At 34.9% G+C, this 72089-nt stretch overlaps 2 protein-coding genes across 2 annotated transcripts; one reads left to right on the forward strand and one right to left on the reverse strand.

Annotated features, from left to right (window-relative positions):
• The first annotated feature begins 18629 nt into the window (after window positions 1-18629).
• Window positions 18630-24027, forward strand: LOC141679660 (uncharacterized). The gene is made up of 7 exons (XM_074486101.1): window positions 18630-19329; window positions 20445-20766; window positions 20850-21108; window positions 22363-22613; window positions 22791-23038; window positions 23275-23599; window positions 23713-24027. The coding sequence occupies exons 1-7, from the start codon at window positions 18701-18703 to the stop codon at window positions 23953-23955; spliced, it is 2277 nt and encodes a 758-aa protein (XP_074342202.1). The 5' UTR covers window positions 18630-18700; the 3' UTR covers window positions 23956-24027.
• A 1535-nt stretch (window positions 24028-25562) lies between these two features.
• On the reverse strand, window positions 25563-32598 carry LOC141677949 (ABC transporter B family member 9-like). Its single transcript, XM_074484103.1, has 12 exons — window positions 32340-32598; window positions 31068-31122; window positions 30732-30907; window positions 30325-30546; window positions 29974-30212; window positions 29332-29857; window positions 28607-28880; window positions 27798-28440; window positions 27390-27618; window positions 26975-27241; window positions 26532-26795; window positions 25563-26416 (listed from the first exon to the last, which is right to left on the reverse strand). Exons 1-12 carry the CDS (start codon window positions 32568-32570, stop codon window positions 25772-25774), a joined length of 3771 nt encoding a protein of 1256 aa, XP_074340204.1. The 5' UTR covers window positions 32571-32598; the 3' UTR covers window positions 25563-25771.
• Between the last annotated feature and the right edge of the window lie 39491 nt (window positions 32599-72089).

Consider the following 72089-nt stretch of genomic DNA (forward strand, 5'->3'; position numbering starts at 1 on the left):
AATCAAATTGATCATCTTAAGTACATGGTCATTCACAGATGATCCCTCAGACATCCTACAACCGAACAGCTCCTTCGATATCTCATATCGAGCTGTCCTCCCCGCCACATCATACAACTCTTGTAGATGCATGAGGATAGTGTGAGCATCCATATGCTCATGTTGCTTCTGTAGCTCAATGTTCATGGAAGCTAGCATGATGCAGTGAGCAATATTTGCATCATCTACCCACTTACGATACACAACATGTTCATCATTATGTGCATCACTAGCAGGTTCAGTAGGCTTAGGTGAGTCAATCACGTATTCCAGCTTCTCAATCCTGAGAACAATTCTCAAGTTTCGAAGCCAGTCAGCATAATTAGGACCAGTCAATTTGTGAGCATCCAGTATGCTCCTAAGTGATAGTGCAGAAGACATAATGTATATTGTAAATCTGTAAATGACAAACACATAATAATACTTAGCAAATATTCGATTTCATTTTAAAACACTATATGAATCGGGTCTTTATTCATAAGTGGCTCCCACTAGTTTATCTAATTTATTCAACCCCCTACGTGAAAAATAAGCATTCATAATGCTAGTGGGAATAGGGATCCTACATTCCATTACACAACCCCGGCTGTGGCACGAAACGCCATGTAATGTTCAATAGGTAGATAACTCTTGTCAATTACATCTAATGTTATTCCCTAATCAAACTTTAGCCTCTTGAATAATTGAGTCACGGCTGTGGCACGACAAACTCAATATTCTAAGTCAAGTCTAACCCAACATTCCATACAATTGAATCAGTCCCCAAAGGCCCACGGCTGTGGCACATAACGACCTTTAGATTCTTATTCAATGTACACATCTCTATGTAATAGACAAGTATTTCTTATCTAGAAATCAAAGCCCTCGGCTGTGGCACGAAACGACAATGATTCAAAAATAAGAACTACTTTTCTATCATGTTGGAAGGCTATGACCGACACAAGCCCGTTGTGTCATTGGCCAATTACTACTCGATATTATTTAATTTTAGAGGGATTATATTATGTTACAATCATAATCATATTATAAAGAGATTCTTCCTTTTAAATTAAATATTTCAAATCAATAATCAATAATCAGATGATTCCCAGATCGGGTGGAGCATTGTCAAGAGGCGTCACTTAATAACCCTTTCTTACAGATAGAAATCTGTTGTTGACAGAATCATCCTTTCTCTCATATCGAAAATTCATATTCAATTACGTGTTTCATAAACACAAGAATCTCATGATTGTATTCATAATATTATTATTAAAGTTATGAAACAATTTCACTATATTAGGTTGTCTAACAAACGCCTTATGTTCATTTAAGTTCACCTAAATCTATCATCGCATGATAAACTAAGCATATATCACATATATCAACATGAATAAACATCAAGGTAGGCATGTTATATCATCTAGCACATTAGTCTAAGCATTATACATCTCTATGTATCACATGAAGCATTTAAAAGCAACTAAAACAGTCAAAAACAACTTTAAAACACTTCATGGAAATATAAACAGTTCAAAACTTTTATATAAACTAAAATTGATCACTCCATTAGATCCATCTCGGAAAAACGAATCCAACGGTATATTGCACGCCTCAAACGGAGTTACGAAACTCCCAGAAAATCAATTTTAATATGGACAGTCGGGCTGTAACGCATTACAGGAACGCGTTACAAGCCCTGTAACGCATTACGGTGATGCGTTACAGCCCTTTTAAGCATTAAAAGGTGTAACGCATTCCGTGAATGCGCCACAGGGTGTAACGCATTCCCGGAATGCGCGACACCCATTTTTTTTTTATTTTTTTTTTCTTTTGCAGCAGCCGCCGTTTTTTTTCCTCGAACTCCGTGCCTGACTTTGCTTTTCTCTGTCTGTGCTTCCGTGCAGCATTCAACAGGTAACACAGCAGCAGTACAGTAACAACACAGACAATACAAACATATATATATACTATATATACATATATTTATACTAATTTAATTACGAATTTAATTACAAGAACTTCAAAAATTCATAATAAAAAATCTATACATCATAAAATTATGAAAACAAATACCCAGACGATCTACAACACTTGTAGAACCCAGATCAACATTCAAAATTATTCTGAGAAACGATTTCTCATCAGACAAAATTAATCCATGATATAACTTGTAAAAATCATAATTAATTCATACAAGCACATAAAATTCTGAAATTTTTGCCACAGATCTATATGCATACAACCTAAGCTCTGATACCATTGTTGGATTTTTAATGGCAGCGGGGCATGGCAAAATACTTTTACACACATAAAATCCAAATAAAAGCATATAAATCGTGGTAAAAACATAGGGATCGAATCTAACCTTTAAAATAATTCGGAGACAATGATCAGAGATCCTTAGCAGTTGCTCCTCAAGTGTGAAGCACTCCACCGGTATCCACCAAGAAAACGATGTTAAGGAGGAGTAAGGAGGTGGAGAGAATTGGGTTTTCCAAACTTTTTGGGTTTTGGGGTTCAAATAAAAATAGGGTCTATAATAGTATATTTATAGGCAAAATTTTTAGCTGAAATTTTCCCATAAATATTATTATTATTATCCCATTTATTATTCTCATTAATAATTAAAACACCTTTTAATTATTAATCCTTTTTCTAAACACTTTATAAATAATTCTCTCTCTTGATTTAATTTCCAAAAATTAAATCCTTAATTAATAATATTAAGAACTTTTCTTAATTAGTTTATAATCAATTAAATCTCATTTAATCAATTATTAAATTTTCTAATTAATTATTTATTTCACAAATAAATAATTATTAGGCATTATTAATTAATTCATCCACCATTAAATCATTCTCTTTTTATGGTGTGACCCTGTAGGTTCAATATTAAGCCGGTAGTAGAAATAAATAATAATAAAACTATTTTATCATTATTTATATAAATTCTCTAATTTATTAAATATGATTAATTAATTAATCACATTTATTCTACATCGTGAGGGATACTTCTCAGCATATCGCGACTATCCGGATAATATGAATTCACTGCTTAGAATACCAAGAACCTATTCAGTGAATAGTTACCGTACAATAAACTCCTTCTACCCTACAATGTCCCGATTAAATACAAGGCATCGATCTCGTGTCAAGCCTATCTAATTCAATCACTTGCTTACCATTTACTATGCGTAGTTCTATGCAAATTAGAAACTCCTTTCTAATTTCATTCACTCTGGCCAGAGATTCCTGAACTAGCATAAGTGGATCAGCCTTGAACATTCACTTCCTTCACTGGAAGGGGTAGATCCTTTATTGATCATACACTATCTTCGTGTACAAATTCCTATACCCAGTAGAGCCCTAATAATTGTCCCTGGAGACTAAGAACTAAACCAAAGCATAGTTCAGTGTACACAAGATGACTATGATGACCTCAAGTCTAAGGATACTTGTACAACTATCACTATGTGAACAACTGTTGACACGTGAGTGAACTCCAACAGTTGTTCAGCTGTGCGAGTCATGTTCAATGAACTTATTCTATAATAAGCACCTACATACTAGCTATAGTGTCAGCACACAAATGTCTATGAGAACAGACATCCTTCATAATGAAGCAAGCATAGTATGTACCGATCTCTGCGGATTATTAATTACCAGTTAGTAATCCTACGACCAGGAACTATTTAAGTTTAGAGTTATCATCTTTTAGGTCTCACTAATATGATCTCATCATAATCCATAAAAAGCTTTACTCTAAACTATGGTATATCTTATTTAAACACTTAAATAGATAGAGCCCGTAATAAAAACAAAACAAGTCTTTTATTAATATCAATGAAATCAAAACAGATTACATAAAAAGTTATTCCTAAATCCTAATACATGATTGGACTTAGGACATATTCCTTTCAGAATGCACAGTTTGCTAATATGCCATTTGCATTTAATCCTTATTATGCTGCATATAGTATGCCACAAATGCCATTTAGCATGCCTTACTGGAACAACATATTTACACCAAGCATGCCATTTTCTGTTAGTCATAATATGCATGATAATTCTGTTGCAATGAATGGTTTCAAAGGTCCAACCCAAATGACTAAGGATGAATCTGAAATTCCTAAGTCAAATGAGATAAGACCTAAGAAACAGAAAAAGAAAGCTAACAAGGCAGGACCCAAAGAAACTTGGGTACCAAAATCAACTCGATTTGATTTTGATGTGTGCAGGGAAACAGAAAGAATCTTTGGTACTTGGATAGTGGTTGTTCAAGACACATGACTGGTGATTCTACCCTGCTCACAGAGTTTAAGGAGAGAGCTGGCCCAAGTATTACTTTTGGAGATGACAGCAAGGGTTATACTGTGGGATATGGCTTGATTTCAAAGGACAATGTCATCATTGAGGAGGTTGCCTTAGTGGATGGTCTCAAACACAATCTGTTGAGTATCAGCCAGCTTTGTGATAAAGGCAATTCAGTAACCTTCAACTCAGAGGCCTGTGTTGTGACTAATAAAAGAAGCAACAAAGTGGTTCTCACTGGTGTGAGAAAAGGAAATGTGTATCTAGCTGATTTCAACTCATCCAAAGCAGAGTCTGTAACTTGTCTTCTCAGTAAAGCAAGTCAGGATGAAAGTTGGCTATGGCACAAGAAGCTATCATATTTAAACTTCAAGACCATGAATGAGCTGGTAAAGAAAGAACTGGTAAGAGGCATTCCTCTAGTGGAGTTTTCAAAGGATGGACTGTGTGATGCCTGCCAAAAAGGGAAGAAGATCAAGGCATCATTCAGGAAGAAACTTGATTCAACAATTGAAGAGCCTTTGCAACTGCTTCACATGGATTTATTTGGACCAGTCAATGTATTGTCCATCTCAAGGAAAAGATTTTTCCTAGTAATTGTAGATGTTTTCTCAAAGTTCTCTTGGACATATTTCCTAAAGTCTAAAGATGAGGCTAGTGAAATCATCATCAATCACATAAGCCAAGTCAACAATCATCCTGATTTCAAAGTTAGAAGAATCAGGAGTGACAATGGAACTAAGTTCAAGAATTCTATCATGAGAGCATTTTGTGAGGAAAATGGGATTCTGCATGAGTTTTCAGCAGCAAGGACTCCACAACAGAATGGAGTAGTGGAAAGAAAGAACAGATCACTTATTGAAGCTGCAAGGACAATGCTTGAAGAATCTAAACTACCAACATATTTCTGGGCTGAAGCTGTAAATACTGCATGCTACACTCAGAACATTTCTATGGTTAATCAAGCAAGATGCATGACTCCCTATCAATTGTTCAAGAACAAGAAGCCAACTCTAAACTTTCTTCATGTCTTTGGCTGCAAATGTTATATCCTGAGAAATCAAACTGATCAAAATGGGAAGTTTGATGATAAAGTAGATGAAGGATTTTTTGTTGGATATGCTGTTGGTAAAGCATATAGAGTCTACAATCTAAGAACCAACATTGTTGTGGAATTAATACATGTTGTGTTTGATGATAAAAAGGTTGAAGGACTGAAGGATGGAGATTACCATGAGAGCCTCAAATTCGACAATGTGGAGATGATTAGTGATGACAGTGATGATGAAAGTGATCAAGAAACAGTGTCTAAGGATAATGCAGACAAATTTATAACCAATGAAGCACAAAACTCAACATCTGTCGAGGTGCATAATGCTTCATCCGTCGGAAGGTAATCTGCGTTATCCATTGGGAGACAACCTGCCTCATCCGTCGGTACTCAAAATTCACCATCCGTCGGGTTATCAAAAGGAGCAGGAGGTCAAGACAGATCACCTATAGAAAGTTCCCCTTTCTCAAATCAAAGATCCACAAACTCAGGGGGAGTTTCTAGCAATCAAAACTCAATCACACATCAAGACAACTATGAGGTCTCTTCATCTAGAGCTAATCTACCTCAACAAAGGAAATGGACAAAAGATCACCCCTTTGAGCTTATCATTGGTGATGTTTCTTCTAGAGTTCAAACAAGAAGAGCAACTCAGAAAGAATGTCTATACAGCAGCTTTCTTTCCAAGAAAGAACCAAAGAAGGTCGAAGAAGCTTTGTTGGACCCTGATTGGATTTTAGCTATGCAGGAGGAGCTAAACCAATTTGAAAGGAATAATGTATGGAAGCTGGTACCCAAACCTAAAGGAAAGAATCCAATAGACACCAAGTGGGTATTCAGAAACAAGATGGATGAAAATGGCATAGTAGTCAGGAACAAAGCTAGATTGGTTGCTAAGGGCTATTGTCAGCAAGAAGGAATAGATTTTGATGAAATATTTGCTTCTGTTACAAGACTTGAAGCCATCAGAATCTTCTTAGCCTATGCAGCCCATGCCAATTTCAAGGTCTATCAAATAGATGTCAAAAGTGCCTTTCTGAATGGAGATTTGGAGGAAGAAGTATATGTCAGTCAACCTCCTGGTTTTAAAGATCCAAATTTTCCAGAGTATGCCTATTATCTTCTGAAAGCACTTTATGGACTGAAGCAAGCACCTAGAGCCTAGTATGATACTTTATCAAAGTTCCTTTTGGAAAATCACTTCACAAGAGGTACTGCAGATAAAACTTTATTTTTCAGAAATGTTAATGGCTCTAGTATACTTGTTCAAATTTATGTATATGATATTATTTTTGGCTCTACAGATGAGAAACTTTGCAAAAAGTTTGCCAAATTGATGTAAAGTAAGTATGAAATGAGTATGATGGGAGAACTAACTTACTTTCTTGGTTTACAAGTTAAGCAAGTTAGTGATGGAATATTCATTAGTCAAACTAAATATATTTTTGATCTTTTAAAGAAGTTTGATATAATGGATTGCACATCTGCAAAAACTCCCATGGCCACTGCAACTAAGCTTGAATTAAACACTACTGAAAAGTCTATGGATATTTCAAGTTATAGAGGCATGGTTGGCTCACTTTTGTACTTAACAGCTAGTAGGCCAAATATAATGTTTGCTACATGTTTATGTGCTAGATTTCAGGCTGATCCTAGAGAATCTCACTTGATAGCTATTAAGAGAATTTTCAGATATCTCAAGGGAACACCAAACCTTGGCATTTGGTAGCCTAGAGATTCTGGTTTTGATCTAACTGGTTATTCAGATGCAGATTATGCAGGTTGTAGAATTGATAGAAAGAGCACAACATGAACCTGTCAATTTCTAGGAAATAAGCTTGTGTCCTGGTTCAGTAAAAAGCAAAATTCAGTTTCTACTTCTACAACTGAAGCTGAATATATTGCTGCTGGCAGTTGCTGTGCACAGATTTTATGGATGAAAAATCAATTGCTAGACTATGGTTTGCAAGTTGAGAGAATTCCTATTTTCTGTGATGACACAAGTGCAATTGCCATCACTGAAAATCCAGTACAACATTCAAGGACAAAGCACATAGATATCAAGTACCATTTCATAAGGGAACATGTAATGAATGGTACTATGGAACTACATTTTGTTCCAAGTGAGAAGCAACTTGCAGATATCTTTACCAAGCCACTGGATGAATCCACCTTTTCAAGGTTGGTAAGTGAGTTAGGTATGCTTAATTACTCTTAAATTTATCTGAGTTATTTTGCAAGTTGTCATGTAGCCAGAAATTTAATTAATTTTTCAGTCTTGGATGAAATTTTGGCCAAGTCAAAATTTACATCTCGACGGATGACCCTTATCCATCGAGTTTAGTCATCCGGCGATATACTATTTGCTAATAAAAATCAATTACTTTTCTGGAATCTTTTAAAACTCGACGGATAACAGTTTATCCTCATCCGTCGAATTGTCTTAATCTCAGCCATTAATTCCCTGTACATTATCCATCGAGTATACTTACAGTTTGTAAGCATTACACGACGGATAATGGGTGGAATTTTTACAGTTTATTTTTAAACGGCTATTTTAGGCAATTTTCTATTGGTTAATTTACTTTACTTTATTATTTTCATCAATTATTTTTGAGATAGTATAAAAGCTTATTTCATTGCAATTGTTTTCTTTTATCATTCTCAAATTCTACTGCTCTAATTTCATTCTCTCTCAAGCAATTACTCTCCTTCTCTTCAAGCTTTCATTCTCTAACAATGGCACCTGTAGTAAAGATTATGTCTCAAACTGGGTTCATTTATGAGAAGAACAATTTCACTGCATTGGTCAATAAGGGTATTCAGCAATCAGAGGACTACCACAAGATGATGGACTTTGTGAAGAACTGCAAGCTCAATTACGCTATGCTGGAATCACCCACAATCTTCTGTGAAGTTGTTGAAGAGATGTGGACCACTACTACCTACAACTCTACAGATAAGACCATCACTCTAACCATTAAAGATAAAGAATTCTGTATCAATAGTGATGTGATAAAAGCATGTTTCAAAATACCTGATAACAATGTGACTTCACCACACACTGACACTGATATTATCAATATGCTTAATTCCATTCACTATGCATTTTCCACTTCTAAAATGAGTGATATTAGGAGAATGGGTCTTAGGAAGGAATGGAGTTTCATGTGTGATGTAGTTACTAAGGTTTTCTCTGGAAAAATCAGCAATTTTGATTCAGTGAATATTTCCATGCTTAACATGCTATACATGCTAGTTACAGATAAATTTTACAACTTCAGTGACCTTATCATATTTGAGTTAGGATACAAATTAGGAGAGCTAAATAAAAGAGGGAAGAATGTTTATTATGCCAGATTTTTTATGTTATTGGCTAACCACCTCTGTGAAGAAATAGTTCTTGAGAACCCTAACAACAAACTGGATTGTTGGGTTCAAGAGAGGAGGATCATTGCAGACCTGAACAGGGCCAACCATCACAAGGATGTGCCAATGTTCTACTTTCCTGTAATGCAGGCACCTCAGGTAAGTGAGGTAAGTTCATCCATCCCTACAACTATTCCAACCTCCATAATTTCTTTGAGTTCAGGAGTAGCTATGACAACTGTACCAATGACCAAACAGTTGTCTACCAAAGCTGCGAAACCTACTACTATTTCCAAATCCAAATCAAAGAAAATCCCCTCTGGTATCTCTCAAAAGATACCAGTTGAAAAATCCACCAAAGCTAAAGAGGGGAGTGTGAAGGAGGGTAAGTTAGGTGAGGGAAGGGGTGAACATCAAAGAAACCCCAAGAATAAGGTTGGAGAGTTGAGTGAATCCCAGCCTAGCCATAATGCAGTTTCCCAACAAACTGCAGTGCTTAAAAAGGACAAAAGCTCACTTCTAGCTACATCCTCCCAAAAGGATGTGGTTATTGAACAAAGCTCTCAGCCAAGAGCACAAGCCAAAAGGGTTAGGGACACAAGCTCACCCAAACTTATAGAAGAAAGAAGAAATCTAAAACCTCTGGGGATGCACAAGGTACAGACACTGTGCAAACTGGTGCTAAAGACACAGTCACTACACCTTCTCAAGTTCAGTTTGATGTGGCTCCAATAAATATGGAGTCACAGCCAAAATCTCTAGTTATAGAAGCACCTCATACACCATACTCACCAACAAACTCTCTGGATGTGGATATGATACACACATCAATTCCTAATTCCCCTTCTTTAACTCTGTTGGGGAAGCCAAAATCTAGTGCAAGTAAGCATCATCTTTTAGATGATTTGTTGGCTCACTTGCCAATTCTTTCAGAAACTATTATGACATTTGTGCCCCAAATATCTTCAATCAGCACAGAGTCAACAATAGTTTCTCTTCCCAACTCATTCATTTCTACTCTCTCGACGGATATTGCTCATCCGTCGAGTAGTGATTGTATCCAGACGGATAAGCCTAATAGCAGTTATCCGTCGGATAGCATTACCACTCACTCGATGGATATCACTCATCCGTCGAGTATCTATGCACAACTTCAAACTTCAATTATTTCAAGTGCAGAAGATTTAGTGGTTGTATAGTCACTCTTAGGACTGAGAGAGGAGAGTGTCTTGAGTGAGAGGCTGGGTTGCTCCCAGGCAAAAGGAGAGGAAATGAGTGAAAATCAGCAATCCATTTCTTCAGGATTGGCAAAAAGGAGTGAGAGAAGTCTCACCTAAGTAGGTGAAGGTGAGGCTGTGAGGGTGGGGAGCCAGGGTGAGACCCTGATGCAACAAAAGAGAGAACATGAGAGAAAAGCAGGTACAGAGGGTATAAGGGTGGATCCAGCCATTGCTCATGAGTTAATGATTGTGGATGATGCTGAAAAGGAAAGACAATTTCAGCAACATTACAAAGCTGTAATTGATAACATTTCCTTGGATGCTGACACTTTTACTCATCATGTGTCAGCCTATCAATTGTTGGCTGCTCAGGACAATGAGGAGGCAGAAAAGACTTTGAATCTGGTGCATACTTCAGAATCTCTACAAAGGGATAAAGTTGCTGTCAATTTAATGCCTCCTATAGCTGGTGAGCCATCTGAGGAATTTGGAGTAAATTCTAATGATGATGACTCTATTTCATTTGATGGAAGCATGAACTTAGGGGGAGATGAAGTCCCAAGTTCTATTCCAGATTTACCTGAATGGGCCTTGACAAAGGAGTCTACACCAGGACATTTTAATGTCTCCTTGGTCAAACAAATCATGTCTATCCAAAAGGCCATTCAGAAGAGCTCAAATGTTGGTACCAAGGCTATTCTTCAAGCTCACCTAGATTCTCTACATCTCATGAAGCTACAACAGTTAAGACAAAATCTGAGTGTGGATGAACTCAAAAAGGATATAGCTGACTTGAAGACCTACAATTCTGAGAAGCTGGATTCAGTCATGCCATATGGTACCATGCAGGATCTATTACTGAGACTGAGAAGAGAATCAGATGCTGAAAAGAAGCTGGCCAAATTGGAAGACAGAGTTCAAGTTATTGAAAATTCTGTGGCCACCATTCTTCAAAATCAACAGTCTCAGACCAATCTTTTAATGCAACTGGCTAAAGCACAAGGCCTGACTCCTCAACTTGATGATAACAAAAAGGGGGAGAAAGGACCAAGTGAGGGGGAGAAGCTTCAGATACAAATCACTAAGGTAATTGTGCCATCAATTACTGTCTCAAAGCCACCAGTTGCAGATGGTATAGATCTGATTCAAGTAGCAGCAGCAAACTTGAAAGCTACTGAGAAAGAAAAGTTGAGTTTGATCAACTGGGAGAAGATTGATGAGGAAATACAGAAGAAGTTTGAACTTGTCAAGGAGCCAGTTAAGTCAGCCATCCATCACTCTCAAGTCAAGCAAATCAGTGTGAATGAGATGAGCATGAACTATCTGGAAAGAGGACAATCTTCCTGCATCAAGTCTCCAAAGGCTGAAATGATTCTTAAACCAAGGGCAAACTACTCAAAATCATCCTTGAAAAACCCCTTGGACACTGTGTATGAGACACCCAAGCCTGATGAGAAGAAGCTTCTGTCAAGATCAATTATTTTCTATAAAGATCCAACTGATTCAGGTTCAAAAAGGAGAATTGCTAAGATATTCAGAAATGGAAAGGAAATTTGTGTGGTAGCTGGACATCCTCAATTTGCTCAAGCAAAGAGAGAAGAAAAAGCTAGATTGAAGCAGGAAAAGAAGCAAGCTATTCTAGATGCAAAGAAGGCTAAACAAAAGAAAGAGCAGATTGCTATCTTGGCCAAGCTACAGGCTGTGAATTCATCACAACAGATTCCCTCTCAACCATCTGAAGCTACTGAATCAAGGAAACAAGGTGAAGAACATAAGAAATCTCCAAGAAAGAAAGAATTGGCTAAAAGAACAAAAAGGAAACTGGATATTGTTGACAAGAAATTGGGAGATCAATTTCCTAAGGAACCCACACCAGTTACAACTCAAGCATCAAAGCCCTCTGTGGTATTTGAAGATATAAGGGTAGTGGATCCCTACAGGAACATTCATGGTGAACCTATTGTTCCCAAGGATGAGCCAACAGAATGGGACAACATACCAATTCCTAACTTCAGTCTACCAATCCTTATCAAGCCAAAAAGGACAAAGTCAAGGGCAGTCAAGAAAGTGAAACTGTTACCCCTCAAATCCAAATCTGTAGTCAAAACTCAGCCCAAAGTCAATAAGGGAGACTACTTGTACTTGTGTGACATCAAAGAATTTTCTGATCTAAACCTCTATCTGGATGAACTAGATGAAGTGAGGGGAATTGATGCATATAGAAACCTACCTGAAAGGTTAGTGTTCAAGTACAAAAGAGGAAAGGAGATTCAGTGGCCACTTCACAGGATTCTTCAAGAGAGCCAAGCTGTATTGATTAAAGTTTATTCATCCTTCAAGAAGAACTTTGTGTTCAATGTCACTGCAAGAAGACTAGTATTGAAGAAGATTGAGGAATTAAGGAGTATTGGAGCTAAAGATTCACTCCCAAAGACTCTTATCATCCCATACACAGGGAGAAGAGTGCATCTAAGGCCCTACTGGCTGATGGAGTTCATGGATGACAAAGGTGTGAGAAGATTCTTCAGATTAGAAGACCAACTGAGCACCTCCAGCAATGAGACTCTCTTGGAAATGCAAGAAAAGTTAAATCTCTCAGAATCTGATGAACTGGAATTCCACAGGCAGCTCCAAAATCAGATTGATGAAAAAATAGAAAGCTTGGAAGAAGATCCAGACCTTCAAGGAACTAGATAAATTTGCTCAGGCTAGAGAAGCATCTTAAAAATGACTGTGAGCTAAACTTTGCACATTTTGATTAATTGAAGCACTTTTCAGTATTATCTACTTTCTTTTAAAGATGTATGTTTAGGGTGTTTTGTTATCATCAAGTATCTCTTAATTTATGGCTACAATTCCAGTAGACATAAATTGGGGGAGATTGTTGTGCATATGTTGTGTACTTGATGATGACATAAACAAAACCCCTAAGTAGATTTTACTTAGTGAAATAATGTAGCACTCGACCAATAAGAATTATAGTCCCGACGGATAACTCATTATAGTCCCGACAGATGATGACTTATTATCCATCGAGTGAGTAGCTTATGTAATAATTAGTTTGTAGCACATTTCTGCATACACCTTTGTATAGATTCTGTAGTAGCATATAAGTCATGTTGACTTTAACTAGATATGCAGAATAGGTTGATTAATTATACATAGATGATGTCTTGTAATTCTGCATAAATGAATTGAAGTCAAGTGCCAAAATAGCTACCGACGGATGATTAACAAAGCCATCGACGGATGATCAAATGGCTATCAACGGATGTTTAATATAACAGTCGACGGATGATCAATGAAGCCATCAACGGATGATCATAAAGTCGACGGATGATCATGTACTCAACGGATAAAGAATTCAAACATCAGTTGACACTGACAACTGGTCACATGCGTCGGGATGTATGCAAATGGAATGAGGAAGCCTATTAACCGGGTAATAGAGAACAAAGTAACAAAGCATAAAAACTGATAGTTTTTATAATGATTCTATCTTTTGACTTTGTAATCTTGGTAATATATAAACCAAGAAGTAGCAAATAGAAACAAAGATCTGAGATACAAAAAGTGAGAAACATTTGTAAGCAGAATTATTAGCATTTCTCTGTATTCTCAGTAGTTCAAATTTGTAAGCAGCTGTGAGCATTCTTGCATACAGAGTTCTCTCGATATAATATATATCTCTGGTGGAATTGTTTAAATCCACGAGAAAGTTTTTAAAGACTCTTGTTTTTAATTACTTATATTTTGATTCACTTAAGTTTTTATTCCGCATTGTGCTAATCAAAACACTTATATCTATATTCGAGTTTGAACATTTTTATTTTAAGAAAAAGGTTCAAGAATTTCATTCAACCCCCCTTCTGTAATTCTTGCTATATTGTTAAGGGAATAACAGTTCTAAACTAGCTCTACAAATATTTTAGTAATCATGTTTAAAGTTAAATAAATTGTCGCTATTTACGACACTCACATATTATTTGTATGATAAAAAACTTAAGTAATATTGTGGTGTAGTGGTGATGTGCTTGTGAATGTAAAGACTCAGGTTTAATTCCTCACAACAACCTATTTTATATAAATTTAAAGTACTGAGGTAAATTAGTCATTTTAATGAGACTTTTTAATCTTATGAATATTATCCCCATGTTCTCTTATTATATATAGATAGAAGAGATAGATGGTTTTACAACTATGCCATATCATCTATCTTTTAGCACTAAGGTCTATATTAACATCGTAATAACGGTTTAATTGACGGAATGAAAAAAATCCAAAATAAATGTAACGTTAAGGGTTGTAACTAATTTATTAAATGTTTAATGGTAACTTTTTAATGGACCTAATAATTTAGTGATAAAAAAATCTATTTTCCCCAAATTTTATTAGTAAAATTTAAGTTAGCATTTTTGAATCCAATACGCTTCCAAGAAAATGATGTTAACTTATTTTTTTTAAGTAAAATTTGGAAAATGAGTTGAGAACTCAGTAATTGCTCTATCATTTACTCGTGATAAGTTTTTACGAGTCAGGGCATATACTACAAAAAATATGGTCATTAGTGAGGAAATTTTTACACAGAAATTCGTCGCAATTAAAAAATTGCTATGCATAATTTTTTTGTTATAAGTTTTCCGTCGTAATTCACTAAATTTGTCGTAGGATCATCATAAAATATTTCGGTGACTCAATTAGTTATTTAATATGATTATAGTAAAATTTTAGCACCGCTAATACTTTCAAAAAAATAAAAAAATCTTTAATATATCAATAAGTTTACTAACTAATCCCTAGCCGTTAAATTAAATTTGACCAGTTTATTCTCGATAGTTAACGTCAAACGAAATTTAATTGGGTCGGACTTTTGTTTATCAAATTCGAATTTAAATTTGAGTTAGTTTTTCTTATTTAGTAGAGCCAAATTTGATTATTTTATCAATCAATTAATGTAGTTGAAACTCTAATTTGCTAAAAATGATAAGTTTTAAGTTGTTGATAAACATTTTAAGCCGTGTGCATCGAAAGTGGTGTTTGAGTTCGAGTTCGTATCAACTCGATAATGTGTTCAACATATTTTGTTTAGTTAAACTCGAGATCAATTATATCCTATATATAATTAACGTAAGAGAGTAATCTGAAACGATCGTCAGAAATAAGGTTGTGATTTCATAAACTCGTATTAAGTAAAGAAACAAAAGTTATTGACCAATTTAATATTAATGTTAAATAAAAACGAGTATGAGTTGATCATCATATAACATTAAGATTGACATTTTGTGAAAGAAGATAAAAGATTTAAAAAATTGAGAAATTATTTTTATACAAATATTATATGAAACATACCGTACATTGCATGACAATAGAACTAATACTATTTTATTAAATGGAGTCTGAATTTTTTTAAAAAAAACATTAACTTTTGGTATTTTCAGTAATGAATTGGAGTAATTTAACTCGAAAAATTAGAAGGGAGTCGAGACAAAAGTTGCGCTCCCACCCCTTTCTGAATACAAAAGCTTAACCTATGAAAAAGAAAAACACCACTATTAGCATTATTAGAGAGAATAATGGAAAGAGTCTTGAGACGCGAGAGAACATCCAACGCTTCCGTGTCTACTTCCCCAAAAGTAGAGAAGGCAAAGGGATGAACGAATAACCATGGTCAGCGCAAATCCTTGAATACTTCCATTTTTTTCTTTTCAACCACATTTAGCAACGCCACCCCAAGAGCCTATGAACTCACTCCCCCACCAGCAAAAGGAGAAATACCAGTCACATCCAGACATGCATTTTTACCTTGGGACCAATTGAACAACAATAGATCTGCAGGTCTTATCATTTACTCCTAATAAGTATTTACGAGTCGAGGGCATCCACTACAAAAATTATGGTCATTCATGACAAAAATTTTATACTAAAATTCGTCACAATTAAAAAATTGGTGTACATAATTTTTTGGTGGTAAGTTTTCTGCCGTAATTCACTAAATTTGTTTTAGTGATCATCATAAAATGTTTCGATGACTCCATTAGTTATGTAATATGATTATAGTAAAATTAAATTAAATTTGACAAGTTGTTTATTCTTGTAGTCAAACATATTACTCGATAAGTTTACTAACTAATTCGCAGCTATTAAATTAAATTTGACTAGTTGTTTATTCTCGATAATTAAAATTAAATGGATTTAATTGAGTCGGGCTTTTGTTTATCAAATTCCAATTTAATTTTGAGTTAGTTTTTCTGATTTAGTATAGCCAAATTCAATTATTTTATCAATCAATTAATATTGTTGAAACTCATTCTAACTTGCTTAAAATGATAAGACTTAAGTTGTTGAGAAATATTTTAAGGCATGTTCATTGAAAGTGGCGTTTGAGTTTGAGTTTGTATCAACTCGATAATGTGTTTAACATACTTTGTTTGGTTAAACTCGAGCTCGATAATGTGTTTAACATACTTTGTTTGGTTAAACTCGAGATCAATTAGATCCTATATATAGTTAGTGTAAAAGAGTTAATATAGTACGATAGTCGGGGATAGAATTATGATTTCATAAACTCTAAATTGTATTATTAAGCAAAGAGACAAAGGTTCGATACTTTAATTGACCAATTTAATATTAATGTTGAATAAAAACGAGTATGAGTTGATCATCATATAACATTAACATTGACATTTTGTGAAAGAAGATAAAAGATTTAAAAAAATGAGAAATTATTTTTATATAAATATTATATGAAACATACCGTACATTGCATGACAATAGAACTAATACTATTTTATTAAATGGAGTCTGAATTTTTAAAAGAAAACATTAACTTTTGGTATTTTCAGTAATGAATTGGAGTAATTTAACTCGAAAAATTAGAAGGGAGTCGAGACAAAAGTTGCGCTCCCACCCCTTTCTGAAAACAAAAGCTTAAACTATGAAAAAGAAAAACACCACTCTTAGCATTATTAGAGAGAATATTGGAAAGAGTCTTGAGACGCGAGAGAACATCCAACGCTTCTGTGTCTAGTTCCCCAAAAGTAGAGAAGGCAAAGGGGATGAACGAATAACCATGGTCAGCGCAAATCCTTGAATACTTCCATTTTTTTCTTTTCAACCGCATTTAGCAACGCCACCCCAGGAGCCTATGAACTCACTCCCCCACCAGCAAAAGGAGAAATACGAGTCACATCCAGACATGCATTTTTACCTTGGGACCAATTGAACAACAATAGATCTGCATGTCTTATCATTTACTCCTAATAAGTATTTACGAGTCGAGTGCATCCACTACAAAAATTATGGTCATTCATGACAAAAATTTTATACTAAAATTCGTCACAATTAAAAAATTGGTGTACATAATTTTTTGGTGGTAAGTTTTCTGCCGTAATTCACTAAATTTGTTTTAGTGATCATCATAAAATGTTTCGATGACTCCATTAGTCATGTAATATGATTATAGTAAAATTAAATTAAATTTGACAAGTTGTTTATTCTCGTAGTCAAACATATTACTCGATAAGTTTATTAACTAATCCGCAGCTATTAAATTAAATTTGACTAGTTGTTTATTCTCGATAATTAAAATTAAATGGATTTATTTGAGTCGGGCTTTTGTTTATCAAATTCCAATTTAATTTTGAGTTAATTTTTCTGATTCAGTATAGCCAAATTCAATTATTTTATTAATCAATTAATATTGTTGAAACTCACTCTAACTTGCTTAAAATGATAAGACTTAAGTTGTTGAGAAACATTTTAAGCCATGTTCATTGAAAGTGGCGTTTGAGTTTGAGTTCGTATCAACTCGATAATGTGTTTAACATACTTTGTTTGGTTAAACTCGAGCTCGATAATGTGTTTAACATACTTTGTTTGGTTAAACTCGAGATCAATTAGATCCTATATATAGTTAGTGTAAAAGAGTTAATATAGTACGATAGTCGGGGATAGAATTATGATTTCATAAACTCTAAATTGTATTATTAAGCAAAGAGACAAAGGTTCGATACTTTAATTGACCAATTTAATATTAATGTTGAATAAAAACGAGTATGAGTTGATCATCATATAACATTAACATTGACATTTTGTGAAAGAAGATAAAAGATTTAAAAAAATGAGAAATTATTTTTATATAAATATTATATGAAATATACCGTACATTGCATGACAATAGAACTATTACTATTTTATTATATGGAGTCTGAATGAGATCAATTCAGTTTGTCTACCACCGTGAACTAACATCATCTCATCCACCTGCTCCAGTAGACTATATCAAATGAGCACGTTTTATTTTTAGCATAGTGCAGAAGAAAAGTTCAAAATATCACATATATATCTAATACAACTAAAGCTCACTCAATATATCACCTTCAACCTTACATACTAATGATATCAGAAATATGATAATTGATATAATCCTAATTGGTAGTATGTTTTGATTTTTTTTTTATTATTTTGAGGTGAAAGAGTTTTCCATAAATTATTTTTCAAATTCTTTTAAATAAGATTTAATAATAATTTGTAAAATTATCACTTTCATATAGTAACACTTTGTTTTTTCCTCTGAAATTAGTGAAACACCTACGCAAACATGATAAATATTCGCATGAGTCAAAGCATTAAAGAGGAAGTGTATTTTATTCTTGGATGAAGTTTCCGTGAAGCTCCAGTTGTCAACATTTTTATTTAATAAATATATTTTATAAACACATGTGATATTATGCGAAAAGAAAATATAAGGCAGAATCAGAGGAAGTATCTCCAAATAGAACAAGTTCATTGTTCGGATTATCAGATTAGTTATACAGTTATTTTGGTTAAGCTGAGTTTGTCATTTGCCATGGAGATTACAAATAAGCAGACCTCTGATTATGATGCACTTAAAGAAATTAAGGAGTTTGACGACACTAAAGCTGGAGTTAAATGGCTTGTTGATTCTGGTGTTTCGAAAATTCCAAACTTCTTTATTCATCCACAAGACAAGTTGCCAAAGACAGATGTTCAGCTAGACTTGCCAGTGGTTAGCCTGGAGGGGTTTGAAGATGCGAACCGACGAGCTGAGATTGTGGCTGAAATTCGTGAAGCATGCGAGAACTGGGGATTTTTTCGGATTACTAAGCATGGAATACCAGACGCTGTCACAGATGGTGTTCTGGAACGCGGCAGGCAATTTCATGAACAGCCAAAGGAGTTGAAAATGGAGTTTTATACTCGCGATCTTAAACGCAAAGTCAAGTATTACAGCACTCTAGATCTTTTTGTTACTAAGATTGGACAGTGGAGGGATACTGTTAATTGTGATTTTGATAATGGCATAGTTAACTGTGATGGAGTGCCTTCAATTTTGAGGTATGTTTGATTTCTCAACTTTTAAGTCTTATATGTTTGCTCTGTTTACCGGTACTGATCATTAAGTTCCTTCACTTCCTTATCTAGTGAATTCTTGAGCCTATATTGATGCAACAAATGAAAGGTAGAAAACAGACTCTTATTGTATTAGTCCTCAACTATTGAGCACATTATGTCTCCATTATACAGAACTAGATAAGCACTCTCAAGTTACCAATTATATTCTGAGTCCTGCGTATTTAACTTTGTACGCGTATCTGGTTCCAAAGATTTGGATTTGAGACAGTTAGACAAAAAGAATTATGTTATAATAAGTATGTTATAAGAATGTACACTACATTTTATAATTAACAATGTTTTGGCTTTACCTCTATTATTTTGTGGTTTGTGGTAAAATCTCGTTACTATCAGCTGTCTATGACAACTGTGCTCTAACAAAGATCATTGGATGGGTTGCAACTTGCAATTAGCTTACATTGTTGTTTGAAAGGATAGCAGGGGGACACTGGCCTGTTTCCAGATACAGTGGCATGTCTCCTGCATAGATTGAACTTAAAATCATAAAAGTGTAACTTTATGCCTATCACAATGAACGATAAATATAAATAACTTGTATAAATGCAATGAGTATTAACCAAGAATCATAATATCCTCTGGAATGCTACTAAGCGTACTTAGGTCGTTAAAAGTTTGCTGGCCAAATGAGTCTGTTGTAGAAAATGCAAAAGTGTTTATCTGTAAAAGAGGCTGACTGCAAGTGCAGGAAGTACATCAATGTTTCCCACTAACATTTTCCTGAAATCTATTGAGTTATCTAACATAGTATGCCTATTTTTTCATAAAATCTATATTATCAGTCAAGAAGATGTTGTTAATTTTAATAACACCTTCAACTGTTAGCTGCTGCTCGCACGCACACTCAGCTAGTCGTGCACCACATAGTGTTCAACTAATCGAGCCTAATATAAAAATAGATCTTCCAATGTTTTTTTTCACTTCTTCATCTACCATTTGTGCCATATAACGTATGTCCTGTTCCAGTTTTCTATATATTGAAATGCAGGCATTTTATCTTGAACATTAATTTACAGCTATCTATGTTGTGATTCTTACAGCAAAGCAATGGGTGAATATGTGGAATACTTATTTAAGCTGAAGAAAGTACTATCAGAATTGCTATCAGAGGCTCTAGGGCTTAGCAGTGACCACCTTTCATACTTAAGATGTTTGGAAACTCAGAAAATAGGTTGTCATTACTATCCTCCATGTCCACAGCCTGAATTGACCTTAGGCACCTCCAAACACTCTGATCCAAATTTTCTAACCATTCTCCTCCAAGATAACATCGGGGCTCTCCAAATCTTACACGAGAACAAATGGATGGATGTGCCTCCTATGAAAGAATCACTACTAGTAAACGTAGGCGACTTATTGCAGGTAGAGTACTAAATATTCATAAAACTTGTGTAATTTCGAGTTTATACATGGTTAATTACTGAGAAGAAGTTATATGTTTGCAGCTGATAACAAACGATAAATTCAAGAGTGTTCGTCACAGAGTAGTGGCAAACCATGAAGGTCCAAGGGTATCAATCGCGAGTTTCTTCTACCCTAGCAACGATGAACTGACAAAGCCTTATGGACCAATAAAGGAACTTGTGTCCGTTGATAATCAAGCAAAATACAAGGAAATCAGCACCCTGGAATACATAAAGTATTATATGTCCAGAGGGCTTGATGGTGCTGCATATCTTCCTCATTTTGAGCATCCCGTCCCATAACAGAGGAGGTTCTCTGAAGATTAACTCACTTCCATATTAATCATCTTTTCTCCTGCAAACTACCACCTTTTATATCTTGATTATGTAATATTGAGATTGAAATTTGAACGAAACAAAGTCTTTTGTATGTGATAATACATTTCGGGGGTACTAATCAGTTGCCACTCTATTAATCAGATGTCACGTACTTGAATCGATGAATACTGATTTATCTGGTTAAATTTGTAGATTATAACTAATGGAAACTAGCCTAGTATTGAGCACAATTTTTAAGAACTACGACTGCAAATTACTGCAGGGCGAGTATATGCTCGGGAGCTTGGTGGGAAGAGTTATCTGGACACAGTTGGACTATAAATCATGTTAATGTTCAATGAATGTTGAAGTTCAATAGGTCAAGTCTGTTGCTCAACAAGATTGAATTATGAGAAGCTATTATACCTATTTTACGAATAAATATATTCATCGACTACCTATGTATAATGTATTCAAATTGTATGGGGGGAAAAGAATACATAACAATCAAGTCAAGTCAATGAAGATGTGCTCAAAGCTCGTTATGCACTTATCACTAATGTCAGCGCTTCAAATAATTAGGATGAAGCCAAAACTGCACTCGTCTTAAAAAATGTTGACTACCGCATGCTACGGCTAACCTGTCAGATTTACCCAATTTAGAGGTATATTTCTATCTAGATTTTAAAAAAAAATTTGGATTATTGAAATCAAGAGTTATTATATTTGGATTTTAAAATATCATTAAAATCTGATGATATTTGGTAGAGATTAGAAAAAATCTTTTAAAATCAAAGTGTATTTAGTTTAGATTTTAAAAAGTATATTGAAATATGGCGGTATTTAATTTAGATTTTTGAAAATCTATCAAAATCTGATGGTATTGAAAAGTTCATGGATTTTTTTTGAAAAAGTGATGGATTTTAATGGATTTGTTAGTTCATTCTTAATTTTTTAAAATTTCTTTAAAACACATGAGATTTTGAAGGATTTCTGAAACATTTTATAAAATCAGCAAGAATTTTTAAGATTTTTCTATAAATTCCGTCAAAATTTACGAATAATTAAAAGAAATAAATTTTTCTAAAAAATAATAAATTATTATTATCAATTCTTTAAAATCTGAAATTCAACAAACAAATAAATACAGGAAGACCGTATGTGCATATATATATAGCTAGCGGAGCAAGATGCATTTTATCTGCGAGATCAAGACAGAAATATAAAATTTGGTAAGTAAGAATGGAAGGAACAGAAGCAGTTTTATTAGGTGGTTCACTCCCGGTACCTTCTGTTCAAGAACTGGTTAAGCAAGAGCAGCTTAAGGCCGTTCCATCCCGATATGTACGTACCGATCAGGATCCCATCGCATCGGATACAAAAATTCATCTTCAAATCCCAGTAGTTGATCTTGATGGCTTAGTTTCCGGAGATGAAGAGAACATACTTAAATTTGACTATGCGTGTAGAGAATGGGGTTTCTTCCAGGTACAATTTCTTTTTTTTTTTTTTTTAAATTTTGATAACCATTTACTCTGTTACTTATTTCTTAGTGGATTGTTTAAGTTAAACAAGTCGGGGCTTCAGTCTAGGTTCCGCCACTGTTTATAAAATGTAGTATTATATCTGATGATAATATGGTAGAGCATGATAAATCTGTTTCAGCTGACTAACCATGGGGTGAGCACTGAATTACTTGATAAAGTAATCAAAACCACACAAGAGTTCTTTAAAATGCCACTAGAAGAGAAGAAAAAGTTTCCACAAGCAGCAGGAGATCTGGAGGGATATGGACAAGCTTTCGTGGTCTCCGAGGAGCAGAAACTTGACTGGGCTGATATATTTTATGTGTGCACCCTTCCAGTTCGTAGCAGAAAGTCTCACTTGTTTAACAAACTTCCCACCCAATACAGGTCAGTCAATCTCTTTAACTATGCAAATTTAGATATTCATTTTCACTACTCATTTGTTGAATTTGATCCTCGGCATATTGGTTATGGAGAACATAAATCTTAACTGTGACAAGAAAGTACATATCTGAAAGAAAGTTTTTATTTAAATTTTATTGGATCTTTGTGTTTTGTTTGTTTGGTAGTTTTGGAGAATTGTATGAACTAGGATTGATTTAGTATTCCTGAAAAATGTGCAGAATGGCCCTCGAGGCTTACTCGGCAGAACTAAAAAGCATTGCAATGAAGCTTGTTAACTCAATGGCAAAATGTTTAAAAATGGATCCTCAGGAAATGACAGACTTGTTTGAAGATTGCTCTCAATCAATGCGAACAAATTACTATCCTCCATGTCCCCAACCAGATAAGGTTATCGGTCTTGCACCACATTCTGATGCTGTTGGCCTAACAATCCTACTTCAACTTTCTAAAACCGAAGGCCTTCAAGTTAGAAAGGATGGCACCTGGATTGCAGTAAAACCGTCGCCTTATGCTTTTGTCGTTAATATTGGAGATATTTTAGAGGTATAAATAACGGTCCCCAAGTTAAACCCTTAAAAATGGGGTGTGCTTAAGCATGGAGTACGTTTTGTAGAGTGATTGACATGAATGCATTACTAATTTGGTTTATTTTGTAGATTATAACTAATGGAAACTACCGTAGCATCGAGCACAGAGCAATCTGTAACTCAGTGGAAGAAAGGATCTCGATTGCTACCTTCCTAAGCCCTTTGATGGAACGAGAATTCGGGCCTGCACCGAGCCTTCTCGCAGATGGAACTCCACCACAATTTCTTACAACTACAACTGCGAATTACTACAAGGGAGTATATGCTCGGGAGCTTGGTGGCAAAAGTTATCTTGACACTGTTAGACTATAAACTATATTGTTGCCTGAATAATGTTTGTATAAGTACTGATGTTCGAGTTCCAACTCTGTTACTTCAAGTCAAGTCTCCTCCTCCAACAAATTTTTTCGACTTTGTGAGAAGCATTTTATTTTCGGTAATAATGTCATAATAATAAATATCTTATTATTTGATAATGCTACAATTGGAATTATGTTAAATTATATTAAGCGTATTAATTTATAACCGTGAGATGCACCTACTTTTGATATGTGTATATATTATGACTTTTTTAATAATATAATATTTTCATATTATTTTATAATAGTAAGTTTAGTCTATTATAATATCGGTTTTACTAAATTTAATCAGTTTTATCTCATTTTATTGTCTCCTACATTTTAATTATGATAAATCTGCCGCATACATCAATTAAAATTAAATAAAATAAATTTATAATTTTTAGTGGTTAATATATGAACATGAGTACACGGTAAAAAAAATCTTATTCCTTCCGTTTCACAAGTACAAGTTTTTTTGTTTTTATAAAATTACGTATTTTAAAAAAGCATTAATTTAAGATAATGCTGATATGAACTATGTGCATCTGAGAAAGTTGTCGCTGACGAAGTTATAATACATGCAGCAATCTCTCTCCGTCTCCGCTCTCTAGCTCTTGTTATCTGTCCCACAATATAAGTTTTTTTTTAAAAAAATTACGCATAATAAGAAAATATTAGTTTGAGTAATCCTGATACGAAGTCATGTGCATCTGAGAAATTTGTTACTGATGTCATCTCCGAGAGTTTGTGATTCAAAAATTTAAATTTGGATGACCAACTGATCCAAATATGATCCAAATTTATGACCAACTCCAACGGTGTGATCTAAATATTTGATTTAAATTATCTTTTATATATAATAATATATAAATATCATATTAAACAATTTTATCTTAAATTTATCATTTAATCATTATTAACAATTTATATAACATTTCATAAATTAATTAAATCAAAAAAAATTAATACAGTGAAAAATATTAAAATTGTGCACTTAATTCACGAAAAACACATTTATTGCAATAATTAACATACAAAATATCATTGATACACACTAATTTTCCGAAGTAGTATATTCTTCCCACAAATGCTCAATTAATACATCTCTAAATGCAATATGTGCCTCTTTATTTTTTATTTTTAAATTTTAATGAAATTATGTTTTCTCAATATTTTAATTTTAATTTTAAAAATAAATTTTGTTAACTATTAATTATATTCTATTATTAATTATATAATTAAATAATCAAGTATCAATTTAAAATCTCATAAACTACAAATAACAAAATCATTATTTTATGTTAAACCAAATTTGGATCAGTGAACAGTCCAATTTGGATCACTATTGTTCAGTGATCCAAATTTGCAATCTCCGAACCGCAGAACATTCAATAAAAAAATCCTCAGAATATCTTATTGCAGTGGTCAAGATTAAAATTTGGTAACATGCACACTGCACGATATATACATTAATGTGAGATAAGTTGGGCAAAACTCAATGATATATGCTGCTGTCCTGTCTGTGCAAGTCCAGAAAATAGTTGAACATGCTAAAACAATGGTGCATCCAAATAAGTTTTGGAAGTGATATATTATTTGTGTAATATAATTTTTTTTGAAAAACACAATCGAGATTCTCCACAGCAGAAACGTTTGCGGATCAGAACCAGTCACTAAAAAGTTGCATGATACAAAATTTTACAAGGACATGTGTCATTGGCCGCAGGACTACTACTGTAAATGCCTCACTATTAGCTCATAAAAAAATGACATTTGAACTAGTACATTTATGTTGAGGCCATGTGAAGTGAAACAAGGGAAGCATAGACTCCATTAGGAACGCTCACAAGAGAATTATGATTTCCTTTCTCAGCAATGACACCGTTCTTCACGACTGCTATTATATCCGCCCCTTTAATGGTCCCTAATCGATGTGCCACCACGACAGTCGTTCTGTTTTCCATAACTCTGTCCAATGCATCTTGAACTATTCTCTCAGATTCTGTGTCAAGCGCGCTTGTAGCTTCATCGAGCAGTAGGATTTTCGGGTCCTTTATGATAGCCCTTGCAATCGCTATTCGTTGCTTCTGACCACCAGATAATTGCACCCCTCTCTCACCAACATTCGTGTTATACCCTTGAGGTAATGCTGATATGAAGTCATGTGCATTTGAGAATCTTGTTGCTGCAATAACCTCTTCCTCGCTAGCTTCCCCGTTCTTGCCATAGGCAATGTTGTCACGGATGGTTTCATTGAACAGTACGGGCTCCTGACCAACTAATCCTATTTGTTGCCTTAGCCAGTTTAGCTTCAACTTCTGAAGTTCCACACCATCCAGATAGATATGACCGCCATCAGGATCATAGAACCTTTCAATCAGACTAATTACTGTAGATTTTCCGCTTCCACTCTCGCCAACAAGTGCTACAGTCTGTAAGAAATTAATTCAGAGATCCTTGACCTTGTGTGAATTGGAAAAAATAAGCAAAAACAAATATATTTATAAGTCTTAAATGTATGAGAATTTCATGCTGCTGAAAGTTTACCTTTCCAGAGGGTATACTTAAGCACAAATCTACGAAAATTGGAATATTGGGTCTTGTCGGGTACTTGAAGCTGACATTCTGCAATTCAACATCGCCTTTTAGAGTATCTATTGTTGAGCCTTCATCATTGCTGGAATCTATTTTGGGTTTACTATCAAGAATTTCAAAAATAGAAGCAGCCGAGTTCTTGACCTTATCAATATCTGGTGCCATACCAATGGTCTGACTTACTCCAATTGCAGTCATTGTAAGGGCAAAGAAAACCTGCAATCATGCAAATTTTGTTGATAGAAAGTAAAATGGGAATAACTCTTAATAGAAAAAACATGATAAATACAAAACGTGAAAACTATTTTGCAGAAGCTACTTAAGAAAAAACGAGAAATAACTATTTCTTAAACGCAAGTCACAACTGAGGTTATAAAACAGTATTGATGTTTTACTCTGAAAATTTCAGCAAAAGTAGCTTTCCCATGCTTTTCCAGGACTGATCCAATGTAGAAAATAAAAGCGTTAACCAAGAAGAGAGCTGCAGAACCCACGCCAAGACTAACACCGCTCACAATTCCAAGCCTAATTCCTGATTTCATTGGACCTTCACATTTCTTTTGGTACATATCCATCACTTTATCTTCAGCACAAAATGATGCAACAGTTCTTATGCTGCCAACAGCATCGTTCGCAACTTGACTGGCTTGTTCATACATAACCTGCACCAAATAAAATCAATAAATACTTGATTTTCATGTCTTCTAGTTCTTCTTTTTAAGATTTCGCTTCCTAATATAATAAACATGTTAGGATATACACCACCACGTAAGCCACGTCAGTGAACAAGTTAGGAAGACATGTACAGACCTTGGCATCAGCACTAAACCCTTTATTAAACTTTGTCTGAAGTAGTCCTTGCACAAGCATCAAGGGAAGTACCGCCAGGATTACCAGGGCAAGTATCCAATTGGCAGTGAATGCTATAACAACTCCAGCTACTATTGTTGCCATGTTTTGGACAACCAACGCTAATGCGTCACCAACAAGAGTCCGGACAGTTGTAGCATCAGTAGATAATCTTGCACCAATTGCTCCGCTGCATTCAAGAACAATTTTATATCTGAGAAAGTTGTTTTGTTTATTAAGTAATAACTCATCTGCAGGAATGTGTTTAAGTATTTCCAAGAGGTAGAATTGCTTCTGTGCAAAACACATATTTTTGATAGTTCTAGATAATAAAAAGATGTGTGCTCGGTTGAGAAAAGATATATGTACCTAGAGTTTGCAGGGTTGTCAAACCAACTGATTTCCTGGTGCACAATCTTCTGAAATGACAATGAGCGAATTCGTTGAATTAATTTTCCACCTGCTACTCCAAAGAAATAATTCTGCACTGGTATGACTACAATGGTAACACAACCAAGACCAACATACATGAGTGCCCAAAATCTGGAATCGCTTCGTAACTTAGAAGGAGGTTCAAAAAAGATCTTGATCGCCTTTGAAATTAATAAACCGAACAAAGGGAAGATCACACCATTAATACATGCTGCAACTGTGCCAAGGATTAAAACTGAAAGCTCCGGCTTGTTTAGATAGGCCAACCGCAGCCATATAAAAATTTCCTTTTTCTGTTTGTCAATTTCTCTTCTAGAATTGTTATTCTCATCATCTCTTCCGATAGATTCATTTCTATGGTTGAAACCTGGAACATAAACTTGATATGAAGATCGACTGGACCCTCTGCTTAAGGATCTTATTGTGGAAATTACTTGGCTTGAAGAGCTGCTAATGTTTTTATCATCCTCTTCTGTTTCCACATATCTCCTTTCTTCACCCTGATTAGTACCCACACCTTGCATTCGGACGAGCTGAGTGTAGGCACCTTCTGGATCTTTAATTAACTCATCATGAGTTCCTATTTGAACAAAAACAAGAATTATTTACAAAGACAATAGATGTTGTACATGAGAATCCTATTTGAACATAAACAAGAATTATTTACAAAGACAACAGATGGTGTGCATTAGAGAATATATCTAAAAATTTAAACTAGTGATTTCAAACCGAATGAAATAAGTCACCTTTCTCTACTATTTGCCCAGCATGCACAACAGCTATAATATCTGCATTTCTGATGGTTGTGAGGCGATGTGCAACAACAACAGTCGTTCTGTTTGTCATGATTTTTTCGAGTGCATTTTGCACAACACTTTCTGATTCAGCATCCAGAGCACTTGTTGCTTCATCAAGAAGAATAACTTTAGGATTCTTTAGAATAGCTCTTGCAATTGCAATTCTTTGCTTTTGTCCACCAGACATCTGAGTTCCATGTTCACCTACCATTGTGTCCAGCCCCTGTTTTGATGTCATATGCACTTATAACTGTTAACTTACAAGTCATGTTAGTACCACAAGTCATAATGGACTGTTAACTAACAATGTAGTGTAATATCGTATAGTCCCTAATGAAGTCTATAGATCATATTCTTATTTTCAGAGATCCTCGATTAGCTCCTCCATGACCAGCCTTTCCTAGGTTTGTTTCTAGGTTTAGGGGGTCCAAATTTTGCAGTTTCAGAGACGAGGAGCTGCGGACTTACAAGTGAGATGCCTTTGCTTAACTACTGTGGGGCCTAGCCCCGTTGGCACTAATTTGGTCAGGCAATAAGATTCAAAAGTCTATTTTGATAATGTCCCAACACAGAGAAACACACACTTTTCTTGTAATAAAATCTATTCAGAGTAAAATTTAAAACTAACAATTTTTAGAGGAAAAAGATAATAATAATAAAGCATGCGAGCATACCTCAGGGAACTTGTCAATGAATATTGCAGCATTGGCAAGCTCAATAGCCAACCTTATCTCCTCTTCAGTAGCATTTTCCTTTCCATATGCAATATTTGATTTTATACTAGTTGCAAACAGAATAGGTTCTTGACTCACCAACCCCATGTTCCCTCTTAACCATTTAAGCTGGAATTTCTTCAAATCAACACCGTCAATAAGAATTTGACCAGAGTCCGGATCATAAAATCTTTCCAAAAGACTAATGACTGTTGATTTCCCACTACCACTTTGCCCAACTAGCGCAGCAGTTACACCACTTGGAATGTTTAACGAGAAACCAGAAAATATTTGCACATCGGGCCTTGCTGGATACTTAAAATACACATCTTTCAGCTCAATAGCTCCTTTAATATCATCCAATACAAGCCCGCTAGTATCATATGCATCAATATTTGGTTTCCGATTGATTGTCTCAAACATTTTATAGGCTGCAGCCTGCCCTGCTGAAAATGCACTTAAACTTGGCAGTGTTTGGCTTAATGAACTAGTCCAAAAAAAGAAAGAAACAATCTTATGTTAACCATGACCAGATTAAGAATGTAGTAAGTACAACTTGGAAGATTATATATATGTACCAAAATCATAGATATGTGTACATACATGCCACCGGTGATGATTGACATGATAACATTCATGACCTTTCCACCATCATACCCTTTTTCTATGATAAGTTTTGACCCATACCATATGGCTAGTCCATAAGTGCTGAGAACACTACATATTACTGCACCAATTCCTAATCCTGAGGCTATCCCGTTGTGCTGTGAAGTGGTATAGGCAATATGAATCTTGCTATCATACTTATCAATTGCATCTACCTCCCTAGTAAAGGAAGCAACCTAAATATATAAGGAAATCAACAAGATTATTAGTATGTAAACAATAGAAAATAGGCACTATAGATGCAATCAAATTAAATAAATTCGAATGATTATATTATTGGTGGCATACAGTTCGAATGGCTCCAACGGTTTGTTCAACTACATTTCCAGCTTCAGCGTAAGCAACCTGACTACGACTAGACATTTTGGCCATTACCATTCCCATAAATCCGCCAGCAACGAGAACAGCAGGAATGCACGAAGTTAGGACTAGTGCAAGGAGCCATCCTCTTATATAGGCTATCACAAAGCCTCCAATAAATGTTGATGTAAGCTGAATGAATTTCCCAACCTGTTATCCATAGAATAGCATGGCAATTGCTAATTAAAATGCACATATACACCACCATGTCAGCTAAGATACAGTTAGGATACTATTTCAACCAATAAATAATGCCATGATTACAGTTGTAATCCTTTGTTCATTACACAGAACCTCGATTTCCATGGTTCTCCTGCAGAGAGACAGTGCATTACCTTTTCGCCCATGGCATCTTGGATGAGAATGGTGTCACCGGACATTCTCCCAATGACCTCTCCAGTTGTTGTTTCAGTATCAAAGAATGCAATGTCCTGTCTCAGTATTGTTTTTAAGTATAGTCCTCGTATACGAGTAGCCTGTCGCTCCCCGGATACCATCCAACATGAAACCTCTGTAATTATGATATATAAGCTCAAAACTAAACACCTTCCACTTTGTACCATCATATATATTTTGAAAAACTTACAAAGAGCACTTAAATACTGTCTCTGTAATAAATTCAAAATTAGAAGTTATCAAATGAAAGGAAAAAAAAGAAAATTTGTACCCACGTAGGACTGAAGCAATGCCTGCAGCAATGGCCAAGTAGACATACAGAAGACATACCTGAACATAGATATAGAGTTATGTAAATTCTATGACAGGGTAAATATATAAGAAACCATTCAATATTTATTTTTTCCTAGATATAACTTACATATCATGCAAAATTTAGTAAATGTGAATTTTTATAAACAATTCTTTTGAAATAAGAGAGAGTCTTTCATTTACATCCTAATTTAAGGCTACTGAGAAAAGGCACGGTACTGATCATAGGTAATATAAATTCAAATCTAAACCAATTACTTGTCTTCTAATAATTATACTACTCGAAAACATCAGTAAGATTATCATACAAAATGTAATCAGTTGGTAAAACAATTGAATAGGGTCCATATATAGTAAAAAAAACAAATACATTGAATTTCACATCTTCAATTAGTATTTAGTAACATATATGATCATGTATAATATCTTTAAGTTTCTTCTCACTGCCAAACTGGTTACTAATTCCTCACCAAAGGCCAATAAATAAGCTACGATTTACCCATCAGAAAAATCTACTTGATTCAAGTAATTCTGGCACACACACACACACAAGGTCTGCATCTATGTTATTCTCCCTGGCAGCTCGCTCAATAAATAGGATAGATAAAAGGAGTTCTGAATTGTGGACCAAAATCGGATTACCTCAACATGCTATACACACCATAAATTAGGATGTATGCGCACATTACCCCTACTACAGCACTCTTTTTTAAGTAAGAACCAAATTCCTTAAAAGCTTCAGTAATAGGAAAATATAGATAGTTTCCGAATATACCAGTAGTGCATATTCATAACATTTTACCAACTTTTGTGTCTAGCTGATCTGTATCAAAAGAAATCTCAATTATTTAATTTCTTATTTCTTTCACCTCTCTAATGTCAATAAAATCAACTCTCAAGACTCTTTCCACTCATAAATCAGGCACCAAAATACCCTTTTCACATCATCAAGATTCGACATCTTCTTTTTTACATCAACAATGTTTCTCTACTCATGATTGAACCAATCAATCTATACCTTAATTCTACAAACAACAAGATGATACAAACACACACACATTACATCATCAAAATTCAACAGCTGCTCTCTACTCAAAATCGAACCGATAAGTCCCCAAAACACAACAAGATGATAAATACACAAAAGGGTAATCGACGACATGCAAAAACATGATATTTCTACATGCAAGAATCAAGAAATCAACGTTACAAATCAAGAAAACCCAAGAACATACCTTAGAGATTTCATGAGTAATATTAGTACCATCAGATTTTCCAAATGTATTTATAAGTTGGCTCGTAATAACCAACATAAGAGGCTGTGATAATCCATTAGCAACAGCTCCAATCGTCCCAGTGATCATTAACAACACATCTAATCTATCTGCAAATACAAATAGTTTATAGAATGCAACTTTTTCATCTCCTCTTGTAACACTAGTTTCTCCACCATCATTATCGCTCATTTTTGTAAAGCCCTAGCGATCAATATTACTTGCATGTATACACACACCTGAATGTATGTACAGAATGTGAATACATTGAATATATAGGTGTTTGTTGTAACTTGTGATATAAGAGTTAGGGTGTAACTTAACTACTTGACTATATAGGATTATAGCAATAGTTGTGATTCCCAAATAACCCGGTAAAAACGTTACAAATTACTGTAGATAGAATTATTATTTATGATACTGTATGTTACTTGTGTGAAAAGTTTAACTGGATATTTTATTTTAACTAATTTGTGAGACTGAGAAAGATTCAGTCAGGATGGTATTAAAAAGGATATTTTATTTAAATATAATACAGAATAATGATTGTAGTAAATTAAATGAATAAAATACATACATTTTTATAGTCAAATAATTATAAAATAGGCTATATTTGTGCAAAAAAAATAATTTAATATATTATGGTAACACATTTAAAAAAAATAGTAAAATATTTAATCAAAACTAAGAGCTTAATTCATTTTTTTATTAATGAGTTTACCATAATTATCGTAATATCCGGAAATTTTACAACTATGTTATGATATTTTAAATAAATTATACGTGTTTATCTATGTTTCTTTATGTGGTATATGTTATTGGTGGTTGTGTAAGTATTAGAATATTTTTCGGATTTTTGTTACGTGTTAAAGTGCAGTTTTATGAAATTATATATTACGTGAATTCATTACCGATATCATATATTATGTATTTCTGGAGTATTCGTAATTTTTCGCATTTTTGGAGTATTCATAATATTATTCCCTAACAATATAATAAGAATTACAAGGGTTGAACGTAATTCTGACTCCTTTTTAGATTTATGAAAAATGGTTATCACTCAATTTATATCTAACTGTTTGATTTGTAAAGTGCGGAATAAAGAGTTAAGTAAATCAAACACAAAATAATAAAAACTCAGGTGTTTAATACTTTCTGGTGGATTTAAATGTATCCATCACACACATATAGGGTAGGACTCCATGAAGAACCATCTTATATAAAGAATTGTGGAGAACCACTATTTTAAAGTTATAGAATATATAATTTATTTCATTTTTCATCATATATAGTTACAAATATTAATTACCAAGTTAAAAATCGAAGTTACACAATATTTTATATAAAAAATCATTGAAATTTAATGAAAAAGCTTAACTTGGTTCTACAGTAGAATCACAGTAAAATCACACTTATTAAATATTATTCCACTGTAAAATCAAATTTAAAATCCAATATTTTTTAAAATTTTAATTTGTTAAATTTTTTATTATATTCAAATATAATTATTATTATAGATTAACATCGAATTATATATTTTTTAAAATAAAATTTTACAATTTGTGATGAGATTTTATAATAAAATCAATAGTTCTCCACGGTTCTCCATATAAGATAATTCTCCATGGAGTAAAGACCCATATATATATATATATCGAGTGAGAACCCTGTGAAACTTGAATAGCTTACAGCTGCTTACAAATATGAACAACTAAACTTATAGAGAAATGCTACAAGATTCAGCTTACAAATATTTCTCTGAGAATGTATTTGCTTAGTCTAGTTAGTTGTTCAACTTGCTACGCTTGATTTATATATCACCAAATTTACATAGTAATAAGATAAGATAATAAAACAAAACCTATCAAGTCTAACTCCATGCTGCTTCACTACTCTATTCCAGCATCTTTGAATATCTTCATAATAGCATGGAAATGGTAATACTTCTTTATACTCAAAAACCCTGTTAAACAGGCTGCCACATTCCTTTTGCAAACACTCGACGCATGTGACTGTGTTGTCACTGTCAACATATATTATTGATCATCCGTCGGGTACATGCTTGTTATCCGTCGGGTAGCCTTGTTGATCATCCGTCGGGTAGCTTTGTTGATTATCCGTCGGGTAGCCATTTATCACTTGACTCCATTTCATTTGTACAGAATTACAAGATGTCTTACATTTACATTTAATCAACCTATCTGCACATCTACTAGCAGTCTACATGATTCATAAACTACTACAGAATCTTTACAAAATTGTTTGCAGAAATGTGCTACAGTATTTATGGTTACATAAGCTGCTCACCCGATGAATATCAGTTAGTCATCCGTCGGGACTATATTGAATCATCCGTCGGGACTATAATTGATCATCCATCGGGTGCTACAAAATTCACTAAGTTAAATCTACTAAGGTGTTTTGTTTAACTTATCATCAAGTACACAACATATTCCTAACAATCTCCTCCAATTTATGTCTACTGAAATTGTAGCCATAAATTAAGAAAAACTTGATGATAACAAAACATCCTAAAGATACAGTTTCAAAAATAGTAGATAAAACTAATAAGTGCTGCAATTTTTACTGAAAGTTGAACAAAGCAAAGTATACAAATAGTTCTCACAATCAATTTTCAAGGTGCTCCTCTAGTCTGGGCAGATCAGTCTATCTCCTTGAATGTCTGGATTTCTGCCCAAGTCTTCTGTTATTTTCCTCTATTTGATTCTGGAGTTGTCTGTGGAATTCAAGTTCATCAGCTTCTGAGAGATTTAACATTTCTTGCATTTCGAAAAGAGTCTCATTGCTAGAGATACTCAATTGGTCCTCCAATCTGAAGAATCTTCTAACTCCTTTGTTGTCCATGAATTCCATCAGTCAATAAGGTCTCAGATGCACTCTCTTTCCTGTGAAGGGAATTGATAGAGTTTTTGGAAGTGCATCTTTGGCTCTATCACTCCTCAACTCCTCAATCTTCTTAAAAACTATTCTCATTGCAGTCACATTATATCCAAAGTTCTTTTTGAAGGATGGGTAGACTTTAATCAGAATAGATTGGCTTTCTTGGAGAATCCTGTGAAGAGGCCATGTTATCTCTTTCCCTCCCTTGTATTTAAATACCAATCTTTCAGGAAGGTGTCTGTAAGCATCAATTCCTCTTACTTCTTCCAGTTCATCCAAGTAGAGATTCAAGTCTGAAAACTCTTTAATATCATAAATGTACATGAGATCTCTCTTGTTGACTGTGGGTTGGGATTTGGTTAAGATCTTGGATTTGAGAAACACTGGTTTCACTTTCTTGATTGCTCTTGACTTTGTCTTCTTTGCCTTGATGATAGGAAAGTTCAGCTCAGGAATTGGAAAACTATCCCAGTCTACTGGTTCATCCTTAGGAATTATGGGCTCACCATGAATATTCCTTGTTGGATCCACCACTTTGAATTCTTCAAATACCACAGAGGGTTTTGATGTTTGAGTTGTAGTTGTAGGCTTCCTGGAAATAGAGTCTTCCTTTTCCTCATCACTGAAGTTCAATTTTCTCTTGATTCTTTGCTTGTATCTTGGTTTCTTTTGTTAATCCCTAACAATACAATAAGAATTATAGAAGGGGGGTTGAATATAATCCTGGCTACTTTTTCAGATTAATGGAAAATAGTTCTATCTTAATAATAATATATAAGTGTTTGATTTGCAAGGTGCGGAATGAAGAGTTAGATAAATCAAAACACAAGTAATAAAAACACAAGTCTTTAAAAATTTCTGGTGGATTTGAATGTATCCACCAGATATATATATATATATATATATATATATATATATATATATATCAAGAGAACCATGTGAAGCTTGAATAGCTCACAGCTGCTTACAAATATGAACAACTAAACTTGCAGAGAAATGCTATAGGATACAACTTACAATTATTTCTCTGAGAATGTATTTGCTTAGTCTTGTTGTTATTCTACTTACTACTCTTGGTTTATATATCACCAAGATTACATGGTAATAAGACAATATAATAAAACAAAACCAATCAAGTCTAATACCATGCTGCTTCACTACTTTATTCCAGCATCTTTGAATATCTTCATAATAGCATGGAAATGGTAATGCTTCTTTGTTCTAAAAAACCCAGCTGAATAGGTTGCCACATTCCTTTTGCAAATACTCGACGCATGTGACTGTGTTATCACTGTCAACAGATGTTTGAATTGATCATCCATCGGGTACATGATTATCATCCGTTGGGTTACCTTGTTGATCATCCGTCGGGTAGCTTTGTTAATCATCTGTCGGGCAGCTTTGTTGATCATCCGTCGGGTAGCTATTTGACACTTGACTTCATTTCATTTATGCAGAATTACAAGACATCTTATATTTGTAATTAATCAACCTATTCTGCATATCTAATTAAAGTCAACATGACTTATATGCTACTGTAGAATCTATACAAAGGTGTTTGCAGAAATGTGTTACATGACTTATTGTTACATAAGCTACTCACTCGATGGATGTCAAATCATCATCCGTCGGGACTATATTGAGTCATCCGTCGGGACTATATCTGATCATCCGTCGAGTGCTACATTTTTCACTAAGTTGAATCTGCTAAGGTATTTTGGTTATGTAATCATCAAGTTCACAACATATTCCCAACAATCTCCCCCAATTTATGTCTACTAGAATTGTAGCCATAAATTAAGAGAAACTTGATGATAACAAAACACTCTAAAAATACAGATTTAAAAAGTAGTAGATAAAACTAAAAAGTGCTGCAAGATTTACTGAAAAATTTACAAGACAAAGTGTACAAAGATTTGCTCACAATCATTTTCAAGGTGCTCCTCTAGTATGAGCAGATTGATCTATGTCCTTGATTGTCGGGATTTCTTTCCAAGCCTCCTGTTGTTTCCTTCTATCTGATTTTGGAGCTGTCTGTGGAATTCAAGTTCATCATATTCTGAAAGATCTAGCATTCCTTGCATTTCCAGAATAGTCTCATTGGTAGAGATGCTCAATTGGTCCTCTAATCTGAAGAATCTTCTAACTCCCTTATCATCCATGAATTCCATCAGCCAGTAGGGCCTTAGATGCACTCTACTCCCTGTGTAAGGAATAGTTAAGGTCTTTGAGAATGCATCTTTGGCTCTAATACTCCTCAGTTCTTCAATCTTCTTTAGAACTAATCTTCTAGCTGTCACATTGAATCCAAAGTTCTTTTTGAAGGATGAATAAACTTTTACCAGTATATATTGGCTCTCTTGAAGAAGTGGCCATGGTATCTCTTTTCCTCCCTTGTACTTGAATACTAACCTTTCAGGTAGATTCCTGTAAGCATCAATCCCTCTAACTTCTTCCAGTTCATCTAGATAGAGGTTTAGATCAGAGAATTCTTTGATGTCACAGATGTACATGATATCTCCCTTGTTGACCTTGGTTTGAACTTTAGTTAGGGACTTGGATCTGAGAGTTGAGGGCTTCACTTTCTTGACTGCTCTGGTCTTTGTCTTCTTTGGCTTCATGAAATGAGGTAGATTGAGTTCAGGAATTGGTAGACTATCCCAGTCTATTGGCTCATCCTTTGGAATGATAGGTTCATTATGGAAATTCTTGGATGGATCTATCTTGAATTCTTCATGTGCCACAGAGGGCATGAATGTTTGAGTTGTTGCAGAACTAGACTTTTTGGGAAACTGATCTTCCAATTCCTTTACATCAAAGTTCACTTTTCTCTTGGCATGAAGTTTGTATCTAAACCTTTTTGTCTGCTGTGATTCTTCTTGCATTTTTAGATCCTTAGATCCAGTGATTTCAGATGATTGTTCAGGAATTTGTTGTGTGGGTTTCACAGCTTGCAACTTGGCCAAGATAGTAGCTTGCTCCTTCTTTTGTTTGAATTTTTAGCATCTAGAGCAGCTTGCTTCTTTTCTTACTTCAATCTTGCCTTTTCTTCCCTTTTTGCTTCAACAAATTGAGGGTGTCCAGCCACCACACAAATTTCCTTACCATTTCTGAAAACCTTGGCAATTCTCCTTTTCAATGCTTAATCAGCTGGATCCTTGTAGAATGCAACAGATCTTGACAACAGTTTCTTCTTATCAGGCTTTGGTGTCTCATACACTGTGTCCAAAGGGTTCTTTAGTGAAGATTTTGGGTAGTTCACCTTTGGCTTCATGATTAAATCTGCCTTTGGAGATTTGATGCAGGATGTCTGGCCTCTTTTCAAATAGTTCATGCTCATATCATTCACAAAAATTTTCCTGACTTGAGAGTGATGAATGGCTGATTTTTCAGGCTTCTTTGCTAGACCAAATTTCTTTTGAATATCCTCATCAATTTTCTCCCAGTTTATTGGACTAAACTGCTTCTTTTCATATGCTCTCAAAGTGGCTGCTGCTTCATTTATTAGATCAATGCTATCTTTAGCTGGTGGCTTTGGGAAAGCAATTGTTGGCATAATTGATTTACTCACATGAATGTTAAGCACTTTTTGCTCCCCCTCACTCCTAGAATTCTCTTTCTTCCCCTTTTTGTTATCATCAAGCTGAGTAGAGAAGGAGGTCTGTGCAGCCACCAGTTTCTGAAGCAAGTTTGTTTGTTATGTTTGGTGGAGATGAATTGCTGTGAGAGAGGCTTCCATTACTGTCATTCTTGTATCCAAGGCATCTATCTTTGTGGCAAGATCAGAATTCTTCCTGAGTTATCTTTTAATGTCAAGCATTGTAGCTTCTGGAAGTTTAGAGTCCAACCTTTCAGAAATGTCCTTTTTTATCTGATCAATATCACCTTTGATAGTGTTGACATCTTGAGTATGTTGAAGACCTTAGATTTGTTGTAGTTGCAAAGAAGCAAGATGTGCTTGAAGGAGCTTTTTTGTGCTGGCATTTGTGGTGGTTTGAAGAGCAGAATGTGTCAGATTTATAAGTTGAATCAGGGTTGTCTTGAAGTAGTGTTCATCACGTTGCTTTGAAAATGCCCAATATGGTATACCTGATCTAGAACTAGGGCCTACTCCTCCCCTATGTCCAATGGCTCTTCTTCACTATCTCCACCTTCACCTCCAAAGAATTTTTCTGAACCACCAGTCTCATAATCAACATCACCAGCTGTTGAAGGCAAAGCTGTGATTGCATCCTTAGCTCTTTGCATGGACTGTGTGGTGTGCACCAAATTTAGCATCTATTCTGCATTGTCATTGCCCTGTCCAGCTAGAAGTTGGTATGTTGGAACAGGATGAGTAAATGTCTCAGCATCTAAGGAGGTAGAATCTATAACAGCTTGAGTTTGCTGAGATAGTCATTCCCTGTCTGCATCCTGGACATTCATTGACTCACTTACAATGACATCCACCCTTATATCTCCTGTACCTGCATTTCTCTTATTATCTCTCTTTTCTTGCATCAAGGTCTTACCTTGGCTCCCCACCCTCACACCCTCACCTTCATCATCTAAGGTGGGACTCCTCACACTCACTTTTGCCAGTCCTGAAGAAATGAACTGCATTGGATCATTCTTTTCCTCTCCTTTTTCCTGGGAGCAACCCAGACTCTCACTCATGTCACTACCTTCCCTCAATCCTAATAGTGATTGCACAATTACTAAGTCATCTGCACTTGTAACTATAGTTGAACTTTAGAGTTGTGCAGAGACACCCGACGGATGAGAAATATCCATCGGTTTAGTAATTTGACTATCCGATGGATGACTGTTGTTAGGCACATCCGTCGGGATACAATCACTACTCGACGGATGAACAATATCCATCGAGTGAGTAGAAATGAATGAGTTTGGAGTGGAGACTATTGTGGACTCTGTGCCGATTGATGAAAATTTTGGCACAGATGTCTCAACAGTCTCAGAAAGAAATGGCAAGTGAGCCAACAAATCATCTAGAAGATGATGCTCACTTGCATGGATTTTTGGCTTCTCCAACAAAGTTAAAGATGGAGAATATGGTTGTGATGTTTGAATCACGTCAACATCCAAAGATTGTGTGGGAGAATTTGGTGTTTGAGGTGTTTCAATTTGTACAGATTTTGGCTGTGACTCCATATTTGTTGGAGCCACATCAATTTGACTTTGAGATGGTGCAGTGACCGGGTCTTTAGCTCCAGTTTGCACTGTGTGTGTACCCTGTGCATCCCCAAGGATTTTAGATTTCTTCTTTCTTATGTAGGTTTGTGGTGAACTTGTGTCCTACCCCTTTTATTCTGTGCTCCTGGTTGAGAGCTTGTTTCAAAAGTTACATCCTTTTGGGAGGATGAAACTAGAATTATGCTTGTATCCTTATTAACAACCACAGTTTGTTGGGAAACTGTGGTGTGGCTTGGTTTGGGTACACTATGCTCACCATCCTTATCCTTAGGGCTTCTTTGATTTCCACCCTGTCCCTCACCTGTCTTTCCCACCTTCACACTCCCCTCTTTGTGTTTAGTGGATTTTACAACTTGCATCTTTTGAGAGATACCAGAGGGGGCTTTCTTTGTCTTTGGTTTTGAAACTTTGGTTTTGGTAGCTTGGGTAGGCATCTGTCTGGTTATTGACACAGATGCCACTGCTACACTAGAAGACAAAGAAGTGTTTGAGGTCGGAAGAGTAGAGACAGTTGAAATTACCTGACTTACCTGAGGTGCCTCAATTACTGGAAAATAGAAGAGTGGCACCTCTTTGTGGTGATCTGCTCTATTGAGATCTGCAATAATTCTTCTTTCTTGAACCCAATAATCTAACTTGTTGGTTGGGTTCTCAAGCACAATATCCTCAGAGAGGTGGTTAGCAAGCATCATGAGAAATCTAGCATAATAAACATTTTTACCCCTCTTATTAAGCTCCCCTAACTTAAACCCCAATTCAAACAAGACTAGATCACTAAAATTGAAGTATTTATCAGTTACTAGCATATAAAGCATGGAGATATTAACAGAATCAAAATTGCTAATTTTACCAGAAAATACTTTAGTAACTACATCACACAGATAACTCTATTCCTTCCTAAGACCCAATCTCCTAATTTCACTTAATTTAGAGATGATGAGTGCATAACCCATGGAGTTTAACATATTAACAATATCAATGTCTGTGTGTGGAGTAGTGACAGTATTATCAGGAATCTTAAAGCATGCTTTAACAATGTCACTATTAACACAAAATTCCTTACCTTTAATAGTGAAAGTGATGGTCTTGTCAGTTGAGTTGTACACTACAGTCGTCCATATTTCCTCCACAACCTCACAGTAGATAGTGGGAGATTCTAGCATGGCATATTTGAGCTTGCAGCCTTGCACAAAATCCATCATTTTGTGGTAGTCTCCAGACTGTTGAATCCCCTTGTTCACTAGAGCCGTGAAATTGTTCTTCTCATAGATAAAGTCAGTTTGAGACATTATTTTGATGACTGGTGCCATTATTAGAGAGTAAAAGTTGCAGAGAGAGAGGGTAATTGCTTTTGAGAAAGAAAGAAGTTAGAGCAGATAGATTGAGAATGATAAAAGAAAAGAAATGAAAATGAATTTTGTTCTTATACTATCTCAAAAATAACTGTCAAAAAATAATAAAGTAAAATAAAGTGACCAATAAAAATTGCTCAAAATAGCCGTTTATAAAAAATAAACTGTAAAAATTTCATCACTTATCCATCGTGTTATGCTTACAAACTGTAAGTATACTCGATTGATAATGTTCAGAAAATTAACGGCTAAGATTGAGACAAGTCGACGGATGAGGGAAAAATCAGTTATCCGTCGAGATATAAATTATTTCAAAAAATAATTGATTTTATTAACAAATTGTATATCGACGGATGATCAAACTCGATGGATAATGATCATCCATCGGGATTTAAATTTTGACTTAGCCAAAATTTCATCCAAGACTGAAAAATCAAATAAATTTCTGGCTGCATCACAACTTGCAAAATATTTGAAAAGATTCAAGAATAATTAAGCATATCTAACTCACTTACCAATCTTGAAAAGGTGGATTCATCCAGTGGCTTGGTAAATATATCTGCAAGCTGTTTTTCACTTAGAACAAAATGTAGTTCCACAGTACCATTCATTACATGTTCCCTTATGAAGTGGTACTTGATGTCTATGTGCTTTGTTCTTGAATGCTGTACTGGATTCTCAGTGATGACAATTGCACTTGTGTTATCACAGAAAATGGGAATTCTTTCCACTTGCAGATCATAGTCTAGCAATTGGTTTTCCATCCACAAAATCCGTGCACAGCAACTGCCAGCAGCAATATATTCAGCTTCTGCTGTAGAAGTAGAAACTAAATTTTGCTTTTTATTGAACCAGGACACAAGCTTGTTCCCTAGAAATTGACAGGTTCTTGTTGTACTTTTTCTATCAATTCTACAACCTGCATAATCTGAATCTGAATAACCAGTTAGATCAAAACCAGAATCTCTAGGGTACCAAATGCCAAGTTTTGGTGTACCTTTGAGATATCTGAAAATTCTCTTAATAGCAGTTAATTGAGATTCTCTAGGATCAGCCTGAAATCTAGCACAAAGACATGTAGCAAATATTATATCTGGCCTACTAGCTGTTAAATATTGAAGTGAGCCAACCATGCATCTATAAATTGAAATATCCACAGACTTTTCAGTAGTGTTTAATTCAAGTTTAGTTGCAGTGGCCATGGGAGTTTTTGCAGATGTGCAATCCATTAATTCAAACTTCTTTAAAAGATCATAAATATATTTAGTTTGACTAATGAATATTCCATCACTAACTTGCTTAACTTGCAAACCAAGAAAGTAAGTTAGTTCTCCCATCATGCTCATTTCATACTTACTTTGCATCAATTTGGCAAACTTTTTGCAAAGTTTTTCATCTGTAGAGCCAAAAATAATGTCATCTACATAAATTTGAACAAGTATGCTAGAGCCATTAACATTTCTAAACAATAAAGTTTTGTCTACAGTACCTCTAGTGAAGTGATTCTCTAAAAGAAACTTTGACAAAGTGTCATACCAGGCTCTAGGTGCTTGCTTCAATCCATAGAGTGCTTTCAAAAGATAGTATACATGATCAGGTAGATTTGGATCTTCAAAATCAGGAGGCTGGCTGACATAGACTTCGTCCTCCAAATCTCCATTTAGAAAGGCACTCTTGACATCCATTTGATAGACCTTGAAATTGGAATGGGCTGCATAGACTAAGAAGATTCTGATGGCTTCAAGTGTTGCAACAGGAGCAAAGGTTTCATCAAAATCTATTCCTTCTTGTTGACAATAGCCCTTAGCAACCAATCTAGCTTTGTTCCTGACTACTATGCCATTTTCATCCATCTTGTTTCTGAATACCCATTTGGTGTCTATTGGATTATTTCCATTAGGCTTGGGTACCAGCTTCCAGACATTGTTCCTTTCAAATTGGTTTAGCTCCTCCTGCATAGCTAAAATCCAACCAGGATCTAACAAAGCTTCTTCTACCTTCTTTGGTTCTTCCTTAGATAGGAAACTGCTATATAGACATTCTTCTTGAGTTGCTCTCCTTGTTTGAACTCTAGAAGATACATCACCAATGATGAGCTCAAAGGGATGATCCTTTATCCATTTTCTTTATTGAGGTAGATTAGCTCTAGACGAAGAGGCCTCATTGTTGTCTTGATGTGTGATTGAGTTGTGATTATTAGAAACTCCCTCTGAGTTTGTGAATCTTTGATTTGAGAAAGGGGAACTTTCTGTAAGTGATCTATTTTTACTTTCATCTTCTTTTGATGACCCGACGATAGTGAATTTGAGTTCCGACGGATGAGGTTGATTGTCTCCCGATGGATGATGCAGATTGTCTACCGACGGATGAAGCATTTTGTAACTCGATGGATGTTGAGTTATTAGCTTCATTAGTTGTAGATTTTTATGCACTATCCTTAGTTGTAGTTTCTTGATCACTTTCATCATCACTGTCATCACTAACCATCTCCACATTGTCAAATTTGAGGCTCGCATGGTAATCTCCATCTTACAGTCCTTCAATCTCTTTATCATCAAACACAATATGTATTGATTCCATACTAGTGTTGGTTCTCATATTGTAGACTCTTTATGCTTTACCAACAGCATATCCAACAAAAATTCCTTCATCTGCTTTAACATCAAATTTCCCGTTTTGATCAGTTTAATTTCTCAAGAAATAACATTTACAGCCAAAGACATGAAGAAAATTTAGAGTTGGCTTCTTGTTCTTGAACAATTGATAGGGAGTCATGCATTTTGCTTGATTAACCAGAGAAATATTCTGAGTGTAGCATGCAGTATTTACTGCTTCAGCCCAGAAGTATGTTGGTAACTTTGACTCTTCAAGCAATGTCTTTGCAGCTTCAATAAGTGATATGTTCTTTCTTTCTACTACTCCATTTTGTTGTGGAGTTCTTGCTGCTGAAAACTCATGCATAATCACATTCTCTTCACAGAATACTCTCATAACTGAATTCTTGAACTCAGTTCCATTGTCACTCCTGATTCTTCTAACTTTGAAATCAGGATGATTGTAGACTTGCCTTATGTGATTGATGATGATTTCACTAGCCTCATCTTTAGACTTAAGGAAATATGTCCAAGAGAACTTTGAGAAATCATCTACAATTACTAGGCACAATTTTTTCCTTGAGATGGACAACATATTGACTGGTCAAAACAAATCCATGTGTAGAAATTGCAAAGGTTCTTCAATTGTTGAATCAAGCTTCTTTCTAAATGATGCTTTGATTTGTTTTCCCTTTTGGCAAGCATCACACAGTCCATCCTTAGAAAACTCCACTTGAGGAATACCTCTAACCAGTTCTTTCTTTACAAGCTCATTCATGGTCTTGAAGTTTAGATGGGATAGCTTCTTGTGCCATAGCCAACTTTCATCTTGACTTGCTTTACTGAGAAGACAAGTAACAGATTCTGCATTTGATGAGTTGAAGTCAGCTAGGTACACATTTTCTTTTCTCACTCCAGTGAGAACCACTTTGTTGCTCCTCTTATTTGTCACAACACAGGCTTCTGTATTGAAGGTTACTGAATTGCCTTTATCACAAAGCTGGATGATACTCAACAAATTGTGCTTGAGACCATTTACTAAGGCAACCTCTTCAATGATGACATTGTCTTTTGAAATCAAGCCATATTCCACAGTATAACCCTTGCTGTCATCCCCAAAAGTAATACTTGGGCCAACTCTTTCCTTGAACTCTGTGAGCGGGGTAGAATCTCCAGTCATGTGTCTTGAACAACCACTATGCAAGTACCACAGATTCTTTCTGTTTCCCTGCACAAATTAAAATCAAATCAAGTTGGTTTTGGTACCCAAGTTTCCTTGGGTCCTACCTTGTTAGCTTTCTTCTTTTGTTTCTTATGTTTGATCTCATTTGACTTGGGGATATCAGATTCATCCTTAGTCATCTGAGTTGGTCCTTTGAAACCATTCATTAAAACATAATTATCATGCACATTTTGATTAACTGGAAATGGCATGCTATTTGCAAACATGTTATTGTAGTAGGGCATACAAAATGGTATTTGAGACATACTAAATGCAGCATAATAAGGATTAGGTGCAAATGGCATATTAGCAAATTGTGCATTCATATTCTGTGTAAACATAACATTCATAGGCATAGAAGGCATAACACTCATGTTGGAAAAAGAAGGTGGTACAGTCATGGAAGTAGGCATGACAGTTTTGGAATTAACAGACAGATGATTAACACTACCACACTTAACACATATTTTTCTTGGAGCATACTTATCAGGTGTGTAGTTGTTATGTTTGTTGATCCCTACTTTCCCATTTCTATTGTTTTTCTTTTTAGCCTCTGTTTTAACCTCAATCTTTTCTAGTCTGTTATTCAATTGCTTGATGGACAGATGACCAACATTCACTTTCTTCTCCTTGTTCACTTGACTAGATTCTCCTGAAATAAAGTTTTTGGAAACTGATCCATATTTTTCATTTAACTAGGCAAGTTTGGCTTTACTCACAGGTTTGCTCACAGCCGACGGATGAGGATTTATGTCACTCAACGGATAACCTTTTCGATTATCCGACGGATGACTCTCATCATCCGTTGAGTCTACATCTGTTAGCAATCCTTCAACCAAATTGGACTCCAGCTTCTCTTTGCTCTTTTTCCAGGTTGCATCAAAAAAGGACTCAATACCTTGAACTTTGGTGATTTGAGCATGAACATCTCTAGATAATTTCCATGCCTTAATCACCTCTTGTTCACGATCAAACTGCTTCTTCAAATCTCTTCTTTCTTCAAGGACTCAGTTAATTCATCCTTAGCAATCTTACATTCTATTCTCAATTTTTCAAATTCAATAAACTGAGACTCTAGCACATTATTCCTCTCACTTAAAAACAAATTGTTTTTTTTGATTTTAGCATTTTCCTTAGTGAGGGACTTAAGTGTAACACGCAAATGATATAATTCTGTAGACATGTCATTTATTGCATCATTACACTTAGCTTTAGATAAATGTGCAATGTTAGTGGTGATTACCTGATTACTTGAAGAACTTGTCTCTGTTTCATCAGACTTGGCCAGTAGGACTAGATTGACATAGCTGACACCTTCTTCCTCATCCAAACCATCTGCTGGCCAGTTATTTTCTTGTGTAATAAAAGCCCTTTCCTTCTGTTTGAGCAACTCAAAATACTTCTATTTATAATCCACAGGCTCAAACTTCTTCTTGCTGGAATCTGACTTTCTACACTCACTGGCAAAGTGCCCTGCTAAGCCACATTTGAAACACTTGAATTTTGATTTATCCACCATGTTTCTATTTGGCTTAGTTGCTCCAAAGTTCTTCTTGAACTTGAGCTTGGCAAATCTTCTGGAAAGAAATGCAAGATGTTCATCAATATCATCCATATCATCGTGGCTCAAAGAATCTTCATTTTCTATTACCAGCCCCTTGCCCTTGTTTTCACAGACCTTTGAAGTAGACTTAACAACTTCTATCTTCATCTCCTTTTCTTTCTCTATCTCAGCAACCAGTGCAATGGACCCTCCTTTCTTTCTCTCTTTCTCTACTCTTTCATCTTGCTCTATTTCAAGCTCATAAGTCTTTAGAATGCCATACAGTCTTTCTAGTGTAAACTCCTTGTATTTTTGTGAATTTCTCAAAGAGACTATCATTGGTTTCCATTCTTTTGGAAGGGATCTCAGGAATTTAAGGTTAGAGTCCTTGGTTTGGTAGACTCTTCCATGCAGCTTCAGAGCATTTAGCAGCTTTTAAAATCTACTAAAGATATCAGTGAGAGTTTCACCTTCTTCATAATGGAAATGCTCATATTGCTAAATTAGTAACTGCATCTTGTTTTATCTAACTTGTTTAGTGCCATCACAGATTATTTGAATGGTATCCCAAACTTCCTTGGTTGTCTTGAAGTTGATGATGTTATCAAACATGTCACCATCAACTCCAATGAACAGAATATTCATGGCCTTCTTGTCTTTTCTGACTTGTTCAATATCAGGATCTGACCATACACGCCTTGTCTTGGGAACTGATGGCTCATTTCCAGTTGCAGCTCTCTTTGGTACATGAGGACCTCTCTCTATGCAATCCACATAGGCCTCATCTTGAGAAAGTAAATGAAGCTGCATCTTTACCTTCCAGTGATGGTAATTATCTTTGTCCAGAAAAGGAATCTTGACTCCAACATCCTTGTTGTTCATCTTGCTGTTTGTTGTGATCTTTAAACTCTTTGTGCTTCAAGAGCTTGCTCTGATACCAATACAACAATACAACAAGAGAACCATACAACAAGAATTACAGAATGGGGGGTTGAATGTAATTTTGGCTACTTTTTCAGATTAATGGAAAATAGTTCTATCTTAATAATAATATATAAGTGTTTGATTTGCAAGGTGCGGAATGAAGAGTTAGATAAATCAAAACACAAGTCTTTAAAACTTTCTGGTGGATTTGAATGTATCCACCAGATATATATATATATATATATATATATATATATATATATCAAGAGAACTATGTGAAGCTTGAATAGCTCACAGCTGCTTACAAATATGAACAACTAAACTTGCAGAGAAATGCTACAGAATACAACTTACAATTGTTTCTCTGAGAATGTAATTGCTTAGTCTTTTTATTGTTCTACTTGCTACTCTTCATTTATATATCACCAAGATTACATGGTAATAAGACAAGATAATAAAACAAAACCTATCAAGTCTAATACCATGCTGCTTCACTACTCTATTCCAGCATCTTTGAATATCTTCATAATAACATGGAAATAGTAATGCTTCTTTGTTCTCAAAAACCCAGCTGAATAGGCTGCCACATTCCTTGTGCAAACACTCGACGCATGTGACTGTGTTGTCACTGTCAACAGATATTTGAATTGATCATCTATCGGGTACATGATTATCATCTGTCGGGTTGCCTTGTTGATCATTCTTCGGGTAACTTTGTTGATCATCCGTCGGGTTGCTTTGTTGATCATCTGTCGGGTAGCTATTTGACACTTGACTTTATTTCATTTATGTAGAATTACAAGACATCTTATATTTACAATTAATCAACCTATTCTGCATATCTAATTAAATTCAACATGACTTATATGCGACTACAGAATCTATACAAAGGTGTTTGCAGAAATGTGCTACATGACTTATTGTTACATAAGCTACTCACTCGATGGATGTGAAATTATCATCCGTCGGGACTATATAGAGTCATCCGTCGGGACTATATCTGATCATCCGTCGAGTGCTACATTTTTCACTAAGTTGAATCTACTAAGGTGTTTTGTTAATGTAATCATCAAGTTCATAACATATTCCCAACAACTTTGTCTGTTGATGTTCAGCTTGTACCTTTAGATCTTGAGATTCAGTAATTTCAGATGGTTGTGCAGAAGTTTCTGTTGTGGTTTTACAGCTTGAAGTTTGGCCAAGATAGCAGCTGGCTCCTTCTTTTGTCTGTGCTTCTTAGCATCCAACAAAGCTTGCTTCTTTTCTAGCCTGATTATTTCTTTCTCTTCCTTTTTAGCTTCCACAAACAGTGGGTGTCCAACCACCACACAAATCTCCTTACCATTTCTGAAAATTTTAGCAATTCTCTTTTTAAGTGTTGAATCTGCTGGATCCTTGTAAAATGCAATTGACCTTGCCAACAGCTTCTTCTCATCTGGCCTAGGTGTCTCATACATAGTATCCATAGGATTCTTGTCTGAAAACTTTGGATAGTTTCTTTTAGGCTTCATGATTAAATCTGCTTTTGGAGATTTGATGCAGGAAGTTTGACCCTTTTCCAGATAGTTCATACTTATGTCATTCACAGAAATTTTCATGACTTGAGAGTGATGACTAAAGACTTTATCTGGTTTCTAAATTGGCCCAAACTTTTGTTGAATCTCTGCATCTATCTTTCTCCACTTTTCTTTCAATTCCTTCCCAGCTGCTGCTATATCAATCTTTAACAGTTTGTCATCTATGTTCAGTTTTGCTGCTGCCAAATTTATGATATCAATGATGTCCAGGGCTGGTGGTTTTGTGAAAGCAATTATTGGCACAATCACTTTGCTGACTTGTATGTTTAGTTGTGGCTCCCCCTCACTTGCACCTTTCTCCCCCTCACTTGAGCTTTTCTCCCCCTTTTTTTAGCATCAAGTTGTTGAGTGAAGAGGAGTTGAGCATCCACCAGCTGTTAGAGTAGAACAGTTTAAGTTTCTTGATTGGTAAGTATCTTGGCCATTGAATTCTCTACATCAGATAATCTTGAGTCCATTGCTTCAACTTTTCTATTGAGATCGGTTTCCTTCCTTATCTTATGAGCTATTTCAGTCATGGTAGTTCCAGACTTTCTAGCATCCAACCTTGCTATCAAATCCTGTTTTACTTCAGAAATTTCTTGTTTGATTTCATCTACACTGACTGTGATGAAGAGCTTGGATTTTGTGTAGTTGAAGTGCTTCAAGGTGAGCTGTAGGTAGCTTCTTTGTGCTAGCATTATGAGATGATTGAATTGTTGCTTGGGTGTCATGGATCAGCTTGAATAGTGTTGATTGGAGATAGGAGTAGGAACACTCTTTTGTAAGCATCCAGGCTGGAGTGTCTGCATCTCCCCCTATGCTCATGCTGTCTTCCTCATCATCCCCACCAGCTTCTCCAAATGAATCTTCAGCCAATTCAAAATCACTGCCAGTATTGGAAGGCATAGCAGTGATTGCATCTTTTGCTCTTTGTAGAGATTGTGTAATGTGCACCAATTATAGCATCCTTTCAGCCTCCTCATTGCCCTGTACAGCTAGAGTTTGGTAAGCTGTAGCAGGGTGAGTATATATCTCAGCATATAGGGAAATAGAGTCTATAGCAGCTTGATAGTCTTGCTGAAATAATCTTTTCCTTTCTGCTTCATTGACACTCATTGACTCACTTGCAATGATTTCCATCCTTATCACTCATATACCTGCTTTTCTCTCATGATCTCTCTGTTTTTGCATCAAGGGCTCCCCTTGGCTTCCCACCCTCACACCCTCACCTTCACCATCTAAGGTGGGACTCCTCTCACTCACTTTTGCCAGTCCTGAAGAAATGGACTGCATTTGTTCACTCTTTTTCTCTCCTTTTTCTGGGAGAAACCCAGACTCTCACTCAATTCATTCCCTTCCCTCAGTCCTAAGAGTGATTGCACTACTACTAAGTCCTCTGCACTTGTAAGAATTGAAGAAATTTGAAGCTGCGCAGAGATACCCGACGGATGAGGAATATCCATCAGGTTAGCAGTTTGATTATCCGATGGATGACTGCTGTTAAGCTTATCCATCGAGATACAATCACTACTCGGCGGATGATGAATATCCATCGGGATAGTAGAAATGAAAGAGTTTGGAGTGGAGACTATTGTGGACTCTGTGCAGACTGATGAAAATTTTGGCACAGATGTCTCAACAGTCTCAGAAAGGAATGGTAAATGAGCCAACAAATCATCTAAAATATGATGCTGACTTATTTTGGATTTTTGGCTTCTCCAAGAGAGTTAAAGATGGAGAATTTGGAAGTGATGTATTGATCATGTCAACATCCAGTGAGTGTGTGGGAAAATTTGGTGTTTCAGGTACTTCAATTATAAGAGATTTTGGTTGTGAATCCATATTTATTGGAACCACATCAACCTGACTTTGAGAAGGTGCAGTGACTGTGTCTTTAGCACCGGTTTGCACAGTATGTGAGCCTTGTGCGTCCCCAAGGGTTTTTGATCTTTTCTTTCTAGCATAAGTTTGTGGTGAGCTAGTGTCCCTACCCCTCTTGGCATGTGCTCCTGGTTGGGAGCTTGTTTCAATGGTAACATCCTTTTGGGAGGATGAAACAAGTGATGAGCTAATTTTCTTATTAACAACCACAGTTTGTTGGGAAACTGTGGTGTGGCTAGGTTTGGGTACACTCTTCTCACCATCCTTATCCTTAGGGCTTCTTTTATTTTCACCTTGTCCCTCACATTTCTTACCCTCCTTCACACTCCCCTCTTTAGGTTTAGTAGATTTTACAACTGATTTCTTTTGAAAGAAATCAGAGGGGGCTTTCTTAGCTTTGGATTTAAAAACTTTTGTTGCTTTGGTAGCTTGGGTAGGCATCTGTTTGGTCATTGGCACAGATACCATAGCTACACTAGAAGGCAAAGAAATGTGTGAGGTTGGAAGAGTAGAGACAGTAGAATTTACCTGACTTACCCGAGGTCCCTCCATTACTGGAAAATAGTACATGGGTACCTCCTTGTGATGATTTGCTCTATTTAAATCTGCAATAATCCTTCTTTCTTGAACCCAACAATTCAGCTTGTTGGTTGGGTTCTCAATCTCAATATTCTCAATAAGATGGTTAGCAAGCATCATAAAGAATCTAGCATAATAGACACTTTTACCTCTCTTATTGAGTTCTCCTACCTTTAAGCCTAACTCAAACAAAACCAAGTCACTTAAATTAAAATACATATCAATGACTAGCATGTAAAACATGTTGAGCATGGATATATTGATAGAATCAAAGTTGTTGATCTTACCAGAAAACACTTTAGTTACCACATCACACAGATAACTCCATTCTTTCCTAAAACCCAACCTTCTAATTTCACTTAACTTAGAGGTAGTGAGTGCATAGCCCATAGAATTAAGCATGTTAACAATGTCAGTGTCTGTGTGTGGAGCAGTTACAGTATTATCAGGAATCCTAAAGCATGCTTTGATAATATCACTGTTTATGCAAAACTCCTTACCTTTTAGAGTGAAAGTGATGGTCTTGTATGTTGAGTTGTAAACTACAGTTGTCCACATCTCCTCTGCAACCTCACAGTAAATGGTGGGTGATTCCAGCATGACATAGTTGAGTTTGCAGTTCTTCACAAAATCCATCATTTTGTGATAATCACCAGATTGCTGAATCTCCTTGTTTACTAAAGTTGAGAAGTTGTTTTTCTCATAGATGTAACCGGTTTGAGACATGATTTTCACTACAGGTGCCATTGTTAGAGATTTGGACTTTGTAGAGAGAGAGTTTGTTTTTAAGAAGAAAGAAGTTAGAGCAATTGAATCTTCAGAATGATAAAAGAAAAGAATAAAAAAGAATTTAGCTTTTATACTATCTCAGAGATAAACTGACAAAAAATAATAAAGTGAAATAAAGGACCAATAAAAATTGCCCAAAATAGCCGTTTTAAAAATAAATAAACTGTAAAAATTCCGTCACTTATCCGTCGGAAAATGGAATCGACATATAGAAAATACAGAAAGTGATCAGAAAATAGAATCGAGGCATAGGAAAAGTAGACGAGTGGTTGTTGAAGAGAGTCATTTGACGAGTACAAGTGAAATTGGAATCGATTGTGATAAGGAAAGTACTTCTAAACCTTTTTCGAGATATAATGCAAATATTTCTAAATTTTCCCGTAACATATTGTTAAGTATTCAAAATAGCTCTATTTTATATTATAAATATTTTGAATCCTTCAGCCTTGAACCTGAGCCACATCATTTGATCTTTGAGCCGTAAGCCTTATTCTTTGTGAACCATTTCTTATTGGTTTACCATATACTAAACCACACAAATATGATACTACTCCACAAATAAATACCCAGCATATACCAAACACTGAAACAGAATTGTTTAAACATACAGAAACTTTTATACTCAACCATACCTTGTGACATCAAAGAACTAAACCTTATAAATTCATTGTTCCTCCAATAACCGATTCCCCTACAGGATAAAGGCCATTTCTTTTATATACTTTGACATACCCTCATGGTACCCAGGAATTTTCACCATGCCCTTACACAAATGTTTTATTACTTTTAATTATGATCTTGTTTTATTGGGTTATATTGTTTATCATATTGAACTGCTTTAGAATTGAATAGTTTTCTTTATGTGGACCAAATTCGTGGTCAGACCAGATTCGTGGTCGAATTAGGCCAATGTGTGCCTTGGATCCAGTTCGTAGAACAGAGTTGTGTGCCTTGCTCGGGGTTAGTGCGTGACTGATCAGCAGCCTAACCTTGGTTTTAAAATTTAAAATGAATATCCAATTCTAATAATTGTTTAACAAGAATCTTAATTCCTCTGAATCAACTCGTTTGATCATTGATTAACCTCAGTTATTGTTATTGTGACTTGTTGAGCTAGTTAGCTCACCCTTGCGAAGCTTTTTATGTATTCTACAGTTAAGAAGGATACGGTTGATAGCGAGGTTTCCCAGTTCAATGTACGAGCTAGGATTCTAGATTGAGTTGGATCGAGCTAGCAGGAGCTTACTACAGTAGTAAGATTGTAAGAATAATTTCATTATCAGTTGTAAGTTAAATTAGTTGGGATTTGGTATGTTGTAACAAAAGTTAAGGTTGTGGCTTGTTTTCATACTTTAACCTGTTGTGATCCGTGGTTATGTAAAGCAGGGTCATTGCAAATAATATTTCATATAAAGGTTTATATATTGTGTATGTGTTGTGGACCCCAAACTTCTAACCCGGGTTTGGAGGGCATCATAGGTTGGTATCAGAGCTACAGGTTATAAGTCACTGAAACAAGCCTAGGTTGTCGGGATTGGGTGGAGGGTTAGGATTAGGAATAGGAAATAGAAAGATAAGTCGTCGTGAAGTTGAGTGCGACTATATAGTAGGTCTCCGGCACGGTTCGTGTTGCGATTCGGGATTCTTAGCTTGCGACGTGATTTCCAGACAACGGCAATGGCAGATCCTGTTTTCCCGGTATCATCTGATCATTTGGAGCCTTCCGTTTGAGGATCATCATCTTCTTTCAGATTTGAATTGCATCTTGTTCTTCCATCAGTATTAATGGTATTACCTTCTGTTATGACAGTTGCGCCTCTCCAAGTTATTCTACGCTATTCTATCACCTCTTGATACGAGACTACCTATTCAAGAACCTCCATTTGCTTATTCTTGTTCTTCTGTACATTCAACTATGAATGTATCTTTTCAGTTTACTCTACACCATGTTCTATACCCTCAGTTTAAAAACCTGTCTTATGGAACAACAGTATTTACGAGAAGGGATGCGATAGCTACAGTAAATGGTAAGTACATGAGATATTAATAAAGGTGAGAAGGAGTTTAGAAAGAAGATTCACATGTTTTGGAGGATGGCTTCTACCAGATTAAATGGGGCCACTAGTGAATAGACCACCCTTGATTAGTTGTGGGATGGACTAGAGGAATTTTGAAAGAATTAGAGAGAAAAGTATAGATATGGAATTTTCGTTGAATTAGATGATGGTGCTATGATAAATGTGATATATAAAGTAGTGATGTGACGTGATATAAGCAAACTTTGTTCTATGAAATAGACTTGTTGGCTGTTGGATAGACCTGTTCCACTTAATGACTGCAAAAATGATGATAGAAGTACTATCAGTATGGGAGCTTTGAAATGAAGCCACGAATAAGATAATATGCAACGACAGCTGAAGTTTTTATCGATTAAGGAAGGTAATAGACCTAATGAAGGAGAGGAGATAAATGGAAGTGAATGGACCTTTGCGTGATCGTTTCCTTAACTTGGTATCTGGTTATAAGAAGGACAACAACCAACTCATATAGTAAGGACAACCGGATGTGTGATTTTCAACATTTTTAAAACAAGTTCTCGAAAAAGATTTTCCCTTACAAAATTTCTAAAAGCCTTTTTTGGATAAAATAAGTTTTAAACATCGGTTTTCAAGTAACTACTTGTGTTTCTTGTTTGTTAAAAGACCCGAATTACCTGGAAGGATGTTGTTTCAGACTTAGTATTGCTAATTCAGAGAACGAAGTAACATGTGATTATGAAGAAGTTAATTATTCCTAACAGTAAGGTGCAAGTATTATTTGATAAGATTAACAATAGAACCAGCGTACGTAGTTACTATTCATCCAATTACTGGGACTATCAAAGTTCAAGGAATTAATTGATTTAACGGAAGCCTGAGCATGATCGAAGAAGATTGGGAAGATTTCCAGACTTTTCTAAAAGAAGAATATATTTAACAAGAGGATCGTTATGTTGAATGATTCATGGTTATTCTAAATTAAAAAGAGGAAACTCGAGGTTATCTGATAAGAACGCCATTATGATCGAATTGTTAAAGTATTATACGTGTAGATACGATGTTACAGACGAAAGACTTAACAAGTAAGAATTTACCATAATACTTAGTTTACAAAGGCATTTCAACGTACCTTCTAAAGTTGTTATATGACACAATTGGGATATGATAGAAGAAGCTCTATAGATGAATACAAGTGAAATGTGGATGGTGACCAATGGTATCATTCTTGTCCTCAATATTATAGCGTATATTCCTTTTTAATTCCTAAAAATGTATGAACTTCTTTTCTTAATAAATTCTTTCTGATGATATCAAAAAGGAGGATGTTGCATTCCTTTCAAATTTAATTGTTCCCCTCAAGTTTTGCTCTCTGATTGGGACAAACAGTGTTATGGTGAGATGCTTTGTCGGAATGATGAAGAGTCGGGTGGGACGCCACCTAATCATGTGCTGTGTGCCATATGGTATGAAAGACTGGCCACCTTAAGTACCAATGTGGTTGTCTTATTCATATTCAAATCATTACTTCTTCTTTCTTTTCAACTCTAAGTTTATTAAAATTGTGAATCCTTCTAGTTGTTTCGTCATACAGTCGTTATTTGTAAGGGTTTTTCAAATAAAAGTCAATGTATTATGAACCAAGCGGGCAAAGTTCCATCTACCTTTCATGCATGAAAAAGAAACAAGGGCATATGGCAAGGATTGCAAATCACTAGCCCTAGCCAAGGATGCACTAAGAGTCAAGGGAATCTACTTCAATAAGGAATACGTCTCCAAGAACGAGCGTTTGCGATTTGTCTGTGAAATATGTTATTCAGAATACGGATGTAATGACGTGAATGACTATGTGGATACCTTATGCGTTAAAGTATTGAAAGATGTGGGAGCAGATTGATCGTTTATCTCTCAGGGTTTTGTTGATAAGATTATGACTAAAGGACTAGCAAGTTAAGAACGTGTAATTATTAAATAAGCAAGTACCAATGGTGGAATTGAGATTTCTGGCAATAAGTGGCGAGGAATTGATATCATTTGAGATAAGAGGATTGGACATTATTCTAAGGAATGGATTAATTATTTAAGCGTGATGCCCAGATAGACCATCGTGATGGAAGATAGTTCTGAAGACGCCAAATGAGAATATGAAGAAGTTTAAAGGACAAAGGAAGGTAAAGAACTTGTTAACAATGATTTAAGATTACAGTGACCAAAATGTAAGTTCTATGGCGATTACAAATAAAGGTAAGGAGCAAACAGAACTTGAAGATTTTATAGTCTCAAGATATGTTTCCAGACGAGTTACCAATATTTCCTTCAGATAGAGAAAGTGAGTTTATGATTGACTTAGCACCTAAAATGAAGCCAGTGTCTAAAGCCCCGCACAGAATGAGGCCAGATAAAATAAAGGAGTTACCAGAGCAGACGCAGGAGATAATTAAACGAGAAAGCAACTGGACCTAGCGTACCCCCTAAAGTGCACCGGTATGATTTGTTAATAAGAAAGATGGAAGTGTGAGATTATGTATCGACTAGCGGAAGCTCAACAAGTTTACTCTCAAGAGCAATTATCTGTTACCTCGAACCAATGATTTGTTTGATCAAATGAAAGAAGCAAAGTATTTTTATAAGATTGATTTAAGACTGGGTATATTACCCATTGAAGATTGAACCTATGGACATATCAAAGATAAATTTCAGAACTAAGTATTGTTGTTATAAAATTCTAGTAATGTTATTTGGATGAACTGATATACCAGTAATATTTAAATTTGATGAGCAGAATCTTGAAGGAGGATCTGGATAAGATGTAATTGTGTTACTTAAGGTCAAAGGAGAACCATACAAATTATTTAATGATAGCTGAGAAGTCAAAGAAGAAAAAAGTGGTATGAAAAGTTTACAAGGTGAAAGCTTTAATGGCAGGGAGATAATTCTTAGCATAAATACTCAGTGAGAAGGAGACCAAAAGGAATCCAACAGAAATTTAAGTTATTTTAAATAAAGAAAGATCAAAAGCATCAATAAAAGTAAGAAGCTTTATTATTGACCGGTTATTATCGGAAATTTGTTCAAGGGTTCTTGAAGATTGCAACACCTTTGATGAATTTTACCAGGAATAGCGAGAAGTTTATATGAAATGGTAAAGTGTGAAGAAAGTTTTGCGGAGTTAAAGGAAAGAATGGTTACAACACATATTTTATCATTTTGAAAGTATCAAGGAGAGTTGGTAGGTTGTAGTGATACTTCTTATAAGGGAATATGATGTGTGTTGATGTAGCAAAATAAATTTATTGCATATGCATCTAGACAACCGAAACCTTATGAGCAGAAGTACCCTATTCATAATTGAGAATTAGAAGCAACAATAATATTTGCTTTGAAAGATTGGGAAACATTATATGTTTGAAGAAAGATATGAGATATATACGGACCATAAGAGTTTGAAAGTGGGTATTCACGAGGAAGAGCAAATGTAGTGGCGAGCGATAAGCAAAAAGGAGAGAACGAACATGGAGACTGTACCAGAAGGATTATCTATGGAATTTTAGAAGTTAGAATTGGAAGGCAGGGTTCATGATCCAAAAGGAGCAAGAATGGATAGTATGACCTTTCCGTCGAAGTTGTTAAGAGAAGATAAAAAGATATCAAAAGAAGATGATGGATCAGAATGTTAACAATCAGCAAGAAGAGATAATGGATCACGATATTAACAGTTTAATGAGAGGAAATTTATGCACTTAAAAGAATGATCATGGTACCCTTAGATTTTCTTTCAGAACTTGGATGCTACAAGTGGCAGAATTTAGGAATGAGATCCTAAAGGGAATTTACAATCCTAAGTATTTAATTCGTTCAAGAAATACCAAATTATACAGAAGTTTAAAGAAGAATATTGATAGCCGAATACGAAAAGGAAATTTCACAATGGATCAGGAGGTGTTAGGCATATTAAATAAATAAGGCAAGTGTCAGAGGCCTAGTGGATTATGGAAACCATTAGGAATACAGAATGGAAATAGGAGTATATTACTCTGGATTTTATAGTCAGATTACCAAAAACAAAAGCAAACCACGATGCTAATTAAGTTATGGTGAACGAGTTGGCTAACTTGGCTCAGTTCTTGCCTATTAATGAAAGATATTCATTGGATAAGTTGATTCGCATGTATTTGAAGGATATAGTAATTTGTTATGGGGTCCCTGCGTCTATTGTATAAAGTCAGGATCCACGATTCAATTCAGGATTTTGCAAAGGTTTTTCAGAATGTTGGACACCAAGTCAAATATGAGTACAACTTATCATCCGCAGACTGACGGCCAAGAGCGAGAAGATGATCCAAACAATTGAAGACATGTTACGTGGTTATGCCATTGATTTCAAAAGAAATTGAGGCGAGCATTTGCCCTTAGTAGAATTTGCTTACAACAACAGCTATCGTGCCAGTATTGTGAAACCTCCATACGAAGCTCTTTACGAACGTAAATGTCGATCACCAGCATATTGAGATGAAGTTGGCAAACGTGAAATATTTGGACTAGAGTTGCTACAACCGATAAAGGAAGCTGTCAAAATTATTTAAAAAAAGGATAAGAGCCACGCAGGATTGTTAAAGGAAATGTGTAGATCAAGCTAAAAAGAGTATAGAATTTAAAGAAGAAGATTTAATATTGTTAGCAGTGTTACCATAAAAAAGGATCATCCAGGATCGGAAGAGAAAAGAAAGTTGAGTCTGAGATACGTTGGACCTTTTGAAATTTCGGTAAAATAGCATACGAATTAGCGTTACCCAGCATGGGTAGCATATTCATAATGTTTCTATGTGACAAGGTTAAAAAAGTATGGTATAGAATTTTAGACATGCGATAGGATGTGAGCCGATAGAACTTCAGGCCGAATTGTCCTATGTTGAGAATCCAATAGAAACTGTAGAAAAGAAAGAGAAAGTATTAAGAAAGAAAGTTATAAAGTTAGTAAGATTATTGTGGAAACCAAAGGGTTGAAAGAATATCCCGAGGTTTAGAAAGTGATATAAGTGAAATACTGCCCTGAGTTATTTGCTTAAGTGATTCTGAGGACAAAATCCTTTTAAGGGGGAAAGGACGTAATATCTGGGATATATCGTGTAATTATTTTTGCTAATAAATAAATATTATGTATGTCCATTATTTATTGTGTGAATTATTTGTTAAGTGATATATGTGTTTGGATGTTTAAAAATAATACCAATTGAGTATTTTAATTTTTATATGTCCAGAATAAAATATAGATAATTGTCATATATTCCTATTTATTTTTATGTTGATTTTTGACTTTATAGGAAATATAAAGATTTTATAAATTCTTTTTCCGAATCTTTATAAACTATTTTATACAATCGGGAACCAGCCGACGTCATCCGTTTTTACGTTATTATAACCCGAAAATCTTCCGATAACTCCTTCCTAACCTAATTGCAATATTCCGGGCATTTTCCATGTTTTGACTTTTTCGATCCGGCGTACGGTTTTTCCCGTGCGGGTCCCGGCGCGATATTTTCGATACAAAATTTGTTTTGGTAAATCGATAAAACCCGTATTTTCGATAAACGGGATCTTTTTATTAAACTATTATAATTATCATCTCGTAATACATGTAACCAGGAGCTGAGACCAAGACCGCAGTACAAATTGTACAGATTTGGATAATTATCTCGAAAACCGGTACCGTTTGGATCCGTTTTTATAAATAAACGTACTATTTTATATCCGGAATGATCCAATGGGATACTAATTTCCTGTAATTATAAATAGCCTTTACCGTATTTATTTCGTACAGAAAATCATTTGCAGCCAGTAAATTCTAAAATTTTACAGAGAAAATACTTTTATTCATATAAACTTCTGAGAATTAAACTGCAATTTCAAGGCGTTACCGGATTCTGATTGGAAAGCTCGAGTACTCAAAACGAAGGTCTTGAGGTGTTCTATCGGAATCAATAATCCTTACAAATGCAGAATCAAAGGGTATTTTTCTATAAATTTTATTAATTTCGAATTATTTTGATTAAAATATGAATTTTTGTTCGGATGATTGTTTGAATGATTTGATGCTTGTATGTTGTAGAACTTTTCTTCCTAATGATTTTGATATGTCATATGATTGATTTGGAGTTCAATAACATGTTCAAAATTGAGTTTGATTTTCGAATTTTGAAATTAGGGTTTATAACCTGTATGAACGTTCTTGATTGAATTTGGGGGTTTCTTATTTAGGGGTTGACAGATGTTCTATATGGGTGGGTTTTGTTCCCCTTGAAATTTGCAATCGATTAGTATATAGTATGTTAACAGACGATCCCTGGTTTGAAGGGAGTTTTGTTTTGAAGTTTCTTCGAGTTCGCCGGAAACCGGTGAACTTCCCGGCCATTTTCCGGCCAGTTCTGGGGTTATTAGGATGAATAGATGGTTGTGTTATGTTTGTTATTAGGATGAATAGATGGTTGTGTTATGTTTCTCATGAATTGTAGATGATATCTGGAGCTCCTGAAGGTGTGACGATTCCAGGAACGCCATCTCCGGCGAACCCCGATCGTTTTCCGGCGAGCCCTGTAAAACTTGCAATTTAGTACCTGTGCTTGTGAAGAAGAAACAATAGAGTCCCTGAGGTTTCCAGAAGTTTCAAAAACTGGATTCCTGTTTATAAATTATATAAAAATCATATTTTCTATTTATTTTAATTATAAAAATTCATTTTTAATTTCTGAAAATTCCAAAAAAAATATTATTTTAATTCCAAAAATTATTTTTAATTCAAAAATAAATCTGAATTAATTAGTTAATTAATTTTAGTTAATAATTAATTAATTAATTAATAGGTCAATTAATTCGAAAATTAATTGATTAATTGATTTGATTAATTATTAGTTGATTTTAATTAATTACTTAATTAGATTTAATTATTTATAAATGATTTAAAAATTCCGAAAAATAGTTTGAGCTTTAAAATATTATTTTAAATTATTTTCAAGACTCGATAATTATTATAAAATTATTTTAAAGCCATATTTGGCTAACCGAACCATGTTTATTGCTTTAAAATTGATCCAACGACCCGTTTTGACTCCGAAAAATGTTTTAAAAATCATATTAAATACCCAAAAGACTGTTGATGACCCGAGACTTCCTTATAAATGAAATTTTATTGATTGTTTGACGTGTTATATGTTATATGTGACTTATTTATTTGGATGTCGGTCTATGTGATCAGTGTTTACTTGTTTTAGCATAACTTTTAATCCGTAAATCGGATTTGGGTAAAATGAAGGGTAGATGACGTCCATGTGACGATTAGAATAATATGAGATGAAGATTGATAGATACTTATGATGTCTAGCAGAGTAAGCAAGGCGTAGGAAAGGGAAGCAGGTGATCAGAAAATGGAATCGACATGTAGAAAATACAACAAGTGATCAGAAAATAGAATCGAGGCATAGGAAAAGTAGACGAGTGGTTGTTGAAGAGAGTTATTTGACGAGTACAAGTGAAATTGGAATCGATTGTGATAAGGCAAGTACTTCTAAACCTTTTTTGAGATATAATGCAAATATTTCTAAATTTTCCCGTAACATATTGTTAAGTATTCAAAATAGCTCTATTTTATATTGTAAATATTTTGAATCCTTCAGCCTTGAACCTGAGCCACATCATTTGATCTTTGAGCCGTAAGCCTTATTCTTTGTGAACCATTTCTTGTTGGTTTACTAGATACTAAACCACACAAATACGATAGTACTCCACAAATATATACCCAGCATATACCAAACACTGGAACAGAATTGTTTAAACATACAGAAACTTTTATACTCAACCATACCTTGTGACATCAAAGAACTAAACCTTATAAAATCATTGTTCCTCCAATAATCGATTCCCCTACAGGCTGAAGTCCATTTCTTTTATATACTTTGACATACCCTCATGGTACCCAGAAATTTTCACCATGCTCTTATACAAATGTTTTATTAATGTTAATTATGATCTTGTTTTATTAGGTTATATTGTTTATCATATTGAACTGCTTTAGAATTTGATAGTTTTCTTTATGTGGACCAGATTCATGGTCTGACCAGATTCTTGGTCGAATTAGGCCAATGTGTGCCTTGGATCCAGTTCGTAGAGCAGAGCTGTGTGCCTTTCTCGGGGTTAGTGCGTGACTGATCAGCAGCCTAACCTTGGTTTTAAAATTTAAAATGAATATCCAATTCTAATAATTGTTTAACAAGAATCTTAATTCCTCTGAATCATCTCGTTTGATCATTGATTAACCTCAGTTATTGTTATTGTGAATTGCTGAGCTAGTTAGCTCACCCTTGCAAATCTTTTTATGTATTCTACAGTTAAGAAGGATACGGTTGATAGCGAGGTTTCCCAGTTCAATATACGAGCTAGGATTCCAGATTGCGTTGGATCGAGCTAGCAGGAGCTTACTACGATAGTGAGATAGTAAGATTGTAAGAATAATTTCATAATCAGTTGTAAGTTAAATTAGTTGGGATTTGGTACGTTGTAACAAAAGTTAAGGTTGTGGCTTGTTTTCATACTTTAACTTATTGCGATCCTTGATTATGTAAAGCAAAGTCATTGCAAATAATATTTCATATACAGGTTTATATATTGTGTATGTGTTGTGGACCCCAAACTTCTGACCCGGGTTTGGAGGGCACCACATTAACGGCTAGGATTGAGACAATTCGACAGATGAAGATAAAGAAGTTATCCGTCGAGTTATAAAATATTTCAGAAAATAATTGATTTTTATAGACAAATTTTATTCCGATGGATGAGCAAACTCGATGGATAATGATCATCCATCGGGATGTAAGTTTTGACTTAGCCAAAATTTCATCCAAAACAGAAAAATCAATTAAATTTCTGGCTGCAAAATAACTTGCAAAATATCTGAAATAATTCAAGAAAAATTGAGCATACCTAATTCACTTACTAACCTTGAAAAGGTGGATTCATCAAGTGGCTTGGTAAATATATCTGCAAACTGTTTTTCACTTGGAACAAAATGTTGTTCCACAGTACCATTCATCACATGTTCCCTTATAAAGTGGTACTTGATGTCTATGTGCTTTGTTCTTGAATGTTGTACTGGATTTTCGGTGATGGCAATTACACTTGTGTTATTACAGAAAATAGGAATCCTATCCACTTGTAGACCATAGTCCAACAATTGGTTTTTCATCCATAAAATCTGTGCACAGCAACTACTAGCAGCAATATATTCAGCTTCAGCTGTAGAAGTGGAAACTGAATTTTGTTTTTTACTGAACCAGGACACAAGCTTGTTTCCCAGAAATTGACAGGTGCCTGTTGTACTTTTTCTATCTATTTTACAACCTGCATAATTTGCATCTGAATAACCAATTAGATCAAAACCAGAATCTCTAGGGTACCAAATGCCATGTTTTGGTGTTCCCTTGAGATATCTGAAAATTCTATTAATAGCTACTAAATGAGATTCTCTAGGATCAGCCTGAAATCTAGCACAAAGACAAGTAGCAAATATTATATCTGGCCTACTAGCTGTTAAGTACAGAAGTGAACCAACCATGCCCCAATAACTTGAAATATCCACAGACTTTTCAGTAGTGTTTAATTCAAGCTTAGTTGCAGTGGTCATGGGAGTTTTTGCAGATGTGCAATTCATTAGATCAAACTTCTTTAAAAGATCATGATTGTATTTAGTTTGACTAATGAATATTCCATAACTAACTTGCTTAACTTGCAAACCAAGAAAGTAAGTTAGTTCTCCCATCATGCTCATTTCATACTTACTTTGCATCAATTTGGAAAACTTTTTGTAAAGTTTTTCATTTGTAGAGCCAAACATAATGTCATCTACATAAATTTGAACAAGTATACTCGAGCCATTAACATTTCTAAAGAATAAAGTTTTATCAACAGTATCTCTTGTGAAGTGATTTTCCAAAAGAAACTTTGATAAAGTGTCATACCAGGCTCTAGGTGCTTGCTTCAGTCCATAAAGTGCTTTCAAAAGATAGTGGACATGATTTGGAAAATTTGGATCTTCAAAACCAGGAGGCTGACTAACATAGACTTCCTCCTCCAAATCTCCATTCAGAAATGCACTTTTGACATCCATTTGATAGACCTTGAAATTGGCATGAGCTGCATAGGCTAAGAAAATTCTGATGGCTTCAAGTCTTGCAATAGGAGCAAAAGATTCATCAAAATCTATTCCTTCTTGTTGACAATAGCCCTTAGCAACCAATCTAGCTTTGTTCCTGACCACTATACCATTTTCATCCATCTTATTTCTGAATACCAATTTGGTGTCAATTGGATTCTTTCCTTTAGGCTTAGGTACCAGCTTCCATACTTTATTTCTTTCAAATTGGTTTAGCTCCTCCAGCATAGCTAAAATCCAATCAGGATCCAACAAAGCTTCTTCTACCTTCTTTGATTTTTCCTTACATAGGAAGTTGCTATATAGACATTCTTCTTGAGTTGCTCTCCTTGTTTGAACTCTAGAAGACACATCACCAATGATGAGCTCAAAGGGGTGATCTTTTGTCCATTTCCTTTGTTGAGGTAGATTAGCTCTAAATGAAGAGGCCTCATTGTTGTCTTGATGTGTGACTGAGTTTTGATTATTAGAAACTTCCCCTGAGTTTGTGAATCTTTGATTTGAGAAAGGAGAATTTTCTATAAGTGATCTATTCTGACTTTCAGCTTCTTTTGAAAACCCGACGGATGAGGCTGATTGTCTCCCGACGGATAAAGAAGATTGTCTCCCGACGGATGAAGTATTTTATAACTCGACAGATGTTGAATTTTATGCTTCATTTGTAGTAGATTTTTCTGCATTATCCTTTGCCATTATTTCCTGATCACTTTCATCATCACTGTCATCGCTAACATCTCCACATTATCAAATTTGAGACTCTCATGAGAATCTTCATCTTGTAGTCCTTCAATCTTTTTATCATCAAACACAACATGTATTGATTCCATAACAATGTTGGTTCTTATATTGTAGACTCTATATGTTTTTCCCACAGCATATCTAACAAAAATTCCTTCATCTGCTTTACCATCAAACTTCCCATGTTGATCAGTCTGATTTCTCAAGATATAACATTTGCAGCCAAAGACATGAAGAAAATTTAGATTTGGTTTCTTGTTCTTGAACAATTGATATGGTGGCATGCACTTTGCTTGATTAACCAAAGAAATATTCTGAGTATAGCAGGCAGTATTTACAGCTACAGTCCAGAAATATGTTGGTAACTTTGATTCTTCAAGCATTGTCCTTGCAGTTTCAATAAGAGATCTGTTTTTCCTTTCTACCACTCTATTTTGTTGTGGAGTTCTTACTGCAGAAAACTCATGCATTATCCCATTTTCTTCACAAAATGATCTTATCATGAAATTCTTGAACTCAGTTCCATTGTCACTCCTGATTCTTCTTACTTTGAAATCAGGATGATTGTTGACTTGCCTTATGTGATTGATGATGATTTCACTGGCCTCATCTTTAGACTTTAGGAAAAATGTCCAAGAGAACTTTGAGAAATCATCTACAATTACTAGGAAAAATCTTTTCCTTGAGATGGACAACACATTGACTGGTCCAAATAGATCCATGTGTAGCAATTATAAAGGTTCTTCAATTGTTTAATCAAACTTCTTTCTGAATGATGCTTTGATCTGCTTCTCTTTTTGGCAGGCATCACACAGTCCATCCTTAGAAAACTCCACTCGAGGAATGCCTCTAGCCAGTTCTTTCTTGACAAGCTCATTCATGGTTTTGAATTTAGATGGGATAGCTTCTTGTGCCACAACCAACTTTCATCTTGACTTGCTTTACTGAGAAGGCAAGTAGCATATTCTGCATTTAATGAGTTGAAGTCAGCTAGATACACATTTCCTCTTCTCACACCAGTGAGAACCACTTTGTTGCTTCTTTTGTTAGATACAACACAGGCTTCTGAATTGAAGGTTACTGAGCCCTTATCACAAAGCTGGATGATACTCAACAAATTATGCTTGAGACCATCCACTAGGGCAACCTCCTCAATGATGACATTGTCTTTTGAAAACAAGCCATATCCCACAGTATAACCCTTGCTGTCATCTCCAAAAGTAATACTTGGGCCAGCTCTCTCTTTGAACTCTGTAAACAGGGTAGAATCTCCAGCCATGTGCCTTGAACAACCATTATCCAGGTACCAAAGATTCTTTCTGTTTCCCTGCATACATCAGAACCCAATCAAGTTAATTTTGGTACCCAAGTTTCTTTGGGTCCTGCCTTGTTAGCTTTCTTCTTTTGTTTCTTAGGTTTGATCTCATTTGACTTGGGGATATCATATTCATCCTTAGTCATCGGAGTTGGACCGTTGAAACCAGTCATTAAAATAGAATTATCATGCATATTTTGATTAACAGGAAAAGGCATGCTATTTGTAAACATGTTATTCCAGTAAGGCATGCTAAATGGCATTTGAGGCATACTAAATGCAGCATAATAAGGATTAGGTGCAAATGGCATATTAGCAAATTGTGCATTCATATTCTGAGCAGACATTGCATTCAAAGGCATAGAAGGCATGGCATTCATGTTGGGAAAAGAAGATGGTACAGATATAGGAGTAGGCATGACAAGTTTGCAATTAACAGACAAATGATTAACACTTCCACACTTAACACGAATTTTTCTTGGAGCATACTTATCAGGTGTGTAGTTGTTATGTTTGTTAATCTCTACTTTCCCATTTCTATTGTTTTTTCTTTTAATTTCTATTTTAACCTCAATCTTTTCTAATCTGTCATTCAATTGCTTGATGGACAGATGACCAGCATTCACTTTCTTCTCCTTCTTCACTTAACTTGATTCTCCTGGAACAAAGTTTTTGGAAACTGATCCGTATTTTACATTTAACTTAGCAAGTTTGGCTTTGCTCACAGGTTTGCTCACAGCCGACGGATGAGGATTTATCTCACTCGACGGATAATCCTTTTGATTATCCGACATATGACTTTCATCATCCGCCGAGTCTAGATCTGTTAGAAATCCTTCAACTAAATTGGATTCCAGCTTTTCCTTACTCTTTTTCCAGGATGCATCACAAAAGGACTTAATACCTTGAACTTTAGTGATTTGAGCATGAATATCTCTGGATGATTTCCATGCCTTAATCACCTCTTGTTCTCGTTCAAGTTGCATCTTCAAAATCTCTTCTTTCTTCAAGGACTCAGTTAATTCATCCTTAGCAATCTTACACTCAATTCTCAATTTCTCAAATTCAATAAACTTATATTCTAGCACATTGTTCCTCTCACTTAAAAACAAATTGTTTTCTTTGATTTTAGCATTTTCCTTAGTGAGGGACTTAAGTGTAACATGCAAATAATGTAATTCTGTAGACATGTCATTAATTGCATCATTACACTCAACTTTAGATAAATGTGCTAGGTTAGTGGTGATTACCTGATTACTTGAAGAGCTTGTTTCTGTTTTATCAGACTTGGCCATTAGGGCTAGATTGACATAACTGGCATCTTCATCCTCATCCAGTCCATCTGCCGCCCAGTCATTTTCTTGTGTAATGAAAGCCCTTTCCTTTTGCTTGAGAAACTCAAAATACTTCTGTTTATAATCCACAGGCTCAAACTTCTTTTTACTGGAATCTGACTTTCTACACTCACTGGTAAAATGCTCTGCCAAGCCATATTTGAAACATATAAATTTGAGTTATCCACCATATTTCTTCTTGGCTTAGCTGCTCCAAAGTTCTTCTTGAACTTGAGCTTGGAAAATCATCTGGAAAGAAATGCAAGATGTTCATCAATATCATCCATATCATCTTGGCTCAAATGATCTTCAGTTTCAGCTACCAGCCCCTTACCCTTGTTTCCACAGGCCATTGAAATAGACTCAACAACTTCTACCTTCACCTCCTTCTCCTTTTCCAGCTCAGCTATCAGTGTTATGGACCCTCCTTTCTTCCTTCCTTTCACCATCTTCTCATCTTGCTTTATTTCAAGCTCATAAGTTTTCAGGATGCCATACAGTCTCTCCAAGGTAAACTCCTTGTAATCCTGAGAATTTCTCAGTGAGACTGTCATTGGTTTCCACTCCTTTGAAAGAGATCTAAGGAACTTGAGATTGGAGTCTTTTGTCTGATAGACTCTTTCATGCAACTTCAGAGCATTTAGTAGTTTTTGAAATCTACTAAAAATATCAGTGATAGACTTACTATCTTCCCAATGAAAGTGCTCATATTGCTGAATTAGCAGTTGCATCTTATTCTCCCTTACTTGCTCAGTACCATCACAGATAATCTGAATTGTGTCCCAAACCTCCTTGGCTGTTTTGCAGTTGATGATGTTATCAAATATATCACCATCAACTCCATTGAATAATATATTCATGGCCTTCTTGTCTTTCCTGACTTGCTCAATATCAGGATCTAACCATTCATGCCTAGGCTTGGGAACAGATGGTTCATTGCCTGTTGCAGCTCTCATTGGAACATGAGGACCTCTCTTTATACAATCCACATAGGCCTCATCTTGAGAAAGGAGATGTAGGTGCATCTTCACCTTCCAGTGGTGATAATTGTCTTTGTCGAGAAATGGAATTTGCACTCCATCATCCTTCTTGTTCATCTTGCTGTTTTGTTGTGATCTTTAATTTATTCTTCAAGAGCTAGCTCTGATACCAATTATTATTTCCTAACAATACAACAAGAATTACAGAAGGGGGGTTGAATATAATTCTGGCTCCTTTTTAGATTTATGAAAAATGGTTCTAACTCAATTTATATCTAACTGTTTGATTTGCAAAGTGAGGAATAAAGAGTTAAGTAAATTAAACACAAAGTAATAAAAACTCAGGTCTTTAAAACTTTCTGGTGGATTTGAATGTATCCACCAGATATATATATATATATATATATATATATATATATCGAGTGAGAACCCTGTGAAGCTTGAATAACTCACAGCTGCTTACAAATATGAACAAGTAAACTTACAGAGAAATGCTACAGGATTCAGCTTACAAATGTTTCTCTGAGAATGTATTTACTTAGTCTAGTTAGTTGTTCTACATGCTACACTTGGTTTATATATCACCAAATTTACATAGTAATAAGGCAAGATAATAAAACAAAAACTATCAAGTCTAACTCCATGCTGCTTCACTACTCTATTCCAGCATCTTTGAATATCTTCATAATAGCGTGGAAATGGTAATGCTTCTTTATTCTCAAAATCTTTGTTAAACAGGCTGCCACATTCCTTTTGCAAACACTCGACACATGTGACTGTGTTGTCACTGTTAACATATATTTGAATTGATCACCCGTTGGGTACATGCTTGTTATCCGTCGGGTAGCCTTGTTGATCATCCGTCGGGTAGTTTTGTTGATCATCCGTCGGGTAGTTTTGTTGATCATCTGTCGGGTAGCCATTTATCACTTGACTCCATTTCATTTGTGCAAAATTACAAGATGTCTTATATTTATATTTAATCAACCTATTCTGCACATCTACTAGCAGTCTACATGATTCATAAGCTACTACAAAATCTATACAAAGTTGTTTGCAGAAATGTGCTACAGTACTTATTGTTACATAAGCTACTCACCCGATGGATATCAGTTAGTCATCCGTCGGGATTATATTGAATCATCCTTCGGGACTGTAATTGATCATCCGTTGGGTGCTATAAAATTCACTAAGTTAAATGTACTAAGGTATTTTGTTTAGCTTATCATCAAGTACACAACATATTTCTAACACATAATTTTTAGAAAAATTTAGTATAATTTTTATATTTATCTAAATATATTGTTTCAAACTCATTTCTTGAAAATTATTATTTTTGGGCTACTTGTTTGAATTACGAGATCGAAACATTGTTAAAAGAGTTACGATGTATTATTTTTCGATAATTATAAATAACTCTAAATTAATTTAAATTTTTTATAAAAATCAAAATTTCAACCAGATAATTATCAAAATTAGCAGATAAACTTGGGGGTGAGAAATTCATTCTTGGACATAAATCAAACGATTTCAATAGATGTAGATGGTTATTTTTTACGTTCTTTATACAAAACTGGAGCCGATTCTATTGATAGCAAAATCATCAAATAAGGTTATATATTTTGCAAAAACGATATTCATCGTTTTTTAACAAATGGATTCTTTATTTTTGTTGGTTTTTTATTGTGGTTGATGTTGGATACAGCTTCTACATAACTATTTTAATTTAGTTAAGTATCCCTTCAAATGAGTCATTACGGAAGGATTCATTGCAGAAGATAAAAACTGATAAATTTTATTTTTTGTAGTTAACTATTTTATTCGATTAAAACTCAAAAATAGTTATAACAGAGATAATTTCAAGCAATTAAGATTATAGTAGAGGCAATTTCTTGTTATTTTCCTTCCACAAGTAAATTTATATTATTTTCAAATTTTTATGATTTTTGAAGTAATTAAGTTTAAAATTTTTGAATTAAGTGATAAAAAAAGGAAAAATAAAAATTCCAAGCAATTAAGACGATAGTAGAGGCAATTTCTTGTTATTTTCCTTGCACAAGTAAATTAATATTATTTTTAAATTTTTATGATTTTTAAAGTAATTAAATTTGAAAATTTTGAATTAAATGATAAAAAACGAAAAGTAAAAATATTTTAAAAAAATCCAGAAAATGTAGGAATATAAAAACTTTAAGAAAAATAAATATTGTAATTTTTTGACTAAATTTATGTTAATTCTAATTTTTTATAATTTTTGAAGTAATTTAAATATTAAAATTATAATTAAGTAATAAAAAAGGAAAAATAAAAAAAATTAAAAAATTACAGAAAAATGTACAATTTTATTTTTTTAGAAAATAAATAGTGTGATTTTTTTGACCAAATTTATATTATTTTTAATTTTTTATAATTTTTTTATGTAATTTATATTTGAAAATTCGAAAAAGAAAGTTGGTGAAAATGTATTTAATGCTCTTTCCGCAATGATTTATTGCGGAAGGAGGTTGGTGAAAGTACATTTAATGCAATCATTGCGGAAGGAGGACGGTGAGAATTCATTTAATGCTTCTGCA

The sequence above is a fragment of the Apium graveolens genome, chromosome 8, assembly GCF_009905375.1.
Source record: "Apium graveolens cultivar Ventura chromosome 8, ASM990537v1, whole genome shotgun sequence".
NCBI lineage: Eukaryota > Viridiplantae > Streptophyta > Magnoliopsida > Apiales > Apiaceae > Apium > Apium graveolens.

Coding starts and splice junctions, on each gene's coding strand:
- LOC141677949 (XM_074484103.1), bottom strand. CDS start 32,570: ATGAGCGATAATGATGGTGGAGAAACTAGTGTTACAAGAGGAGATGAA. Junction 31,123..32,339: donor TTACTCATGAAATCTCTAAG/GTATGTTCTTGG, acceptor ATCTATGTTCAG/GTATGTCTTCTGTATGTCTA. Junction 28,441..28,606: donor TGGGCAAATAGTAGAGAAAG/GTGACTTATTTC, acceptor TTGTTCAAATAG/GAACTCATGATGAGTTAATT.
- LOC141679660 (XM_074486101.1), top strand. CDS start 18,701: ATGCGAAAAGAAAATATAAGGCAGAATCAGAGGAAGTATCTCCAAATA. Junction 20,767..20,849: donor ACGTAGGCGACTTATTGCAG/GTAGAGTACTAA, acceptor ATATGTTTGCAG/CTGATAACAAACGATAAATT. Junction 21,109..22,362: donor TTTTGAGCATCCCGTCCCAT/AACAGAGGAGGT, acceptor AAATTTGGTAAG/TAAGAATGGAAGGAACAGAA.